Here is a 72089-nt window from a genome sequence, read left to right on the forward strand (position 1 = left end):
TCTGTGCTGCAGGGTCAGAAGACCAGCAGTCATAAGATCGAATCCATGTGATGGAGTGAGCTCCTGTTGCTTGTCCCAGCTCCTGCCAACCTAGCAGTTCAAAAGCATGCGAAATGCAAGTAGATAAATAGGTACCACCAGGGTGGGAAGGTAACGGCGTTCCGTGTCTACTCGTGCTGGCCACGTGACCATAGAAACTGTCTTCGGACAAATGCTGGCTCTATGGCTTGGAAACGGGGATAAGCACCACGCCCGAGAGTCAGACACGGCTGGACTAAATGTCAAGAGGAACCTTTACCTTTACCAAGGTGCTGCACCCCTTTTGTCCTTTTTAATTTTTCTTTTGTTTTTGCTTGATATGTTAACTTTTTTTAGGGGGGAGGGTCTTTCTGGAGCCTAAATTTGCTCTTATAATTACTACATTTCTCTTCATTCACTAGTTTGTAAGTAGAGTAAACTGGCAAGCAGGAAGAATGCTCTAGCAACCTTTTACTCTGTCTCCAGTTTTGGATGCCTGAAGGTATAGATATGGACAGGGAGGGAGCCCGGCCACTGTGCCCCTCTTGCTCTATGTTAACTATCCATGTGAACTAATGGCTGAAAACAGCTTAACTATCATTAGGAGCTTTCCCTGCCTGTAACTTTAACTGCTTTTGCCCCTCATTGTGAAACTGAAGAAAAGAGAGGAGGGAGAGATGAGACAGAGAGAGAGAGAGGAGGGAGAGAGAGTATTTAAAGGGCTGTTTTCCACTTGGTAAACTCCTTCCCCTTCCCTCCCATTCACCACAGGTCATGTTTTATGTCTGTCATAGTACATGAATTAATCAATTAGGAAAACTGTATCTTTTAATTATCGTGGTAAAATTAAACCTAATGCAGTGGTCACTGTGTGTCAGAAGATGGCTAAGTGTTCCTACCTTGCTAGTGTGAGAGAGACAATTGTGAATTCAGGGAACAAAGCTATTCCACCCCCCCCTCAATTCCTTTCATTCCACTGGAGGGGCTGCACATCGTTTATCAAGCTGACTGGGTTGTCATATCAGTGGAAGGACCCTGGAGAGCCCTGGCCATGAGATTGAAGGTTGGTACCAATTTACTGCAACACAAATGCATTGAACAGGAAAGAGAGAGCTCCTAATCTCTTCAATTTTCTTACATTACCCTGAAGGCCAGAGAATTAAATGAAACAGTAGCTGGCGACAACTTTAGAGGGTCCTGAATGCATGACAGGTAAAGTATTAAAATAGCTCAATAGTTTTATTTTATATGTGTGAGTTAATCTCGCCCCTGCATAAAGAACAAGGTTAGAAAGGACTGCCTCTTGGATGCACAGCTCTTGGAGAAAGTGAGAGAAAGAGCGAGATTCAGTGTAATGCATTTCTCATCAAAAACAAAGTACGGGGAAAATACTAACCAGGAAGAAGAAGAAGAAGAAGAAGAAGAAGAAGAAGAAGAAGAAGAAGAAGAAGAAGAAGAAGAAGAAGAAGAAGAAGAAGAAGAAGAAGAAACAATGATATCTTGCATGAAGAAATATTTTATCCCTTTCTGCTTGCTTATATTGTTTCAATATGTTAATATCTGCATACCCGAAATATGACATGTACCTTCAACCATCTCCACATATTCATACAAATGCTGAATAGCTCCATCGTTTAGGCATCTGGCTGCAGAGTCAGAAGCTGGACTTTCAATTTCCCACCAGGCTGGACATGATGATCCATAGGGTCCCTCTCATCTTCCATGTACCCCCATGGTGTAGTGCAGCCTAGGCCCACAAAGCTGAGGTGATGGGAGTTTTGATTAGCAGAGCAAATGAATTTTCCTAGCAACAGTGCACTGTTGTGGTTTATCTTTTTATGCCAAGTATTTTGGCAGGACTTGGTCTTTCATAGGCAATCATGATTCAGTTTACAAAAGACTTGCTGATGCTGAAAACATAATAGTTTTTTTTTATCAAGGCCACCACAGTTGTCTGTGTTTTTAGATTCTCTTGAGGATATGGCTGTAAGATTTATGAAGTGGACTTCAAAATTTTCTGTTATAGCTCCTGCTCTCTCTCTCTCTCTCTCTCTTAGCCACATACACAATCCATCTGATCAAATCTATTAAAACTGACCTGCGAATTGCACAAGTTGTTGTTTTTTAAAAAGGGGGGGGGAAGCAAATCTCATCATCTTGTGGTGACGACAGAAGAATCGCGTTTTTCTCATGCAATATGCAAGGTTGTATCTAATACATAATCATGTTGGCTAAGGGATTTTGAGAATTTTAAATCAAAAAAGATACCTATTCCAAGCTGTGACATAAAGCTGATAATTGTGATGACTTGTAGCCCAGTACTAAACATAGTCACCTGCCTATAAATGCCCCTGACTTTAATGAGAGTCGCTGTTACACAGGTTTAGGATTTCAGCCTTTTTCTTTTGTTGGTTGAGACATTTAACATTCATTCCCATTCCCAACACTTTCTCTCCAAAGATGTCCACATAAGATCATATGTGTTGTAACAGCTATCAATAATATAATGTGGTTGTCTCTAACAGGGAATGAACATTTGGCGTCCATATCCCTGCAACTTAAAAGACTGCTAAAGGCCATAATTTCCCTTTTTGTGCCTGGGTGGAAAGCGGAGAGTGGAAATAAAAGGACAGTTATTATAGGATTACTATTTGCAATCCTATAGTTAAAGGTCAGACTAGTTTTTCTACTGTAATATTTTCTAGGATTTATGGCTTAGGTTTGTGTACGTGTGCATGCCCACACAGAGAGAGACGGCTGGGGTTAGTTAGAATCATAGTATCTGTTCAAGAGTTTCATGTATTGACTGGGGATTTTGTAGCTGTCTTTTACATGGGTTGCTAAAAGAACTTAAAGCAAAATGGGCATTAAAGATCGTAACACAATGACTTTACTCATCTTCCCTCAGTCTCTCTTCTAGGGTCAGTCATTTACAGCCTTCTCCTCCCTTTTGACCTTCAGACAGAAAGAGAACATTAATGGAACAGGGTCATGCATCAAGTTGATAGTTAATAAGCTAAAAACTCTAATTAAATTCCATTTATGTTGAAAGGGGAATGTTTTTAATGTGTATGTTAATTTTAAATCGGTGTTTAAATTTACACTACACAATTAAACTAAAGGCACTATCAAAATCAAGTTAGAAGACCCAATTCATGATTTTACTCCTCCCTCTACTTCTATTCAGCAAAAGTTGATGATACTCTGAAAGTTGTCTGAAATTTATCTGATAAGGTATTCCTTTCTTCTTTCTAGCCTTTAGTCCACATGAGCATAAATACTCCTACAAGTTTCTGAAACCCTCCATATTTTATAAAGAAATTGTTCTAATTTTTTAAGTGGGGCAAACTATCAGTTACTGAAACCACTAACCTTAGGAACCCTTTAACCCAATTCATCCAACTAAAACTGGAGGAACTACAATGGGAATATTCCAAGTAACCTGTGGAGGTATTGGATTTTCCTCTTTTTACTCACTTATTGCTACTTCTGTGATTGAATTGCTGCGGTTGCTGTTCCATTATTGAACAGCTTCTCTTCCTTGCACCCACCCTTTCCTGGCTATTCCTAATATTACGGCAGTGGTTCTTAACCTTGGTTACTCAGGTGTTTTTGAACTGCAATTCCCAGAAACCCCAGCCAGCACAGCTGGTGGTGAAGGCTTCTGGGAGTTGCAGTCCAAAAACACCTGAGTAACCCAAGGTTAAGAACCACTGTACTAAGAAGCCTCGTGGCACAGTGGTTAAACTGCAATACTTCAGCAAAGACTCTGCTCAATTCCAGGCTCAGGTAGTTGACTCAGCCTTCCATGCTTTTGAGGCTGGTAAACTGAGTAGCCAGCTTGCTAGGGGGGTGAGATAGATGGAATGTGTAACCTGTGTAATTAAATTGTAAACTGTCCAGAGAGAAATTTGAAGCGCTATGGGGAGGCATATAATCAGCACACTTTGCTTTTGCTTGACTTTGTGCAATTAAAAAAGCTACATTGAATTAAATTACCCTCTTAGGCTGGCAAATATCCAGCTTAATTGAAAACATAATTGACTGCAATAACCTGGTGCCCCCCTCTGCTCTCAGACCAAAACATTGTGGGGTTTTCTGGGTATATATGGCTTTTTAAAGCAACCAGTGTTTTCTGAAAGTGGGTAGACAATGAACCACTGAAAATACCATTTGCTCTTTAGCACTCAAAGAAATTGGAACTCCTGAAAAATGAAGGTGGGAGGGTCCTCTGTTTTCCAGAACCCCTCCCCAGCAGTTTGTGGTGAAAAAGAAAAGTGGGAAGGAATGGTTGGAGATCAGAATATGGACTGATTATAAAGCCTGCCCATAAGCTTCAGTCATACGTTACCTACAGTGGAACTGCAGCATACCTAGAAGAAAATCCCAAAGCGTTCAGCAAGCCTTATGCCATCAGAGGTGTACGTTTAGATTTGTAGCCTCTTCTGGGTAGTGATGATGATCAAACTGAGCACACCAGCTGTTACACACATATTGTGATTGTGTTTCCCCTTTGTCATGACCCAATGCTATTTACTAAGTTGGTTGACTCTTCTACATCTATCTTTAGTTACCTCTATGCAAACTAAAAAAAAAATAAAAAAATAAAAAATATTTAAAATGTATGTTGTAATTTGTCTGAGGCTCCCCTTGTCTAGTGTTTTTGTATTTTTTTACAAATGACTTGTCTACCTCTGAGAACATAGTTTGCTGAGATGAACCCTCTGAATTGCTCTTTTAAAAAGCATGCATACAGATTTGTTTTTCCAAAACACTCAATTGAATTTGAGTGCCATTCTGCGATCTTCTGCTGCTCTGCCCTTTTAAGTAGGAAATATCATGACATTTGATCTACTGTCACAGAAGCATCTGGGAGACCTAATTCGAATGATGGGGGAGGGGAGGCTGAAATAACCTCTTTTCCTATGAGAGAAATTTAATTGCCATCTACAAAAGAGGAAATCAAGACAGATGGAGTCATTAGCCTCTGGACATTTATATCCTGGGAAGTGGAAGCAACGGAATGGCTGGATTTTTTTTTCAGTAGGTTGCGTAAGTATGATACACAGTCTCATTTGTGGATGGTGGACAGACTTATTTTTTATTTTAAAAAAGAAAAGAAATAAAAAAAACCAACCCCCAAATGACCTCTGTCTTGCATTTCTTTCTTTCTTTCTATTTTTTTTATTTTAAACAAAATGCATACATAAATAGAAAATAAAACCTGGCTTTTTAGTCACTGTATGTAAGGGACAAGGGGCACTTTAAAGGTGAGGGGAAGCATGGTCAGTGATGAAAGTGTTATTTGAAACTATGTGAATTCTTCCAGTTGTGCATTTTAATGCATTTTAAACATAACGTACCTTTTGAAAATACTGTATGCAGAATCAAAGAGGTAGAGCATGTTATATTTCACATAAGTACTGCCACATCAAAATGTTTTGAAGATTAAGGATTTGATACACAATGAGTGCAAAGGCCCTCCTCATTCCCCCATCTTTCTGCATTATTAGACTGTGTGAAGGGAGGAGGATGGCATATGTGAGTCCTGTTCTGAATGTCACCTTTCTCACAAGTCGCCACCACTACAAACAGCTACCCTACATCCTTCTAGTGGCCCAAGAAGAAAATGGAGATGCTAGGAAATGGAAATGGGAGTGGAGGCTCCACAAGTCTTTCCTACCCAGGTGAGGTGAAAAATTGCTTCTTCAGCAGGGAGGAATTGTGTTTTCACAATACATATTTAATGGGATGGGTGTGTGGTACCTGAAAGATGAAGAGACAGAGGCAGACACAAAGAGAAGAAGGAGAAAAATGTAGGAGGTGTTCTTGTCTGTGTGTCTGTCTAAGAATGGTGTGTGTGCATAATGTTGTCTTTAGCAAACTGAGGATACCACACACTGGGTACAGTACTTTGATAATTTTTTCTAAGAGTATCATGCATATGCTAGCTGGCCAGATAGCTCAGTGGTTTAATTATCTAGCTGTAGAGCCAGAGGCTGGGAGTTCAATTCCTCACTGCATGTCCTGGGCGAAATAAATAAATAAAGAAACAAATGAAGTTGATGGTGTGCATGCGCAAGCACACATACATCATTTATTTGCTAAAAGTATGAGAGTTAAAAACAGAACTCTGTACCTTCCTGCCACATACTGTAAATGTCATAGCATGAGGCAGATGTTTCAGAGCACCATTTTCTCCAATCTTTCTGCCAGGTAGGAATAAAAATATCACAGTGCAATACTTCCAAATCCCAACCCAAACAGGCAAGCATTTAATTTTGTCTACCACCCCCTGCAGCAGGTTCTCAATAAATCCAGTCTGGAAGAGGTGGAGTGGGATGATAATGAGGCAGGTGGTCCCAGTAGAGAGCCAGCCAGGTAAGCAACAACTTGGCCTTTTTAAATACAGTTTTTTCACAATCAGGTTATAATCTGAAGCATTTCATCTGCAATTGCTACACGAGAAGCAGCAGCTTTTTCTTCCATTGCAATGTGAGGACTCTGGCACACAGTAATGGTGTTCAAGAGGCACAGGTAGTTGGCTAGAGGTTCCCTCTGATAGTGACACAAAAAAGTATGACACCTTTGACAGCCAGAGTCTCTGTCTTGAAGTCCCAAGCACCACACACAGATCCACGTGTAAGGCTCTTCTTCTGGGTGTGGCTTACTCACTGGATCTGGACCTAGGCACAGGTTTTTTCCTTTAGGAAGACAGAACAAAGCAATTGCCTGCGCTAGCCAGATGTTAAGATGGCATGTGAAGAGTTCATGCAAAATAGAGACTGGGTAAATGGTTGTTGCCGTTACTGTTGTTGTTGTTTCAACATATATACCACCCCATAGTGCTAGAGTATTCTCTGGGCAGTTTACAACATAATTATACAAGGAACATAATATCAACTAATCATGTGGATTGCCCTCTTCTATATAACTAACACCACATGACACATGCACACATACTGTCACTATCCAGAGCTATTCTGGTTAATTAATGCCTTGAAATGTTCTCTGTTGCACTGTATATATAACTATAGGTTATATATAACTATAGGTTATATAGATATTAAAAACTATAGGTTTGCCACACAGGTAAAATGGGAATGGCTGAACAATTCTTGCAAACTGCACTAACGGTCTTGCACTGTGCTTTGAGAAAAGACAGTCTCTTTATTAGAGTCTAATTAATCCATAGCTTCAGAAGGTAACAAAATAAAGGAAAAAAGGTGGCAGAGAGGGGGTGAATAGTTTTATAACACCAGAGAGACTTCTGTTCTGTGCGCAGAGGATCTCAGCACTGTGGCTTAACTCTGGGGCTTGATAATTTTCAAAAATATGACAGCTGAAACCCAGTGGCACATGCTGTAAAGAAGGATGCGATAAAATAACGCTACTCATCTTCAAGGCTGTCAGTTCAGCAATCAGGACTCCTATTCATCTCCGCGGCCTGCTAACTCAGTGCTACCATGCGATAGATAAACCTTAATCCAAGTGACAGCGTTCAAATCAGAACTGATTTGATTGTTCACATATGATACCACGAGACACCAGAAGCCTAAAGAGCTGATAAAAATGCCCTGGATGTCTCTTGTAGGCATACTTCCCCTCAGAATCTCTTGCCAAGTAGACTATACCAGCTCTTAAAACCTGAGGTAATTTCTAGGTCATGAAAATGCTTTAGTGGCACAGTCAGCTCTTATCACAATCTAACTCAGAGATACCACTAGCTGGAGACTTGAATGTTCAAAAATAAAATGCAGTCCAGACCTTGTAAAAACCCACACGCCTTTGCTTTCATGTCTCAGTTACAGGAGGTGAAATGCTTCTCCTTTCTCTGCACAGACAGGAATTGTTCTTAAAGAGATCAAACGAGAACAGATTAGTTTCTCTGTGCATACAGCACAAGACAGAGGGGAAATGGTTATTATGGCACATATTACAATATTGCAAAGCCATCATTGACTCCCACAACGTAGCAGATATTCTTTCAACAATAGACTCAACAGGATTGTATTTAAATCTGATCCTGTAATTGGAATTCTGCAGGTTGACAGTGAGAGAATTACTTTTGGCGTCTGACACAGAGAGTACCATAATATTCCTGCTATATAGAGATGTCATATTTTCTTTCTTTCTTTCTTTCTTTCTTTCTTTCTTTCTTTCTTTCTTTCTTTCTTTCTTTCTTTCTTTCTTTCTTTCTTTCTTTCTTTCTTTCTTTCTGTTCAGATCTCTTATTCTTCACTAGAGTTCTTAATCTTGGAAGATATAACATCTTTGGCTGACAGGATAATAACAATGATTACTTATTAGATTTATATTGCACCTAGTTCTGGAAAATTCTGCATAGCTTTGTCACAGATGGTAGGTATCCTAACTAGGAGAGGATTTTCACATAGTGCAGCATCAAATTTTTCCATCTTATTTCTGCAGGCTTTTTTTCTGTCTTGTATACATTCTACCTTGTTCTGTTTTCTATGGCTTTGGAGAGTGTTTAAAAATTTCAGTGGGTCCAAAACACAACTGCTAGATTGCTAACTGGGGCTCATCACAGGTTCACACAATGCCCTCTCTTACAGCAGCTCCACTGGCTGCTGATCCATTTTCCAGTACAATTCCAAGTGATGGTTCTAACCTATAAAGCCCTAAGCAAGCATCTTGGTTCCAAGCTATCTCGGGGACCGGATCTGCCTTTATGAGGGTGAGAGGGTGTTAAGATCAACAGGAGAAGCTGTTCACTCAGTCCCTCCAACCTCACAGGTTTATTTGGTGGATGCATGGAAGAAGGCCTTCTCCATTGTTGCTCCCAGACATTGGAACTCCTTGCCATAGAAGGACAGGTTGGCCCCATTTTGCTGGCCTTCCACAAGCAGACAAAGCCCTTCCTCTTCAGGGAAGCTTTCCCTTAATGACTGGTTGCCAAGTAGGGTGTTAAATGGATGTTTGTGCCTCATTGCTTTGTATGGTTTTTTGATGTTCGTTTTGTTTACTGTCTTTTAGTGTGGTATTTGTTTGATCCTTTTTTTGTATTTGAATACTTACATTTTCAGCTTTCAACATTGTCTTTTAAATAGATAAGCCATCTTGGGTCCTTTTTAAGCACAAAGGCTCAATCAATCAATCAGTCCCTGCCTCCTTTTTTTTAAAAAAAAGGCAGACAGCAATCCAGTCAGGTTAAATATTATGCAAATATGTTTGCCACATTCTTTGTGACGAGCATTTAGGGAAAGTGATAAAATGCTTCACATTTGGAAGAGAAGTGAAATTGCATTCATTTATTCAGTATCTGAAAGACCTGGAGCTGATGGTGGCTGTGATCATCAGCTTCTTATAGGAAAACTCAAGATTAAACTGAAAAGAGTAGGAAAAACCACTGGGCTAGCCAAATATAATCTAAACCAAATCCCTTATGAATACACAGTGGAAGTGAAGAACAGATTTAAGAAACTAGATTTGGTGGACAGAGTACCTGAAGAACTATAGATGGAGGCTCGTAACATTGTATAGGAGGCAGCAACAAAAACCATCCCAAAGAAAAGGAAATGCAAGAAAGCAAAGTAGCTGTCCAACAAGGCCTTACAAATAGCAGAGAAGAGAAGGGAAACAAAATACAAGGGAGATAGGGAAAGTTACAGAACATTGAATGCTGACTTCAAAGAATAGCAAAGAGAGACAAGAGGGCCTTCTTAAATTCAGGGAAAAACCAGAGATCTGTTTGAGAAAGCTGGAACTATTAAAGGAACATTTTGTGCAAAGATGAACATGATAAAGGACAAAAATGGTAGGGACCTAAGAGAAGCAGAAGACATCAAGAAGAGGTGGCAAGAATACACAGAGGAATTATACCAGAAAGATCTGGATGTCCCGGACAACCCAGATAGTGTGGTTGCTGACCTTGAGCTAGACATCCTGGAGAGTGACATCAAGTAGACCTTCGAAAGCATGGCTAACAACAAGGTCAGTGGAGGTGATGGCATTCCAGTTGAACTATTTAAAATCTTAAAATACGTATGACACTATTAAAGCGCTACACTCAATATGCCAGCAAGTTTGGAAAACTCTGCAGTGGCCAGAGGATAGGAAAAGATCAGTCTTCATCCCAATCCCAAAGAAGGGCAGTGCCAAAGAATGCTCCAACTACAGTACAATTGCACTCATTTCACACACTAGCAAGGTTGTGCTCAAAATCCTCCAAGGTAGGCTTCAGCAGTATGTTGACCAAAAACTCCCAGAAGTACAAGCTGGATTCTGAAGGGCAGAGGAACTCGAGACCAAATTGCTAACATGCGCTGGATTATGGAGAAAGCCAGAAAGTTCCAGAAAAGCATCTACTTCTGCTTCATTGACTAAGCAAAAGCCTTTGACTGTGTGGAACACAACAAACTATGGCAAGTTCTTAAAGAAATAGGAGTACCTGACCACCTTATCTACCTAACCTATCTCCTGAGAAATCTATATGTGAGATAGGAAGCAACAGTTAGAGCTGGATATGGAGCAACTGATTGGTTCAAAACTGGGAAAGGAGTATGACAAAGCTGTATATTGTCACCCTGCTTATTTAACTTATATGCAGAATACATCATGAGAAAGGCAGGACTGAATTAATCCCAAAATGGAATTAAGATTGCCAGAAGACATATCAACAACAATGCAGATGATACTACTCTGATGGCAGAAAGTCAGGAGGAATTAAAGAACCTTGTAATGAGGGTGAAAGAGACGAGTGCCAAAAATGGTCTCAAGCTAGACATAAAAAAAAAACCACAAGATCATGGCCACTGGTCCCATCACCTCCTGGCAAACAGAAGAGGAAGATATGGAGGCAGTGACAGATTTTACTTTCTTGGGCTCCATGATCACTGCAGATGGTGACAGCAGCCACAAAGTTAAAAGACGCCTGCTTCTTGGGAGGAAAGCAATGACAAACCTAGAAAGCATCTTAAAAAGCAGAGACATCACCTTGCCAACAAAGGTCCGCATAGTCAAGGTATGGTTTTTCCAGTAGCGATGTATGGAAATGAGAGTTGGCCATAAAGAAGGCTGACCGCCAAAAATTAATGCTTTTGAATTGTGGTGCTGGAGGAGGCTCTTGAGAGTCCCCTGAACTACAAAGAGAACAAACCAATCCATTTTGAAGGAAATCAACCCTGAGTGCTCACTGGAAGGACAGATCCTGAAGCTGAGGCTCCAATACTTTGGCCATGTCATGAGAAGAGAAGACTCCCTGGAAAAGACCCTGATGTTGGGAAAATGTGAAGGCAAGAGGAGAAGGGGATGAAAGAGGACGAGATGGTTGGACAGTGTCATTGAAGTGACCAGCATGAATCTGACCAAACTCCGGGAGGCAGTGGAAGACAGGAGGGCCTGGCATGCTCTGGTCCATGGGGTCACAAAGAGTCAGACAGAACTTTATGACTAAACAACAACAACAACTCATCAAGCCTTTGTATTTTGATTTTGGCCTCTTTAGAAGGGAGCATTCTTATGCTTTTAATTACTCCTATGAGAAGTTAAATGCAGTGTAGTGGTACTATCATATTTCCATTAGCATGGGACATTCTCTTCCTCTATTTAATCCCACAGCCCTCTATGAGATCCCAAAACATACTTTGTAGTGTTTCCCAGTCCTTTGGAGTACATTTTGAAGGCAGATGGAGATTATTCCAGTGACATATTTGCTTCCATTACTGAAATTACACCTTTGGATTCTTCCAGGATATCTGCTTTTTAAAGTTACTTCTTTTATATCTACTATAAAGCCACCTCTGTTGGTTGGATAGCTAAGAGCTTCTACAGCACCAACCTCATGCAGTTTCCTTCAGATAATGCTAGTTTGAAACTGGAGCCATCATATGCACTTTTATCCCTCTCAGCTGCCCTTCCACGGACAGGCAAAGAATGTTCTCCTCACACAGAATTTTAGCAAGTGACTGATTGCCAAGAAAGATGTTTTATGGGAGGGGGGGCAAGAGACTCACATTTCAAATGGATTTTACATTGTTTCAAATGATTTTTGTTCAGCAATTTTATCACATATTTAATTATGTTTTAACATTGCAATTTATACTTTAGGATATCTTTGTTTTGGTCTGTTAAATATTTTTTCATTACTTTTGAAAATATTAACTTGGGAGAAAGGGAGGTTATAAATAAAATGAATGAATGCATGAGTAGAATGAATAAATATTTTTTTTAATAAAGAAAAAGTGGAACATCACATCATAGTCCAGAATGGTGCAAGCCTGATTGATTTCATTTATTTTAAGCTATCATTGTCATTTCACATGCAAAATGGGGAGAAGATGTACATTTGCACCCACAGTAAGTTAGGGCTTAAACTACAAAAGAATGTGACTAGTGATGGTCATTTAACTGCGGTTTGGCACATTTCCGAGGACCGAGTCTGCATGTGTTGCACGGGTGTCCCAGGTTTTACACCCACCTCCTTATCATCTCCTAGACAGTCAGTCACTAAAGAAATGCCTGCCTGAAGAGGAAGGTCTTTGCCTGGACAGCAAAGGTGGGGCTAGCCTTTCCTCCTGTAAGGGAAAGAATCTGTTACTGAGACCACTCACCTCAGAAACTCTTTACTCCAGCTGTCAAAAAACAGCCATGATGATTGCTTTGTGTTTGGGTGAGTAGTGGTTAACTAATGCGGGGGGGGGGTTGTGGGGGAATGATCTTCTGGAATTTTCCCTGGCTTGGTATCACTTTGTGAATGGTAGTGAGCACAAGAGGGTGTTGTGTAGACCACCATGACTGCTGCCATTGGTGCTGTCAACATTTAGGCTGCCCTTTGCTGTGTAAATTCGATGTCCTTTTTTCCTGCAGGCAAGGTGGGCTTGATATTGTGCAGCAATGTTGGGCCATTTCCTGGTGTTTTGAATTGTGGATACAGAAACACAATATTCCATATTCATGAACTGGATGCTTTTTGAAAAACTGAATTCAGAATTCAGAAGCCAATTAATATTAAATTTAGAAACACCTCTACTTCTTTGTGTCACAATATGGCCGCCATCAAGGCACAAAACATTTATTCCATAATATGGAACAACAAATATTTGACTCTCTTCCTGTAATGGTGAGTAGCAATGTCTCAGTTATACAATACACTTGTGTTCTGACTCCAGGTTTTCTTTAAAGAGGCTATTGGTATAAGCCATAAATCCAGTGATAAATACAGGGTTCCTAACCTTGTTATTGCCTACTGAATCAAACATAGGAATAGGGGACATTTGCTGGCAAGGATTGGTAGAGAATGTCCCACTGTAAATGCTACTGTCTGTTGGTTCAAATCTTCCTTTCTGTTTTAATTAAAACACATTTTGCTCAGGCCATAGTATAAAACTGGTCCCAACTAACTGTGCAGGAATAATCAGAACATGTTGGGTGGGTGAGATTATTCCCTCCCCCTTTTGTCTAGTCACTGCATGCACAGAGTTAACAAGATGTACGTATTTGTAGTTTTGGAAGAAGTAGCCATGTTAGCCTGTGCAAGCTTATCAGGCGAAATACAAATACAAAACAAAGCAAACAGACAAAAACATGTGGCACCTTAAAGACTTTTATAATTTAATGTAGAATAAAACCAAAGGTCCAAAGAAGTGGATGAAGAAGTGGATGATCCACAAGAGCTCACATTAAAATACAATAGTTAATCTTTAAGATGCCACATGTTTTTGTCTTTTTGTCTTCTTTTGTCTTGTTTTGTTTTCCTTTGAACATATATTTGCCATAGATAACCTAACTGTTTCATCGTAGTAATTGTCATTTATGGCATGTTGTTACGACAACTTTAAATGGTGCCTGGGGCTAAATCAACAATTGCTGTTGAAAGTCATGTTTACAAAAGAAGAAACAGCCAAGAAAGAGGAAGAAAGTATGAGACTGAAACAGGAGAAGAGAAAAGAATGTTTTAAAGGAGTAGTAAGTGACTGACTGAATCAGTAGCCATAGATAATACTTTTCTTTTTCTGTTTTTTTTTTGGGGGGGGAGGGGGCTCTTTAGGTTTCATGTTTTTGAGGGCACTTCTTTAGCATACCATGAAACTGGACACCTCTTTCAGGACTTTTAATTTCAGTTTCTCCCTCTTAGCTTTTCTGGCAAGACAAGAAATTGGGGGGGAGGAAACAATGGTGGGGCCAAGGGATATATGGTAGCAATGGTGGCGGTGAGCCAAGGAGAGGGGGGGGGAGAGCAGCTTGAGTGAGCAGGCTAGGGAGGTGGCTGGCAGCAGCTCCATGTAAGTGGAAGGGGAAATGGCAGGGGTGTACTATATGTTGGAATATCAATTTGAGGTGATTTTACATACATGTGTCCAACTGAGGTAAAATATTACTAAATAAGAGGAGCTGTGATATGGGGTACAGGATGCCTCAAAACTCTGTAGAGGCACCTTTTTTGAGTTAAGGTCTTCAACCAATGTAAGGCAATTCCTGGATCCTACCTGTTGATGCCATATGGAAGATAACACAGAAAGCCTATATTTCTTTGGCAATGTACTGACCTATTAGTCATTTTGTCACATCAGACAAACATATTTGTATAATTAATTCTTCTCCACCCCCATGCCAACCATAATCAGCATTTGCTTTATGATGGAAGAATCAGTTCAATGATCCAAATCTGGACCAAGGCATGCTAAATTCTTGTTGGAATCAGTGTTATATGTTAGTCACAAGTAATTTGCATTTAGCTGATTTCATGGGATTTAAATATAATTGGCTTTCTTTAGTCAGGGCCCATTACTTTTTGTGCTATATTTTATCCCTGAATTCCAGTCTTAGGGTTTTCACCCCTCTTTGCCAGCTTGGCTAAAAACATGTAGAGAACACTTCACAGAACAAAAGAAGTCAAAATTTCCTGTTGCTAAAACAGAAGTGCATTCTTTAGACTGTTGTACAACATTATTTGGGCAGACATTTACAGGATGGTCTACTGACACACTAATATTCAGTTTATAAAGCCTCCGGAAATAATCGTTGCATGAGCGTTGGGTTCAATTGTTTGTTGTTTGGATGGTTGGCTTACTCCTGCTTGTTTGCATTGTCAGCTGCCTTTTAATCAAGCCTTGCAATCTGTATCACTTTCCTCCCTTTTATTGTTTTTGTTTGATGATAAGAAGAGATATAACCTTGCTGAGAGAGTGACAAATTTAGTTACAGTCAAGCAGTACTTGACAGGTTCTATCAGAAAACCAAACAAGAGAAGAGCATGTCTGCCTGCTACCAGCTGTCACAGTATTGAACAATGAATGTTTGATGAACCCGACCTGCAAATACACGCAGCCCTCTGAAAGTCAGCTTTAACTAGCGACTGGGATGACAAAATTAACAACAAAAGACTCTGGGTGGGTATATGTATTTTACTTCACTTATTTATTTAGGTGTCAGTTAAAAAAACCCACAATAGAATGCACATGAACTCTACCAACACATCTCTGTCAGTTCAGTATACAGAGAACTAAAACATCAGCTCCATTATATGTGGGTGGGCAGCTCACTGAAAGCAAAGCTGTTAAGTGGAACTGAACCCACTTGACAGAGGAATCTGTGATAGGTGTTAGAGGCAGACTCCCTGCATAAAGATCACATTTTTAATAGCTTCACCAAAATTCATTCACAAATGTCTGAGGGTTATGATCTCGCCTTGCCCTATCATGACCTAACTTTGTTACAACTTGCTGCCATGATAAACAGCATGGAAGAACACTGTGTGCAGTGAGGAGAAGGCTGGCAGCTAGAAGCATAATTGCCCAATTGTAGCAAAGACTAGAAAGACAGTTGCCGATTTGGATTCTGGGAATTTTGTTCAGCAGATGTCAGTCAGCATCTTGATAAGGGAAGTGTTCCGTGTGTTCATTATGTCCTTTCAAGTCAGAATGACAAGCGGAGCTGTAGCCAAAGGCTTCCCCCGCTTCATTGTGTTAATAATATGTCATTTTCCTCAAATGCTGAGTGACGTTGGCTCTCTTTTTTCATCTACCTTAGTGGGGCTTAAAGCACACTCAGCTCTTCATAGATTGCATCCATATTTACTTAGTTCTTTGATCCAAAGTGTAGCAAAATCTCAGGAAGTGCTGAGATGACCATTTCTGCAAAATTTGGAAAGAAAAGGGTGCATTTGAAATAATTATCAAGATCAGTGAGTTAATAAAGGGAATGTTATTAATTCTGTATTTCTTCAGGAATACATCAAAGTAAGTGTGCATGTCATATCAACGGCTCAGAGATCATGACATTAATTTAGAGCAACTTTGTGTCTGGCAACCAGTTTTGACCTCATGTCTCTCAGATGGACCCTTCGTCTGTTGAATGGTTGGTTGTATCTTATTCAGTGATATGGAGAAAGTAAACAGAGAGATTTCTTCTTTCTCACATTCATACACATACATCAAAAATACCTCTTGACTTCAGAAGTCATCCAATATCTAATTAGTATCAGTTTCAGTAAATGTATGCATATACACACATACACATGTACTTAATTATATGCTGTCAAGCCTGATTTACAGCAACACTTTCCAGGGTTTTCTAGGTGTAGAGGACTCATAAGATGTTTACCATTCCCTTTTTCTCAAGGTTTAGGACTGTGCAGCCTGTCCAAGGCTACACAGCCTGGCTTTTCTCCCAGAAGGCACCGTGGGGAATCAAACTCTTGACTTCTGGCTTGCCAGATACCTAACTCATTAAGCTGTCCATGCATGCACACACTCACCGAGGAAAGTACTTCTTCACACACATACAGCTATAAAATTCAGAGCCCAAATATGTGATGAATACCATTAATACATCAGCATGTTGTATTTGATATTATGATGCCACTGAAACCACTCCTTCTACTATGGTCAATTGAAATAAAGATGTATTGCTGGGTATTCATGGAATTGTTGGAAGTAGCATATCCATAGGGACTGCAGTGGATGGATTGGTCTTTATGTAAGGATTGGCCAGCCTCCTCCAAGCTGGTAGTGTTCTTGTCTTTTACATGACAGTGCTAATCAGCCCCAATGGTCAGAGATAGTGGGATCTATAATATAAACCAAGTAGACGGCACCAACCATCAGAATGCCAAACACTAAGTTTAGCGATTTAATGCAGGATAAATTTGTTAGATAGAGTTCACCATAAATGCAAGAAATGAAACCAACATGTTTAGAGGCAATATGCCCATTTGTCAGTGATGCAGGCAAAGTTTCATGGGGATAGGCAAATCCATTTTGCCCTGCTTCTGAACTTCCCAAGAGCAAGCAGATATCCACTGATCAGAGCCATCTATTGATGTGAATCTGAGTTCGAAAGGAATTTTCCTATCCTCATTATATCAACATATTTGCAACTGTTATGCACCATATTTTCAACAATTCACCCCAAACAAATGTGATGATGTGTAAGCCACTGAACCATTCCAGAGATTAGGATAAACGAAATATATTTTAAAATTCCAGGGGCTTTTCAGTGTCATTTTGTGTAACAGAAATCAGCAGTTTCTCAGAATCAATGAACACCTCTTGGAAAATGTATCAGACTTCAGAGGATGAAAACTAAATTGACAAATTAATATGAGTAATAAACTACCAATTCAGCAGTTGAAATTTTGGAGAGACATCTTAGAATAATCACTTGCATGCCAATAATTGTTTTTGTAGAAACAAGACTGGGAAATAGCAAACAAATCCAAGTACAAGGACAAGTGGTACCTTTATTAGACCATAAACATTCAAAAACAGATGCTAACTTTCAACCTGTACAGAGGTCTTCATGCGAGCTGCAGTCTAAAGTCAGAAGTGTAAGTTTCAGATTCCAACTCTGGTGCTGTGATTTGTAATGTCTCTCCCAATCATCTAAGCGTGTGGTCTGATGGGGATATGTCCTGTGATTTGGTTTGACTTGGGGATGGCCTCCTTTCTTGGCATCCATATGACACATGGGTAATTGTGAACCAGCCCATTCCTGATCTATGCATATCCATACTTCTTAGGTTCCCTGTTGGGGGCTAGGTTTTTTTTAATGCAGGAAGGATTGCTCCATTTTGGTTTGGTTCCAGTGTGTGTGTTTGCTGGGATCAAACCAAAGTAGATGGATTAAGCTGTCACTTTGCTTAAGCCACTTTACAGTATTGAGAAACAGAAAGCGAGGATGCAAAGGGTCCCCCTTCCAGCCCTTGCAAAGCAGTGTCAAGTTGGTTGCTCAGCAAACCAATAAAGCACTGTACCACTTAGAAATAACAAACAAAATTGAAAGGTTCTTCCCATTCCTCCACAAAGGAGAAAACAGGAAGGGACAAAGAGGAGGATTTTTATTTATTTATTACTATTTCCCTCCTTTCCCTTTAAAGGCACGAAAGGCCAAAAAGGGTTGCTCAAGATACAGTGTGGTTTCCTGCCCTCAAACCTTCCCATCCTTGTATATGGATGCAAAGATCATCCCAAATGACATACCACACCTCAAAGCAACCCTATTTAGCATGATCTAGTCCGATTCAGCCTAGGATAATTTTTAAATATATTTTTATTAATTTTGAAATACTGTATATTAATTTTGAAATACATATTAATTTCAAAACAACAGAAAGCTTCAGGCTGGGATAATTTGACTGTCTAGTCATACACTTAGACCAAGAGAGGATGGGGAGAAACTTGACCTGCCTGATGATGACCTGTGCAGGTCAAAAGCTAGCTTCTATGCATACATTTTTCATACTCTAACAAAGATATCACCTACCGAAGACTGAGCTGTATTTTTGCAGTTAGACTTTTGTTCAGTTTTTTCTTACAGTTATAAGATTTGTTTCCTCTTTGCTTAGTTCTGTTGGTGGTGGTTCTTCTATCATTGCTAATTTTTAATTCAAGTATATACTTTATAAATAAACATTATAGATGGGATGGATATGAAACAACAGATGTAACAAATAAGTTTATTGCTAAATATATGGTATCATTTCATTAAATTGCTTATTTTTACAAAGAGCATAAGCTTAGAATTTTTAACCCCATTCCTAGTTCAGTATTTCGTTTTGAATGAATAATTCCAGATGTGACCAATTTTCAAGTTCTTGGTCCCTGTGTTGAGAGAAAGGTGGGGCAATAAATGAATGAATGAATGAATGAATGAATGAATGAATGAATGAATGAATGAATGAATGAACGAACGAACGAACGAACGAACGAACGAACGAATGAATGAATAGGAACTTTTTTTACTTACCATCGAGTTTCCTACACTTACAGGTATAACGTTTCTTTAAAATTTTGTGGACTAGAGGCTCTGTGTTAATGAAAGTGAGGGTTTTACAGAATTCTAGGTCTGAAGCTCGCCTTTAAGGTAAAAGAAAAACCAGACCCCAACTATTCATCTTCTCTCACCATCTCACAAGTTGTCATACAAAATGCCTCGAATTATTGTTCCCATTGTAGTGGTGAGATGCAATTGCATCCAGTACATCTATTTTTCTAGGTTCCTGGATGAGGAAAGAATTTGCACTGCCTGTACTCAGCACACAATCATGAACTGATTTCTCATAGAGTGGCAAAGAGGGAAAAAATGTGCCCAAGCTGTGAAGCATCATCTTATTAGTTTATGTGGTGGTGATGAAGGTTTTGATTGCAAGGCCTTGATCATACTGGCTGCAGGTGGTAGTAAGGAGGAGGAAGCCTTCTGTCTTGCTTGTTTTATGTTAACTGGTTCAAAGTTGGTCGCTTGGCTGATTTAAAACGAATGCTCCCCTCCCCTTCTCTCCCCTGGCTTGACATTTAAATGTAAATATGTCAGTGGAAATACAGAAAAGAAAAAATATGAAAAGATTTCCTCTTATGTAGTTACTCTGAGTCATCCTTGGAATGAACTGATATAGTTCATTATTCCAGCTTCCCAGTAATTTCAGTCCTGTTCTTCCAGGCAGATGAAGATCGAAGATTTGCAACTCATGTTTGAACACTTGTGTGCTAGTGATGTTTGTGGCACCTTCATCACTAAAGGACTCCAGTTTTCTATATTGACTGCCCAAGTCAAGGGATTGGTTGAGGCTCAGGAGAACTGGCAGATGGACTTCACGGTTATTCACTCATACTAGCCTCATGAGGCAAATGCCCTGCCTTGTTTAGTAGAGCCAGCCCTGTTTGACCTTGAACTGTAGCAACACAAACAGCTCTATTGACCAGGCAATTCTGTACTTATAGCAGCCCTGGTCTTACAGCCTACAAAGGGCAAGGTCTACTGTGATAGCTCACCCGTGCTTCATTCTGGGCTGAAAATGGGGCTTATTCTTTCTTTCATTCATTCATGTACGTGTTCAAAGCAGAATTTCATGTGGCTGCCTATTGGCCTCTGATTATGTGATTGACAGCCGGCAGGCAGAATGGTGGGTTGTGGTTTTTTGTAATGTTGCTGAAGACAAACTCAATGCCTCATGGATGCCTCTTGGTGCCAAAGACCTCTCATTCTGCTGGGGCCAAAAATAACTCCCTGAATGCCATCTGCTTCTGTGCTGTGTGGTAAACTCTCCTTGTGGACCCAATTTGTGGGTGAATAACTCAGATGTCCGATATGTAATCTTCACCAAAGTTGGCAGGTGTGTTGGAGAGAGACATAGGAAACACCGTTGTGATTCCAGATTCTCTAAGTACCTGGGGGAAGCTTTCGTGGGGGTATCCACTTTGTGACTATATAACCCAGAGGTCCATTATTCAATGTTCACAAAACTTTCAGGAGTAGTAGAAAAACATCTGAGGAAGCTTTCCTGCTAATTTGGCATCTCTAGGTGCTTAGGAGTGAAGATGTTTAAAGTGAAGATGAATTGACAAATCAATTCCTCGATTCATCAAAGAATATTCGTATTCATTGAGTGGTTAACCTTGACGAATCACAAATCAAAATGAATTGCCATTTTTTTTATTTATCCCCATCTCTAGTAACCATGCTTCATGGACAGTCCATTTGCTCCTGCTGACAAATGCTTTGTTTTCATTAGAAGGGGCAGCTGTTTCCTTTTGCCCAGCCCTATCCTTGTTCCAGAATCTTCAACCGATCCTCCATCTTGTCTGTCTAATTTTAGGAAAAAGAAACCATCCATTCTTACTTACATTGCTGTCCAAACAAAATAAAGGACAATCTGGGCTAATATCCAGAGCAGCAGGGTGCACACTGAAAATTTGGTGAACAGGTTTCTTTTATTTCTTCGTGGGGCACCTGCTCATCACCCATTAGCCCCATGCTGCACTGCAACAAGTCCTAATATGCCCACTTTAGAAGGAATGTTAATAATAATTTTTTAAAGCCAAAAACAAGACATCAGCTAATGGGAAAAGCAAATGGTGCCAAACACCAGGAGCCAATTGAGCTGCAAAGGTAATACACACTATCGTCTTGTTTTAATTATGATGTGTTTTTATTTGTTTCTATTCGTTTAGTGAACCAGAGGGAAGGAGAGCATGTTTAGCACAGAAGCACCGAGGAAACCATTTACTTCAAAAACAAAAACAGTCACGGAGGTTGGCAGCATAAGGCTGAGTTTGGCAAAAAACAAAAACAAAAAAACCCTCACAACAACACTGTTTAAAGCAGGGGTCTCAAACTCAATTTACCTGGGGGCCACTGGAGGCAAAGTCTGGGTGAGGCTGGGCTGCATCAGATTTTCCGCCAAGCAGAGCAAGAGCCCGAGGAAGCTGCCCAAGAGTTTCCTTAGCCCAGCTGGGGCTCCGAGGAGGGGGAGGAGGAAATTAAACAGAACAGGGCAGGGCCCCCACAGGTGCGTGCAGGTGCATGTGCACACACAAAAACACACACACAGAGGTCCAGCAACCTTCCTCTGATGGCCCCCCTCAAAAAAAGGTGCACTCAGCAGCAGCTACCCCCACCACGACAGAGGAGAAAACTTTGTGAGGCGAGCCCAGGCAGCCTCTAGAGCTGAGGCAGCTGAAGCAGGACAAAGAGGAGGAGGAAGCACCGCCGGGTGCTCAGGCGGCCGCTGGCCGGGCTGGTGTTGGGGGTGCCGAGAGAGAAAGAGAGCCAGAGAGACTCTTCCCTGGAAGAGGTGGTGGTGGCGGCAGCTGCTGTTGGTGGCGCTGTTGGAGGTGCTCTTTGAGGACAGGCTGGGAGCGAGCTCCGCTCTCAGGCATTGCACGGTGGCGGCTCATGCGCTCGGGGAAAAGGGCCGGCAGTGCACCTCGCTCGCCGGCTCTCTCCCAAGACAGCGTCTCTTGCACCTTCCATCCGGAACTGCAGCCTGCCAGCTGGCAGACAGGCAGGATGGCTGGCAGGCAGCAGTTTCAGATGGAGGGTGCAAGAGGCGCTGTCTTGGGAGAGAGCTGGCAAGAAAGGTGAGGTATTTTTTCACTCTTGACAGCAGAAGACGCGTGGACGCTTCGGGGGGGCAGGCAAGGCGGGGGCCAAAAACTATCATCCAGCGGGCCGCAAATGGCCCCCGGGCCGCATGTTTGAGACCCCTGGTTTAAAGGTTATGCTGGTTGAAAAATGGAAAAGGCTCTTTTAGAAAAAAATCACCAAAGGGTTGGCTTAGCCGTCACCCACTTCCTAACCATCAGAGCAAAGCACAGCCTTAATCTTGGTTGTGTAATTTTGCATAGAAAAACAACACACATTTCTCCTGGCAGATGGATTATTATCTGTCAGCAAAGTGTCTCTCATCTTTCTGAGGTAAGATTTAACGGTGTGGGTTTGTATGCATTTGGGAGGATAAGGGCCACATAGACCTGTCAACAGGAAGATAAACGAAAACATGCTGCAAATACAACTTGCTCTTGGGGGCAAGAGGAGACAGAGACGATCACAAAACCAGAACCTGTGTGCACTGATGCTTTTCTAAGTGGCAAGCCCAGAAGGCCACAGGCCTTTCTGACTTCAGTCTCCCACCCCTACATTATATCCTTTCTCATACTTGGCTTAGACCAAGAGTTTGTATTATCATAAATTTACAGTATACACCTGCTTATTCATGCCAGAATGTGCTTGTTACCTCCCAATGATTATTAAACAAAGACCATTCAAAAGGAGGTGGAGCTGCCTTTGAAGATGGTTTCGAAACTTCAACTGGTCTAAAATGCAAGTGCCAGGCTAGTAACTGGGGCCAGTTCTAGGGACCATGTAACTCCCTTGCTACAACAGCTGCAATGGCTGTCACGCAATCTCCAGGTCCAATTGAAAGTGGTGGTTATGATTTATAAAGCCCTATATGGGTCCAGGGGGATGTGGTGGCATTGTGGGCTAAACCGCAGAAGCTTGTGCTGCTAGGGTCAGAAAACCAGCAGTCGTAAGATCAAATCCATGTGACAGAGTGAGCTCCCGTCGCTTTGTCCCAGCTCCTCGCCAATCTAGCAGTTCGAAAGCATGCAAATGCAAGTAGATAAATAGGTACAACCTCGGTGGGAAGGTAAAATGGTGTTCCGTAGTCACGCTGGCCACGTGGCAATGGAAACTGTCTTCGGACAAGCGCTGGCTCTACGGCTTGAAAAACGGGATGAGCACCGCCCCCTAAAGTCAGACACAACTGGACTAAAAATGTCAAGGGGAACCTTTACCTTTTATATGGGTCCAGACTATCTGAAGAACTGTGTCATCCTGTATGAGCTTCCTTTAAGAGGAGCTCCTTCTATCAGTCTTGCTGCTATTACAGGAATGTTTGATGAGAACATGAGAGAGGGCCTTCTCTGTGGCTGCTCCCAGGTTGTGGAATACTCTCCTTAGGAAATGATTTGAATCCCTAGATGCTGGATGTGTGTATGAGTTTTTAAAGTTTTTAAATGCTTTTAAATTATTATAATATAATTAACCAATGTTTTTTAATTATTATCACATGTTTAATTATTTTTTAATATTTTAATTTATTGTGGTTTCAGTGTGGCTTTCTTTTAACATCATGAGCTTCCATGGGCCCCTGACCAGAAGAAAGACAGTCTACAAATAATACAAATAAATAAGCTAAAATAAACATGATCTGAAATATGCCCACTGGAGAAACATGGTTTCTTCTAGGAGGAAGCAATGATGAATTCAGAAGTTATCTCAGAACAGCCATACACTGAAATAAGCAGAGTGTAGAATAGTTTTATTTGTCTCAACAATTCCTCCAGTCCTAACCCCTTCTGACTGGGGGATTCTGGGAATGATGGTCCAGAAAAGTAGCTTCAGCAAGTTCCAGAAACAAGGAATGTGGAGTTGTTTGTGCCACCCTGCTACAGTGTTCTGGTGACCCTCTTCAGTTTTTCATATGTTTTCATATGTTTTCAGAAGACCTGGATCATCTCTCACAGAAATACTACAGCATCAACTTTTTGGACTTTAGTCTACATTTTTTCTGCACTATCCATGAAGGGTTTGTGTATAGCTTGAAGAAGTGGATTTCATCCACAAAAGCTTGTCGCTTGTTTTATTTTTTACTAGTCCAATGAAAAGTATCACTCACTCCTGCATTTGGGCTCATATGTTTTCAGTATTTCAATGTTTCTTTACAGAAAAGGGTTTTCCCCCATTCAACAATAAAAAACTACTGCTGTTTGCCTCTGTGATTGCTTACCCAGAAAAAATAATGACAGAGAAGTAAAGAAGCCTGTGGGTTTTTTATTCCATTTATCTTACTCCAACCTTTGATTTTCTTGCTCAGTGAATTAATAAAGAAGACCAGGATTAAAATTAGCACAGAGGCTTTAACACAAAGTACTCGTTGTATAGGGAAATCATGAATTCTACTTGGCCTTGTTCACAGATGTTGGCATCTCACTTGTTTTTTCTCCACTCTTGAAACATATACATGTGTGTGTGTGCCTTACATTGAATGGGTACTCCAGAGTCTTTCTTAGTCCTTCATCATGGTGCCAAGTATTGCATGTGCTTGACTACTGAACTGCATTCAAAGAGAGGACGCAATCTGCTAGCTATGGCCCTTGCTTTTTGGGTTGCTTTGCACATGATGACTGGCAGCTGAATGACTAAACAGACTCCGTTGCAGGGTGTTGCCTCTGTGGTGATGTGAGAAGATAAGGAAACTCTACTGGCGGCATTCCTTTCTCTTGTGTAAGTCATCACCTGATGCTGCCGCAATTGGCCAAGTAATGCAAACCAGCAAGGACTGTTTTCCTCACAAGACGCCCATAGCGAACAATGTTGTCCAGAGATGTAATCAGATGAATGCTAGAATTCATAGTCAGCAGAATTTCCTCCCCCATCCCATAGTACCAAGGCTCTGCAAGCTGCTATTTACCTACCTATAGCAATATGTAGCCCTTGGCCTAATTTACTGCCCCTCTCTGTAAGGATTGGTTCAGTCGTCTGCCAAGAACAGTGTCTCTTGCAAACCACTGAATGCTAAGGAAGGTGAAACTAGAAGAAAGCAGCTTGCAGAAACATAAAAGGGATGGCCCACCCAGTTTTAGTTCTCAGTATGTCTCCTGCCACCTTCACTCCCACTGCCCGTTTGCAGCCCCACAACAGATTATCCACACAGGAATTTTCAGTGTGGACTAGTAAAACTGACAAGAAATCTCATGTCACCATAAAGCCTGACAAGTTTTGCTGGGGTAGCTCATTTCTTCAGAGACACAGAGTTTGGCCTGGTGATGAGTGTCCATGAAAGCAGAAGCCTCCTTTTCAGTTTTGTGTCGCAAAATGGTGGGGGCTGGTGCTTGTGATGTCAGTGGGATGGCAAATCCCATCTGGGTGTTGCAAGTATCATAGATTGAAAGAGCTCACCAAGGAGGAGATCTGCCATCTTGGATAGTTTCTGTACAGTTCAGATCAAAACCCAGAGTGGATTCGATACCCATCTGAAATCACAGCCCTTTGAGTCCATGGCTGCCAGAGAATAAGGCCATGGACCGAAGAACAATTGGCCTTTCCATGGCTTAGACCAATGGCCAAATTGTTTCCTGTTATTTTCCCTACCTTGCATACAGTGCACAAAGGCAGCCGGAGTCTTGCAAACTTCCCTCCAAATGACTGAGCTCCTCCCAAGTCTTGTAGCAAGAGGTTAAGTACTGACATCAGTCAGCTTTTGCAGTCCAGAGATCACAGCCTAGAGATGTATGCGGAAATTGTCTGTGTCGGTGTATATTTGCTGGTATAAATTATTAAATGAACTCTTTTAAAAAGACAGTTACCACCTAACCTACTTTTTGTCTCACAGGCTCATATGTCATTTTGCGAGAGTGTGAATAACATGAGCTTTCAGCCTTCACCACTCTTAGAAGCAAATTGGAGTGCTTTAGCACATCTTCCACTTTGCATTCTATTTGTGTTTAGCATAGTGACTCCTCTTTGTTCTGAGCTTGAGTGTTGTAAGAGTCAAGGGCTCATCTGTCATGTTCTATAGATAATCTCAAAAACACCTTAGCAGACAAGGTTTGAACCCCGAGGCAGTTTATATTCATGAAAACCTCCCCACACACAGAGGTCACATTGGAGTAAGATGAACTAGTGTCATCAAATATGCAGGATACATTACAACAAGGGCCTGGTATTGTAGTTTTCGCACCTATTCTGTGCAGGTTGGGAAGCATTTCCTTTGTCCTCTGCTCCGTTGCTGTGTTGCTGGCAAGAAATGATCAGAAATGCAGCGAGACACAACTGCTTGCATTTTCCAGAGTTCAAGTGCAAATAAAAATATGAGATTAGAGCAATCATCATTCTTTATTGCCGAAGTAACAAATCCAATTTCACCCCTAGAGGTACCCACCTGTGTGCTGACTGATAGTGAACTGAGATGTAAGTACTGAAGTAATACACCCTGTTAAATAATAAGAGGACCCCCAAGCTTTGGTGGCAAAAAGGCTCCCCTGTTTGTGAAATGTCTAACCTATCCCCAAAAGATTTTCCCAAACCTGTGCAAAATAAACAAAGTGATCCCCTCAATCCACAGTGCTGCGCAAATTACCTGTTAATGGGCAAAGTGGGAAAATATTTCACCGGGAGCAGAAACTCACAAACACTTCCATTGTGGTGGGGCTCACCTTGAGCAGTGGCAACAGTACAGTGGCAGCTGTCAGTTTATCTCTTCTCTGGTTGCTGTTGCTGCATTCTTTTGTGAAAATCCCATGATGAATATTCAGCAGAATCCCAAACCTGATCATAGCTACTGAGGCTGATCCACATGGGGTCCATGTGGGATCATACCAGGCCAGGTCAAGCTCCGAATCTCTTTAAATCCATTTGGACAACCAGACTGTATTGCCCACCCAGTCCCGGAATAAAGATGCGAGACGTAGATATGGATTAAATATGGGCCACACTTTATTAAATCAGATCCAATTGAATATTGCCAATATCGTCAAAGGAGGGGCCTGCTGTAGTGCGGAAACAGTAAAGGCAGCGTAACCAAATACCCCCTCAATCAGTCAATGGACGAGTCTCCGGCCCCCAGGTTCCAGCGGTCTTAAAGACAGCAGGAACCCAGTTGGCTGCTAATAAACACCCCAGACCTCAAGTCATCTTTAATTGATGACTGTTGGTCTGGAAGTGGCCCAGCGCATCTTCCCCGCACCAGCCCTGTAATCGCACGATCCGCAGAGCCAGGAGGTCGGATGCACTGTTGGCTTACCTGAATTACAAATGGGACACACCGAGACTACCTGTTTTTCCGCACTACCCGCCACAGCATAGAGACTAGCCTAGCTATGTCCCATGCACGCCACAGAGCACTCCGAGCTCGGAAAGCAGGCCCCCTTTGATATAATCTAAAAATATATCCAGACCTGCATCAGACAGGTGAACACCATCGCTACGAAAATATTCAGTATTACTAGTTTTGATCCTATGGTGATTAATCACCGCTTCGAGGCCGCCGCTGCAGACACCTCTACAAACCTCTCTGTTAACGCCTCTCCGGGCCTTGTTAACATTGCCCATGCTCCGGGCACCTTGCCAGGACAACTGTGGGATAATTGTGGACCAGACAATCTGCATCGTGGGATACTTGGCATTCAACCCCTTAAGGTCTCTCTGAATGTCCAGTATCACTGCCTTACCTGGTGATCTAGGTAGATCATTGCTTCCCAGGTGAATTATCAAAATATCAGGTGGAGCTTGGTCGAAGGCCGTCATTCTGCCAAGCCGGCTCCACTGCATGCCAAGCATGCCTCTCCATGTAGGAAATGTATGGGCACCAAGCCCCAAATCATTCCCCCACGGGGAAGAAGCAGCATAAAGCACCACCCAATAAACAAAGCTGTGGCTGACGATCATCACATACCTTCAACCTTTGGAACTCCTGGCACCTGAAATGACATAAATGGCACCTGCCTACATGTTAGGTAAAGGTCTAATGTGCCTTTGATAATTAATTGAGGACCAACACCCCAGGTGCTTAATTTGGTCCGTACTGTAACCTAGGGCTGCTGCTGTTGATGATGCTCCTATTCTAAAGGAATGTGTGCCAAATCTCATATCCTTCACTCCTATCCTATCCAGTGCCATGTCTGTAATTTTCCAAAACTGATATTTGGTCAACAGTGACCCATCAGCATGCTGGAAAAAATTCCCTGTGACTTGTCCCTTAAGTTCTATGAAAATTTGAGTGGCTTTTACTGGTCAAATGCGTCTGATGCTGCATTGCCCCAAAATTAATTGTTTACCTCTACCTGCCTGATCTGCCTTAGACTGCCTGATTTTAATTCTCAACTGATTATCATGAATTATAACGTCTCCCTGTTGAGGTGTCTTTGAGAAGTGTCTGCCTTTCTCATCGCCACGAACTCACTAATTCTAAGTGCATCAAAAAGGCTACTAAGGCAGCTGCCTCAAATAAGACTACAGTGGTGCCTCGCATAACGTTTTTAATTGGTTCCAAAAAAAAAAAACCTTATGCGAAAAAAACTTTATGCGAAACACCATTTCCCATAGAGATGCATTGGAAACCGGTTAATCTGTTCCAATAGGCACGGATTGCCGTCCTTAAGTGAAAAAACCCATAGGAAACATCGTTAAACGATACAATGTATCCTCCATTGGAATGTATTGTGGCTGACTCAATAGGTTTCAATGGCTTTGCGAAGTCAATTTTTGCAAAATTAAGTGTGTCATAAAAGGGTCAAAAATGGTTTTAAATGCTTGGATTAGCTTCTGCACCCTCTAAAACGGATGCAAAAGTTAATTTGGCTTTGATCTGACTTTTCGTTAATTAATGGTGAATTTTTTCCCCCAACTTTTGACAGCTGTCAAAATCTGACAGCTCCATTATTTCCTATGGGGGAAGAAAAAATTCACAAAAAATTAATGAAGACTCAGCAACTGTTCTAAATTCTTGGGTTCGTTAGAGGACCCCCTAAGTTGTGTGCAAACCTGATTTGGCTTTGATCTGAACTTTCGTTAATTTTTTGTAAATTGTTTTCTCCCCCATAGGAAAGCATGGAGCTGTCAGATTTTGACAGGTCCATTGGTTCCTATGGGCCAAAAAACAAAAATTCACAAAAAATTAACGAAACGTCAGATCAAAGCCAAATCAGGTTTGCACATGACTTAAGGGGTCCTCTAACGAATCCAAGCATTTAGAACCGTTTTGGACCCTTCTAAGACACTTTTTAAATTGAAAACAAAAAAAACGTTAAGCGAAGCAGGGGACCTAAAACCAAAAACGTTAAGCGAAGCATGGTCCCAAAAACGCTATGCGAAAATCGCCCATAGGGAAAAACGTTATACGAAGCACAATCTGCCTCTGAAAAAATAAACGTTAAGCAAAAAAACGTTAAACGAAGCAAACGTTAAGCGAGGCACCACTGTACCTCATATTGGTCCCTACACAATGTCACCCAAAGTTCACACAAGCATCCAAGAAGAGATGGAGATATGGGTGTCCTGGCATCACACACCCTCCCCCTTAGACAACCCTTCTAGTGTTTTCTTTATCTTGAAATCACAGGAAAAATTCCTGTGTCCGTTAATCTGTGTCAGCTAGGGCCAACAGTTTACCCTGAATGGTGCCTGGCACCAATCCTTTCCTATGCAGGAATACTATGAATTGTTGCAATTGTTCCACCGGGGCCAGCCAGACCTGTTCCAGTTCCATCATCTTCCTAAATTCTTGAAACTCGTTACTTATGGCTAAGTAACCCCTTCTTGTCCTTGGAGCCAGTGAAAGACCTATTGCTCTCGATGCTTCTTCATGCCAATCTGCCAGACCTCTGCTGGAAGAACTTCTGGCAGTTCCCTGACTTCCGGGTCTAGTTCCCTGAAACACTGGATCTGTTGGCGTGAAAGAGCATCAGCTACCCTATTGTCAATACCAGGGACATGTCGGGCATGCACCAACACATTAAATTGCAGTGCCCACAATGTGAAAGCCCTGACCAAATCCATTACCCTCTCTGACTGTGATGTAAGGATGTTTATGATGTAGAGAACTGCCTGGTTGTCACACCAAAAATGGACCACTGCATTGGACCATTCTTCAGCCCAGACCCAAAGGGCTGCTACAATTGGGAAAAAAACTCCAGAAATGTTAAATCTCTTGTGATGCCCTCTTGGTGCCATTCCTTGAGCCATGTACCTGTGCACCATCTGCTGCGGAAGTAAAATCCAAATCCAGATGCCCCGGCGGCATTGGAATTCACCTGAAAATCTGCTCTTAAGCTGAGCTCTGATTTCCAAAAAGAGATCCCATTGAATCTCACCAAGAAATGTTGCCAAACGCTAAGGTCCTCCCTCATGCCCCTAGTTACTCTAGTCTTGTGCATTGGTTGGTTCAGGCCTGACATGGCATTACAAAGCTGCCTTAGAAAGGCACAACCTGGTGCTACTACCTTACAAGCAAGGTTTAGGTGTCCTACCACTTCTTGTAACTCCTTAAGACTTGTAACTCTTAAGGAGTTACAAGTCATTCACTCTGGCCCTAAGATCCGTCAACTTATTCTCAGGCAGCTGTGAGGTCTGCTGCATCATGTCTAATTCGATCCCAAGAAAAATGAGGGACATAGCCAGCCCTTCTGTTTTTTCTTCTGCTAGTGGTAAACCCAGTTCACTCACTAATAACCGAAAAGTGTCTAAGATCATCCTACACCTTCCTGAAGTCACTGTCCAACAAAATAGAAAATCATCGAGGTAATGCGCTGTAGAGTTACAACATACCCTTTGTCTGATTTTCCATTCAATGAATGTGCTGAACTTCTCAAAGGCAGCGCATGAGATCCAGCAGCCCATAGGTAGAGCCCTATCTATGTAGTACCCCCCTGGAACCTAAAACCTAACAAATTAAAACCCAGGGGGTGGACAGGCAAAATTCTAAATGCTGATTTTATATCAGCCTTTGCCAGCTCTGCCCCCACTCCACAGGCCCTGACCATCTTAACGGCCTCATCAAATGAAGTGTACCTCACCATGAAGAGTCCCAAAGGGATGGTGTCATTGACCGATGCCTCCTCTGGGAAGGACAGGTGGTGTATCAAATGGAACTCACCTGGGCGTTCCTATGGCTTGAAAACTCACCGTTAAGTGAGGTTCTGCCATAGCGCTGCCATTTTCGCGCCCTCGGTAAGCGAGGGCAGGGTGCGAAAATGCGGCGCGGACCTTCCGGCGGCCATTTTGGACCCGCCGATCAGCTGTTCTCCCCCGCTTCGTTATGCGATATTCGCTAAGCAAATCGCTTAGCGAATATCGCAAAGCGAAAAATCCCCATAGGGGCCATTGCTGAGCGAATGCTCCAGCGATGGCCCAGAGCACCTCGTTAGGCAATTTCATCACTCAGCGAGGCGCTCATTAAGCAAGGCACCACTGTACCAGGCTCCTCAGTGATTTCATGCCCATCCAGCCCAGCTACTGCTTCCTGCATCCCTGTAGTGTCCAGCCTTCCACATTTCCTGATGCTCAGTACCGTTTGTGTCTGAAGGCCCTTCCTCTGCCGCTTGTCCTTTGCTCTCCGTAACTTGTGTAGATTCTAAAGCAGCAAACCGATCCATGAGATCCTGTGCTAAAGCTTTCAAATTGGCCATGCAACGCCCCTTAGTATCCCTAGCTGGTCTACAAGGGGAAAACTCACGTTGTGGAGGAGCCTGCTTTGACAACCTCTGGGCCTCAAGAGCCGAAATTTTTTCCTGCAGATCTTTCCAGATTGGCCAGGACTCCTTATCAGAGGATGATTGTTGCAGTGACACCTGGCGTACCGGTCTCTTTCTAGCTGGGCTTTTACCTTTACTTGTGCCATGCCCCTTTCTCAAAGCCATTATAACACACGGTAGCCCAAGGTGGTGCTCGCTTGTCCACACTCAGCTGCCACCTATAATCAACCCAGTAATAAACCTTCTTTGTCGCTCAACAAACCTTTTCAAGCTGATCAATAGGTGGCACCTCACCAGCATATCCCTATCGCTATACCTAGTGAGGAAGACTCTTAATGATAATTATAACACAGTATCCACTGTGTAATCAAATATAAATCGTACAGAACCGTATATGCTTCAAGAAAACAAGGATACTTTAAATAACCCCCTTTATTATTATTATTATTATTATTATTATTATTATTATTATTATTATTATTATTATTATTATTATTATTATTATTATTATTATTATTATTATTATTATTATTATTATTATTATTATTATTATTATTATTCCACATTCTTTCTCTTTTTTCAATTTTTTATTTATTGGAATCAATATCAATTTTAGTAGTATTAATTTGTTGTTTATAATTATCCTGTATTACTATTAAATCAATATATGTATATATATTCTTTTTTTGAACAAAATTATTTGATCTTTAAAAGTAACGCCCTAGTTAATTCTGTAAGCCAATTATATTTGAATTTATTCTTAATGTGTTCTTGAAAGTGATATAAAGCACCTCCCCAGTGAATAATAAGCCTAATTAACTTACCCCTACAGTCGTGCCTCGCTTAATGATTGCCTCGCTTAACGAGGAAATCACTGTACAATTAGGTTTTTGCAATTGCTTTTGCGATCGCAAAACAATGGTTTAAATGTTTTTTTTTTTTTTAATGATGATCAGTTCCCTGCTTCTGGAACCGATTTTCGCTTTATGACGATCAGCAAACAGCTGATCGTTGGTTTTCAAAATGGCCACCAGCTGAAGAAAATGGCCCCCTGCTGTTTTCTAGGATGGATTCTCCGCTTTACAGGCACCAAAAATGGCCACCATATGGAGGATCTTCGCTGGATGAGCAGGTATTCAGCCCATTGGAACACATTGAACAATTTTCAATGTGTTTCAATGGTTTTTTAAATTTCATTTGATGATGTTTTCGCTCTACAGCGATTTCGCTGGAATGAATTAACATCGTCAAGCGAGGCACCACTATATTACTGTGGCAATTAATCTGCCCCAACTCTCCTTTGTGCAACCCCAGCCAATGACAATTATTGTTGTACTCCAGTAATTAACTTGTACTTGATTATGCTGTGTAGATTAACCCAATAATTCTCCCTCTCCTTTTTTGAACCTACTGCCGACAACCCAAGGCAGTCAGCAGCCGGCCATTAACAAAATGGCACCTAGAACAAAGGAAAAAAGGGTGTGAAAACATGAGCAATTGAAATGGCGTCCCTCGATATGTATTACCCCTAATTAATTTTCCAAGTTGACAGAAACAGAGTTCGGTCAAGCCCTCAATTCTAAAACATACTACCCTTGATAATAGTTAAACCCAGACAACCTGACTATTAATAAAGCAACAAACAGGATGCACCGCTGCACCGTGGTGGGCATGAACGGCCAGACACTTCCCACCTCTCTCGCCCTTATAAGTGAGCTGATCAACAAGAGAAAAATACAACCAAGCTCACAACTATAAGAAGGGGCCAAACAAAGATAAAGAAATGAAATAAAACCCGGGGAGGGAGCAAAAAGCTGCCCTCCCATCACCACACAAGTACTTTCCTCCATGAATCAACAGCCTCCGGTGAAGTTTGCAAGCTCGATCAGACCGCAGCTCCTTCCAGCCCAATGCCCGAAGAGGAAAGAGGGTGATGCAAGGGCAAGCGCTCCTTTAAATAACCGTGCCTGCCCTCTGAAACCATCCACATGACCCAGGAGTGTCTCGCGCCTTCTGGGACAACGGGCAAATGCCAGCAGTGCTGTTCCAGGATGGCTGACCAGCCATCCAGCGGCTGGAACCTAAGAAAGCCAGACTTTGCATTCCAACAATGTTGCAAAACTGAACTATTTAAGGAAAAGCTAGGATGAGGAGACAGGAAAGGGCACTTGACATTGCTTACTTGCAGCTTTTGCTTCCAGTGGACAGCAAAAATCTGAACCAAACTCACCAGCCACAGTGTTGGGGTGAAGGAATGAAGATATGTGTTGTTGTTATGAATTTTCTGTATGTGCCACATAGACTTTGTTGTTAGCGTTTGTTTTGTTTTTGGACCCAGACAAGGGTGCTTGGAAAGTGCATTATACTATGTACTTTGTTCTTGTTTAGTCCGACTCTTTGTGATCCCATGGACCAGAGCATGCCAAGCCTTCCTGTCTTCCACTGTCTCCCAGAGTTTGGTCAAATTCATGTTGGTAGCTTTGATGACACTGTCCAACCATCTCATCCTCTGTCATCCCCTTCTCCTCTTGCCTTCACAGTTTACCAGCATCAGGGTCTTTTCCATGGAGTCTTCTCTTCTCATGAGATGGCCAAAGTATTGGAGCCTCAGCTTCAGGATCTGTTCTTCCAGTGAGCACTCAGGGTTGATGTCCTTCAAAATGGATAAGCTTGTTCTCTTTGCAGTCCAGGGGATTCTCAAGAGTCTCCTCCAGCACCACAATTCAAAAGCATCAATTCTTTGGCATTGAGCCTTCTTTATGGTCCAGCTCTCACTTCCATACTTCACTACTTTAAAAAACCATAGCTTTGACTATGCAGACCTTTTCGGCAAGGTAACATCTCTGCTTTTTAAGATGCTGTCGAGGTTTCTCATCGCTTTCCTCCCAAGAAGCAGGCGTCTTTTAATTTTGTGGCTGCTGTCCGCATCTGCAGTGATCATGGAGCCCAAGAAGGTAAAATCTGTCACTGCCTCCATATCTTCCTCTTCTATTTGCCAGGAGGTGATGGAACCAGAGGTCATGATCTTAGTTGTTTTGATGTTGAATACTACGTACTACATAGGCCTATTTATTTCTTATGTGCCATCAAGTTGCATCTGACACATAATAACCCTAATCTGAGATATTCAAAGAATGGTTTTACCATTGCCACTGTCAGAGAGTTTCTGTGGCCAAGCAAGGATTTGACCCCAGGTCCACTGACCCCAAGTTCACAACTTTATCCACCATACCACACTGGCTCTCAAGTCTAATCTGAATTAAATCTCACTGATTCCAATGCTACTTAAGAGATATAAGTACATATAACACTCTGGCCTTAAGACCTGCATGAAACATGTGAGGCTCCCTGCAACATGTTTGCTCCTTTTTCCATAGCACTGACATCTAGGAATTAAAAATTTTCAAGCAGGGGTGTTTGCAAATAATGCCTCCCAGTGCATGAATACTCTTTCATAGATGCCCTTCAGTCAAGAAATAGCCTAATGGATTAATTAATGTTGGCCAAAATACTGTTTAGTTTTTCTACTAGTGTATACAGTTAGTGCAATTCACAGTGGCAAAAGTCCCATGTTAAGAAATTAATGTAGGCATTTGCTATTGCATCTCAAATTACACGAGCTGGTGTTCAACAAGAGAAGCTTACTCTGACTTCTTAACTTGTGGCAATTCACTGCAGAGGATTTTGGCCAACAAGTAAACTTAATTATTTAAAATTAAGTAATAGGAGATAGGTGAGTGACCATCCTTAGGCATCTTTATACATTGTACAGCCTTGTACATTGGACTTGGCAATTTAGCTATAGTATCTATTTTAACCTGCATCAGATTTTAGCACTTCCTTGGCTGTGATATGGGGTGTTTTCTTTCCATGATGGGAAATTTACATGTTTCTTTATTCAGTTTTCTCTCTTGATACTTGTCTAGAACTCATGTCAGCTTCTTATTATGTTCCTGTCTGATCTTTTCTGCAATACCCATTAAATATATACTAGCAACACTCTCCAATGTGTGTTGGAACAGTCTTTGACACATTTCTAGAGGTGAAGCCAAACAGTGATCTTGTAAATCTATAACTGAAAAGAACTTTTTAAACAGATTTGTTTCAATTTTATAATATTTTTTATTCCTGCTACAATTTGATTTTTATTAGCTTGTAAACTGCACTGTGTTTCATCAGTGAAGGAAAGGTGGGATATACCGTATTTTTCGCTCCATAAGACGCACTTTTTCTCTCCAAAAAGGTGGGAGGGAAAGTACATGCGTCTTATGGAGTGAATGCAGTAACCCAGGGTTCAGCCACCACCACCCAAAAGCCTCCCACTGCCATGCTGGGAGGCCTCTGAACTGGCAGCAGAGACTGCTTTCTGTTTGGACGTCACCATTCTGCACTGCTAGCTTTCTAGGATCTGCCTCCTGCAGCCCACCTGGAAAACCAGCAAGGCAAACAGGCCTATGGCAGCAAGCAGTGAAAATAGCAAAGGACCAAAGAGTGGTTCTAGAAAGACCAAGGGAAACCACAAACACAATCTCCCACTTAGGCAGTTGATTTTCCCACATTTGGGGAAATCACAGGGGTCAGCTCATCCAAAGTGCAATAGATGAGCCTTACCCTGGGAAAACCACTTTTACAACAATGGTATCTCCCCTGCCAGGTCTGAGTTTGAATGGCCCCTAAGCCTCCTGGCCCTTTGTGTGCACTATCCCCCAAAGGCATGGTGACCGCCGGCTGTACCTCCTGAGAGCTACTCAGTGTTTTGGGGTGCCCCACAGGACCCCCATCAGGGGCTAGATGTTCCTCCCACAATCCTCCAGTGCACAGATATTAGCATATCTGCCTGCTTGCATCACCCAGTAGGCTTCTCTATTGGAGAAGCAAAGCAGGAAGGAGGAGTCTCTTTCCCTTCACCTTCTGCAGAGAAGTTAGACCATGTGACTAGCCAGACATTTTGAGAAGCAGAGAGAGAGAGGGAGAGGGAGAGAGGACAGAAACAAAAGCTTCTAAAATTGGCAGTAACTTAAACAGGCCTGAGAATGGTGAGTGGAAGATAAAGTTACTACTGAGAGCCTGCTAGAATAGCTCTCTGTAGTTCAGAGCTTTGCAGGAAGCTGCATCACTTCATCATAAATTAGGCCTAAATAGAAGTAATTTTGCAGATATTTAAAACATTAAGGGACGGGGGGGGGAGGCTAATGTGTATTGTTAGCCAAATTTCATTCTGAAGCACAGAATGATTAAAAAGGCACTGAGCACATGCAGAATAAAGTTCAAAAGGGAAACCAAAAAGGGACCTAACACTCCTTTCCTTAATATATTACCACTAAGGCTACAGGTTTTATTGGTGTATTAGCTTGCCATATTAGCTGAGTCCAGTTTTTATGGAGCAAGGCAATTTGAATTGCAGAGGGCAGATCTGAATCACAGATCTGAATATGTTCAAGTAAGGCTTTGAAATCTTGAAAATTGGTTTAAGAACCCAACATTTCATAAACAGCATTTCACATGTACACACACACAACTGGAAATAGAAATTTTAGTAGTATTTTTGTGTTAACAAAAGCTGCATGGTGTCGCTCCCCCCGTTTTTATTGGTTTTTCTTAATCATTGTTGTTCTACAATATTGCTGGTAGATTTTATCTTTTCATTGTGATTCCCAGCTACTGTATTTTATCCTATTGTAGTCTCTAAAATTGGACAACCATCTGTCCGATCTGCTCTGATTTGGATTCCTGCATTGAACCAGGGGTTGGAATTGATGGCCTTATACTGTAGGCCCCTTCCAACTCCATTATTCTATGATTCTGTGCTGCTTTGAGATTATATTTGTAAAAGGAAGCAGTATATGTGGTGATGAATAAGGGGCACATTTTTCTTGCAGAGTATGGGAACTCATTCTACCAGTGCAAAACAGAAAAGGCTAGCATATAGAATTCCTTTTAAACTAGAGGTAGTAAAATATGCTAAGGAGTATGGAAACAATGAACAGTGCAGAGACATTTTGGGCCTCCTAATCTGAAAAAATGATTAGAGAGTGGAGGAAACAGGAGGATCAGCTGCAAAAAGCTGATAAAAGTAAACACACTTTCTGTGGACACGCTGCATGCTGCAAAGTAAAGAACTGAATGATGGAGAGAGAAAAAACTTTTGCTGTAAGGAAGGAAGGGAGGAAGGGAGGGAGTGGAAGTGAGGCATGCTTTGCTGTTTGCTTACACCTGTGCTGGTGGTGATTTCTTCATGATAGCTCTTATTGACTACCCAGCAACAATCTGTTTATTCATTTTTCAGTGCAATAACAATTCATTATAAGTGTTAAAACTTGAGATGGTACTGTAATTCCCACTCATTGTGTGTCATCCTGCTGTAGAAGTCTGCTTCATGATTCTCCACTTCTGGTACATGTATGACTTGTGAAATGACATGCTTGAGAATACACCAGTCCCAAAACTGTACTGTTAGTAGCAAGAAAGACATGGATTTTGTTCCTCCTTGGTGGTTGATATAAAGCATTGTAGTGTTGTTGTCTGTGGCTATTGGAATAACTTTGCCAACTACAAATTGTCAAAAGCTCTCACTGTGTTGTACACTGCAAGAAGTTTGAGGTAATTGATGTGACAACATCTATCTATTGCTACTGCCTTATGAATTTGCCAGAATATTTTTTTTCCGGTTTTCCTCTCCTAAAAATGAGGTGCGTCTTATTTGGAGGTGCGTCTTATGGAGCGAAAAATACGGTAAATGGAATAAATAAATGCCCACCAAATTTTATTGATCCTCCCTGGAATTTGGTTTTCAATGTTTTCATACTACTTTGGTTTCTTTTGAAATTTACCCTTCTATGACAATAATATCCCTGAGGTATGTGATTTCCAAGGACACCTGTGCATTGATAGTTATGGACCATTATTCTGGTGAGCAACCCATACCTTAAACATCTCTTTGAGATGTGTATCAGTCAGCTTTTTCTATACCATTCTGTCCAAATGTAAATTATTCATACGTCTTTGATCCAATACAACTTGTGTATAAAAACTACTTCCTGGAATTTCAGCTGAGATGCTTTGTCTTTAGACCTGCAATTCAAATTGCACTTAACAAAATACTTGTGGTCTTTCTATTCCCAGACTGTTACTAATCTGGCATTTGAATGTTGAAGTGGCTCCTCTTATAATGCTTCATACATTTCAAAAGATATTTCATTACCTTGTGCTCCTGCTCATTGTTTTTGTGATCACTGATGAGAAGATCCACAAAACACTCACCTTGCCGAGGTGAAGATTTCCATATATGAACAAAGACATTGTGTGGGTTTTCATTGCTGCTAACAGAAACATGTTTGCATGGAGACTTGAGCTCTCTGGCTTTATGCATTTTTTAAAAAATGATTCACATTACAATCTGATTCTTACCAGAGTGAGGGTAAGGTGAGCTGAATAGCAGGGATGTTCGCAAGTCTTTGGGACTGAGTCCCAAGTCGGAGTGCAAGTCGGAGCGGATTCTTAGTCCCAGGCATTGAGTCTGAGTCTTGAGTCCTTTTGCCCTGCCCCCCTGGGGCTTGGAACTTGGGACTCGATTGTGAGTGCACCACCTAGCTGAGGCCGGCTCATGCCCAGAGAGAGAGAGAGCAAGACGACTTCCCTTCGTGGAGCCAGGCCCTGCCTCTGTACATGTGCTGGCCTATCAGCTGGGTGGTGCATGCGTATGTGGAGGGAAGGGAAACCAGGCCTGCTGCCTCACAGGATGGTGGCAATGGCAGTTCCTAAGCCCATTCTTTAGGAATAGGCTTGAAACACAACTCAGAAAAATGGTTCCGAGTTGAGAGTCAAGTCCAAATCTGCCCTCCAAACCCCTGAATTGAGTCTGAGTCAAGTTGCTGGTGCAACTTGAGTCAGACTTGACAGTGAGTCGCAACTTGTGAGTCCCCATCCCTGCTTAGTTTTAAGCTCACTTGACCCAGAAGATGCTGAAGTGCACTGGGAGGCCAGCAAGGTTGCACCAGCATCATTGCTCTGCCAACAAACTCACAACACTAGCTGAACTTAAATGGCCAAAATACTACAGTTCGGGAGTATTGGCAAAGTGATGGGTTCTACACATTCTCAGAGGCTAATGCCAGCCCCACTGCTGGCATAATATTATAAGTTAATTCTGGCAAACACAGGTTGTGGTGGGGGGTTGAAACTAGCTCCCCCTTTTCGACCCTCATCTATGGCTCTCCTGTCCTTTCACCTCATTTGTTACTAAGCTAAACCAAATAGAAGAGGAAAGGATGCTTTCTCGCAACATCTTCCTGAAGCCCACCTGCCCTTCCTTTGGGAGGTGCAAAAAGCCAATGGGTGCATACTTTTTGGGGAGATCAGGAGGATAACTGATTCTTTCCCCTCCCCAGCCCAAACATTTGATAACAATAAGACCCAAATGGGTAGCCCTGTTAGTATCTCTAAAATAAACCAAGGAGATATGCAGCAATTTGCTTACCAAAGTTTGTTCTGCAATAAATACACTTTTCACTGCATTCTTCACAGGAGAACATCACTTTGAAAAATACTGGCAGCCCAAACCTTATGTAGGCACAAAGGGATGTCCTTCAGAAAAATGCCAAAGGCTATGCATATTTACCACAACAGGAAAGGGAGACCACTTGAATTCAGTCTGATCAGGCATACACACAGGCTACAAGCTGTCTAAGGCTGATCAAACTTAAGGCAAGGCTTTTCTACCTGTAATGGTTATATGCAGAAGACACTTCAGTGCATTAATGTTGTACTTCAAATGGGTGTCGATCAACGGTTCCCAACCTTCGGTCCCCAAATGTTCTTCAACTACAATTCCCAGAAATCCTAGCCAGCAGATCTGGTGGAGAAGGCTTCTAGGAGTTTTCATTCAAGAACATGTTTGGAACCAAAGTGAGGAACCACTAGCGTAGACTGTAGATCCTGAGGGCAGCCTGAGTGGCTATTAACTCATCATTATTCAGAACTAGAAATCCTCTGTCACATCAGTTATTAAACGTTTGGCAAAAGGAATCAGCAATCTGACCACACACACACACACACACACACACACACACACACACACACACACACACACACACACACACACACACACACACACACACACACACACAAGCATATAACAGGTGGTGGTAACGGACACATATATGGACCACTTTCCTAAAATTAATTGGTGATTGACTTAACTACCACCACCTTTGAACTGCAGACCTGGAAGGGACCCTATGGATCATTGAGTCCAGCCCGTCAAGAAAACACAATCAGGAATCAAACTCCCAACCAGATGCCTAAGCCTCATACCTAGGTGATAGCTAGGTATGAGACTGAAAGTTGCTAGATTAATGCCACCTCCAAAGACCCCTCCCATTTATTATCTTCTCCCTTCTCTGTTCTTGCTTCTTACACATTTTGTCTTGCCTGTCGTTGGATGGTTGTAAGTGTGAATGACTTGTATGGTACTAGAGTAGATATAGTCATTGTAGATATATGTACTGGGTTACCAACTAGGGCCGGGGAGGGAAATACTGTGGAGGAATGGGTTTGATAGGATCAAAAGTGGACTGTTCTGTTGTATCTTTTTTAAAAATTAAAACTTGGAATCACTTTTTTTAGAAGTCAGGTTTTGCCACCTCTTTCTCACAAGCTACAACTGCCAAAATCCAGCTTTCTAAGGGGCAAGAACCACAGCCTTATTTTTATCCTTAATGTTGTTGTTTTTTCTTTAATACAACTGTGAAAAAATGTTACAATTGAGTACAGATTTGATCTTGGGGTTCTCTCATCGATATCCAACACCATACGTTTCACAACTTATTTGTTACTTTTTATGAGGGAAGGGACGTGGTGGCGCTGTGGCCTAAATCACAGAAGCCTTTGTGTGCTGCAGGGTCAGAAGACCAGCAGTCGTAAGATCGAATCCACATGATGGAGTGAGCTCCCGTCACTTGTCCCAGCTCCTCGCCAACCTAGCAGTTCGAAAGCATGTAAATGCGAGTAGATAAATAGGTACCATCTCGGTCGGAAGGTAAACAGCGTTCCGTGTATAGCCACGCTGGCCACGTGACAACAGAAACTGTCTTTGGACAAATGCTAGCTCTACGGCTTGGAAACAGGGATGAGCACCGCCCCCTAGAGTCGAACACGACTGACTGAAATGTCAAGGGGAACCTTTACCTTTACCTTATATAAATGAGACTGGTAGACATCTAAGGAAGAGAATGACTACAGGTCACCTTTTTTCTGTTTGGTTTTTTGCTGATGTTGGTTTTGTTCAGATCCATTTCACTTCTTCATGAGGAATTCTCAGTTGTGTGAAGTTACATTGTTCAAGAGCTAGATTTGCTCAGTCACAGTAAACTGTTGTTTGTAAGACAGTTAATTCTTCACTGAATTTGTAAGTCTAAACAGAAATCATTTTAATCTGCAGTGGATTGACATCTAACTACTCTTGAGCAATTGATTTATGAATGGTGATAGTGAAATGGCTTGCAATCAGAAATTTGCCTGTTAATTATCATTAGCATTAGAAGATACAATTTCAAAAACAAGACAAGAGAGAATGATTGGCCACATTTTCTTATAGCAGGAGTGGAAGAAAATATTTTCACAAGTTCTGGGATATTCATTCTGCATTTATATGAAACAAAACTACTAGAAAATGTTTTATCAATACTGTCTTACAGCTAAATGAATCATATTAATGAAAGCTGTGAAGACAGGTGTTGGGGATGTGAAAATGATAAAGCTTTATGCACATTTGATGGGACTACCCTCCTATGGGGTGGGGATTTTAAATGTGCAATATCAATAATACCACATGTTTATGTCTTGTGACTCTCTAATAGTTCTGCTTTGTCATGTTGACAAACAGACCCTATATATACAGATCTGGTTCAGAACCTATTGGTTGCTTCCAGGATTTTGGCTATCAGTTTAGACATAAAATTATCTCCACGTTGAAAGTGTAGTTGTGTAAAATTTGAAAGTCTAGAGTAATAACTAATTGGATTGAAAAGAAAAAAATTGGGAGCTGGGTGGTCCTTATAAAAAATCGAGAAGCAAGGATGGGTGATACCTTCATTAAAATTCTAAAAACACCCCAATCAAAAAAGCTAGCTTTTAATCCTCTACAGGTTCTCATTAGGCTGGTCATCACAGAGCTGTGGGTGGTGCAGAAGAAACACAACAGCTCTAAAAATTATGGCCAGATGTCCATGCCGGGGCACACAGAAACACAACAAACCCTATATCATAACAATGACAACAACAACAAATGGGTAAAATTTAGCCCACATATTAGAGTGAGTCAACTGCAGCCAAATTAAAAGGATTCTCTCGTGGCCAGAGGAAGATGAACTCTCAATTTGCATTCCATCTTGGGCAATGCTAAATGTCTGCACTCGGCTGTAGATGGTGCTTTCAGCAGCCATTCAGAGTATCTTCCATAGTCCAACTTAAAAAGAAAAAGAAAAGTCTATGTGATCCTTGTATGAAGGCAAAAGTGAGTGAGAAATTTATTAGACCATTTAAAAATCACAAATATGCTAGCTTTCAACTGTGTACAGATATTCATCAGGCTGGCCATTATACACAGCTCTGTGGTGCCCAGTTTAATGAAGACACTTATGAGGTCAAAATGTTGCTCATGTTTGTTCTTTTTTAGTAATTTGCCTTCAAATTATGTTAGTGGAGTCCATCCATTTCAAAGTTGGCTCTCTGTTTTCCTAACATTTGTTGTCCTTTCAATTGGATTCTGGAGGACTAGACAGAATACAAACTTCAAGAGTCAGAGGAGGTAGCCAGGGGCCTCAGGCCCTATTGAGGCTTATAAGCCTTCCTTCCTGTGAGCCCCCACATTGGTCAACCTTGGAAGACTTTTTAAAGAAAACTAAGTGCTCTCTGGCACCAATGGAATTTACTAGGGGCTTGAACCAGACTGAAACATGACAGGGGCAAGTGCTGCAGTGCTAAATTTGCCCTAGCAAGGCCTATAGGAGAGTGGCTTGTTGGTTTCCCATTCCCCATTTCAATAATCCCTGTTGTTGCTGATCTAGACCTGGTGGTGTCAATAGGTACAGGAATAGTTGGTCTAGTTGTATGAATGACACATGTATGATATATATTTTATCAAGAACTCAAAGTATTGCCTGTGCCTTGGTTATGAAAAATCCATCAATTCAAATGGAGATTGAAGTCAAGAAATCAGAAAACAGACTTGGAAGATGTTGCTGGAATTCAAGGCCAAGAACATCTATTTGATGGTATTTTAGATTTCTATGTACATGTGCAAAAGCTGGACATGATAACAATAATTAAAAAATTTGTAGGAGGGATTGATGGATGCATGTACTACCAGAAGAATAAATAAAGGAGCTTGGAGCGAACTGAGGCTGAAATCTTACTAAACTGAAATTATCATATTTGGACACATTATGAGAAGGCAAGAGCCACTGGAAAAGACAAAAATGTCAGACAGCAGAAAAAGAGGAGGAATAAGCATGGTGATAGAAAGCCATTGTCTTGCATGTGCAAGACCTGAGTAGAAAGATCGTGTATTCCAGATTTGGGATTAATTCAGAGCACCTCAGAAGAAAATTTCGTGCAATCTCAAAGGAACCTGAGGAGTCTTTTGCCCGAGCATGTTTAAATCAATATCTTAAGAGTGGTTAGAGCAAGAAGATATCATTTGTTTAGAACAAATGAAAAATGTGTTTGGATTACAAACAATTTTATTCACTTTTGCCAGGGGAATTGCATTATCTGGTAAAGCTAAGATGGCACCGGTGGCAGGCAGTTAGCATTTTTTCCACCGCATTTTTTCACCGTGCCGTCCGGCTTTTTACTTTTTTCTTCTTCCCTTTCCTCTTCTTTTACTTTTATTTTGCATCCTCACTTCCATATTCTTGTGTTTTATTTTTTCCCTTTCCTTCCTTCACTTGTGTTTTATTTTCCCCCTTTCTTTCCCCCCCTTTTTTACTGACTCGCTTTCTTCTGCTGCTTGTCAGCGCTTTGAGGTGGTCAGAGAGCAGCTCAGGTCCTTTTGCCTGGAAGAGGAGCTTGTGGAGTGGGCAGTGGGGTGAGCGTTGGAGATGGAGCTCAGAGCGTGGAGCCAGTGGAGTTTGTGGTGGTGGAGTTTGTTGCCGCTTCCAGCGTTGCTCAGAGGGTCCTCACTCGACCCCCAGAGGACATCATTCTCTTGCTGGGGAGGACATTGTTCCTTCTTGCTGGGGAGAGACCAGGGGTCGCCCTGAGACTGGAGTCTGGAGCTGGAGTTGCTGGATTTGCTGCAGCTTTCTGTGAGTGATCTGGGGATGCTGGTGAGGCAGAGCGGTCCATTCCAGGCTCTTGGAGGGGAGACTCGGTGGGATAGCTGAGGCGCCCATGAGGGAGAGAGAGTTATCTGTTGTGTTGCCGGCCGGTCAAGTAAATCGTCATGTTGGCTGCTCTAATGAGAACATCTTTTCCAGGACTTACTCTCTCTACCTGCTCTATTAAGACTATTAGCATTGACTCTTTAGCTGCCTCTCACGGGAGGGAAATGACAACGATAGTGCCATTCTCAGTGTGGATTCTGGTGCTCTTGTTGCTTCCTGTGTTCATTATTGAGGTATCTGTGAACTTCCACTCAAATGCTAGCATTGCCCACAATATTGAAGAGAATGAAATCCAAGAGAACAAGGTTGTGTGGCAGAGGAAGATGAATCAGGACTATATGTGGGGGATAATCACTTCTGGGTCTTTTTAAAAGTTTTTTTAGTGTAGTTTATAACTTGGGTGTTTAATTGATAGCACTTTAATTGATTTATGTATTTCTGTATGTATTGTGTTATTTAATCTATTGTATTAATTTAGGGTACTTCTTGTTTTTTCTTTTTTTCTTCTCCCTTTTTTCTTTTGATATGGAGTGGAGGGCCTGTCTGCCCAGCGAGGAGCCACTGAACATCTCGGTGATCACGGATAGAGGGAGATATAGTGTTGGCACAGTCCCTACTCATGTCAGAAGAATGATGAACAGATGTTTGACAGCTGTTCATTGTTCTGAGACTGTAACCAACCCCCAGTATCGAGGTAGCCAGCCCAGCCAGCTCTCCACTCTAACTCTGGTGCTGTTGAATGCCAGGCCTGTATCCAATAAGCCCCAGTTGATTCATGATCTTATCCTGGAGGAGGATGCAGACCTGGCACGCATAACCGAGAGGTGGATTTGTGGAGAGGGGGTTCCTCCCCTCGCTCTCATCTGTCCACCCAGTTATGCCGTCCAGCACCAGGGTAGACTGGAGGGGTGGGGGGGAGTAGCCATTGTTTATAAATCCGTCTTGGAGGTTACTAGGCACTCCTTGGTGGTAAAGCCGGGTCTAGAGGCACTCCGCGTGGCAATTGGGGCCAGGGATGGTATTGGGATTTTGCTGGATTACCGTGATCCCCGCGACCCAGCCATTTCCCTTCCAGAGCTGGCCGACTTTGTCTCTGCAGCATTGTTGGGTTCCCTGAGGCTTCTGGTCTTGGGCGATTTCAACATGCATGTGGGGGCAGAGGCTTCTGGGCCAGCTCTTGAGTTCCTAACCACGACTTCCTTGAACATGTTCCAACATGTCATCGGCCTCACCCATGTGGGTGGCCACACATTGGACCTGGTCTTTCCCACTAACTGGAGCGAGTGTGATCTGATGGTGACTGACCTTGTGTCGGTCCCCTTGTCATGGTCAGATCACCACCTAATAAAATGTAACCTCTCAATGGCACTCCCCCCTTGCAGGGAACAGGGACCTATTTCTATGGTCTGCCCTCGAAGGCTACTGGATCCTGTTGGATTCCAGGAGGCCATGAGAGGTGTTACGGCTGACCTGGCTGGCACTCCTGTCGAGGCTCTGGTTGACAGCTGGTCCATCGCTGCCACTAGAGCTATAGACATGATCGTGCCTAAACGCTCTCTCTAGTGCAGAGCTCGGCCAGTGCCCTGGTTCAACCAGGAGCTTCGAGCGATGAAGCGATATAGGAGAAGGCTAGAGCGTAGGTGGAGGAAACACCCTGCGGATTATAATTGGATAGCTGTTAGGGTCGCAACTAACCTTTACCTAACTATGGTAAAGGCTGCTTGTCGATCTTTCTTTGCTAACCGGATAAGCGAAGCTTCAAACCAGCAGGCGTAGTTGTTCCGTATAGTGCACAACCTATCCAGAACTGATTCAGGTGATAGGCCTCCCCTTAGTTTCTCACCTGACCAGTTTGCAGCCTTTAAAAAATCTAAAGTGGAGGCCATCCACCGGGAGCTCTCTTCTTTTTCGAATACAGTGAGTCGAGCAGAGGTGTCTCCGTGCACAAGGTGCTTGACCGCTGCCAGGCCACCACCTCCTACCTTGACCCTTGCCCGGCCTGGCTAATCAAAGCAGCCAGGCCGATAACAACATAATGGGCCACAGTAATAATAAATGGGTCTTTCCTTGAGGGCAGATTTCCATCTGCCCTCAAGGAGACACTCATTAGTCCCATAAGAAAGAAACCTAGTTTGGTGGCGGACGAAACTGGCAATTACAGGGCCATCACCAATGTTTCTTTCATGAGCAAAGTGGTCGAGAGGGTGGTGGCCGATCAGCTTCAGGCCTGCTTGGATGAAACAGATGCCCTGGATCAATTTCAGTCGGGCTTCAGGCCGTGCCACAGTACAGAGACGGCATTGGTCACCCTGTACGATGACCTGTTGAGGGAGGCTGACAGGGGCAAAATGTCTCTGCTGGTCCTCCTCGACATCTTGGTGGCCTTCGATACCGTCAACCATGGTATCCTCCTGGGGAGGCTCCTTGAGTTGGGAATAGGTGGCTTGGTGCTAGCCTGGCTGTGTTCCTTCTTGGAGGACTGCCCCCAGAGAGTTCAGCTTGGGGCGAGTGTCTCGGCCCTGTGGAATCTCAATTGTGGGGTCCCACAGGGGTCGATTAGCTCCCCAATGCTGTTTAACATCTATATGAGGCTGCTGGGAGGGGTCATCAGGGAATGTGGGGCATTGTGTCATCAATATGCCAATGACACCCAGCACTACATCTTTTCACCAACCGCAGGTGATGCCATCCTGTCCCTGCAGCGTTGCCTGGGGGCCGTACTGGAATGGATGCAGGAGAATGGGCTGAGGCTGAACCCAGACAAGACGTAAGTTCTGAGGGTGGGTGGCCCTGTGGCTGGCAGCTTGGGTGATTCTCTCATGTTTGGGGGTGACCCTGGCCACAAAGAGTGGGGTTTGCAGCTTCGGCATATATTTAGACCCGATGCTCACCATGGAAATGCAGGTAGCGTCCGTAGTCCGCACCGCCTTTTTCCACCTTTGGCAGGTTGCCCGGCTGCAGCCCTATCTAGACACAGGGGCACTCACTACCTTGGTGCATGCACTCGTAATCTCAAGATTAGACCACTGTAACACACTCTACATGGGGCTGCCTTTAAGGCTGATGCGCAAACTTCAGGTGGTGCAGAATGAGGTGGCCAGACTCCTTACTGGAGTGAGAAAATATCAACACATTTCTCCAACTCTGGCCGCACTGCATTGGCTGCCCATTCGTTTCCGCATCAACTTCAAAGTTTTAATGCTTACTTATAAAGCCCTAAACGGTTTAGGACCTCGATATTTGGCAGAATGCCTGCTCCCACCAAGGTCTACCCAGATCACCCGTGCAAGTCAGGAGGTGAGGATGAGGAGCCTGACACCGAGAGAGGCCCAGAAGGAGAAAACATGAAACTGGGCCTTCTCGGCGGTGGCTCCTCACCTATGGAACAACCTCCCTCTGGAGATTCGCACTGCCCCTACACTGGGAATCTTTAAAACCCAATTAAAAACATGGTTATACATCCAGGCCTTCCCTCCAGTCAATGCCTGATCTCTTTTCTTATTTTCCCTTATTTTATTATCCCTCTATTTTATTACAATCGTTATAGAACGATTATGTACTTTTTTGCATTTAATTGTTTTATCCTATATTGTAAGCCGCCTAGAGTGGATGAGTCACCCAGACAGGTGGGAAATAAATAAATAAATAAATAAATAAATAAATAAATAAATAAATAAATAAATAAATAAATAAATAAATAAATAAATAAATAAATAAATAAAAAGAACAATTTTTATGTAGTATGGGGCAATTTTTTGGAATATATGTTAATAAGGGGGAAAGGGAAAGCTCCAGATCAAGAATCTATGCAGTTCTGGAGAAGAGGACAATAGAAGAAGAAGAAGGAAGAAAAAGAAGAATATGGCAAGAGGTCCCATATATGGTGGTGGGAAACACTGTTATTGTGTTTGAGTTTATATGTTTTATGTATATGATTTGTTTTTGTTATAGTTATAGAAATAAATAAATAAATAAATAAATAAATAAATAAATAAATAAATAAATAAATAAATAAATAAATAAATAAATAAATAAATAAATAAATAAAAATAAAAAGGACAAGGATCCTAAAATGTGCAACAAGTGTCTGAATATGCTGATTCTATTGGTGGGATCAGAGATCCTCGATTTTCTGAGGTAAAAATTGGTAGAAAAGTGTGGGATGACAGTAAATCCAGTAAAAATTACTTCGGTCAGGCTCAAGCTAAGGGAAGCCATTTTAAAGTGAAACCCTCATTCCCTGAGCAAAGTCCCCTGAAATCAAATAGTTCTGAGGGAAAAATTAATAGATCTCTTTGCGCTGAACATAGAGCAAATAAACAATGTTATGCTTGTGGTAAACAAAGACATTTTTTTTGCCCAATGTGAAATTCAAAAGAACATCCAGAGAAGTATTGTGTGGAAAAAGATTTATTGTACAGAGAGGTTTTAATGACTCCTCATAGGGGAGGGGAAGGACCCCACAAACAGTTAATTGTACGGGTTAAATACTGAGAAAATATTTTGGAAAAGGCACACAAAGGTGTATTTGGAGCACACACAGGCATCTCTTGCACTAAGCAAAGGGTGGCCCAGACCTTTTATTGGCCAGGGATGGAGAAGCAAGTTAAACAATAATGTCAAAACTGTGATACTTACCAAGAACAAGGTACTGTAAATGACAAGATGAGGGCTAAGCTATGCCCATTACCAGTGATCTCAACCCCTTTTGAACACTTGGGTCTGCACCTAGTGGGACCCTTAACTAGACTAGACGAGGAAACAGATTCATCCTATCTATTATAGATTATGCCACTAGATACCCTGAAGCAGTACCACTAAGAAATATAGAGACCAAAACTGTGGCAGATGCCTTAGTTAACTACATGTGCCGAATGTGTTTTGCTTCAGAAATAGTAACAGATTTGGGAACATCTTTTACTTCCCACATAATAAAGCAGTTGTGGAAAGTCTTCTGAATTTCCCACATCACTACTTCTCCTTATCATCCCCAGACCAATGGTATAGTGGAGAAATTTAGTGGCACCTTCATGAGAATGATATGCGCATATGTAGCAGAGAACCCAAATGACTGGGATAATAAACTGCAGTCATTATTATATGCTTATAGGACATACTCCAAGAAAGTACCAGGTTTAGTCCTTTCGAACTTTTATTTGTAAAAGTAAGAGGACCCCTAGATTTACTTTGTCAGAACTGGGAAGATTATAAAGAGGGTGACCCTGAGTCCATTATAGTGTACATGGATGTTTGCAAAAGTCCTTAGAAATAGCAGAGCAAAACTTAAAGGGTGCTCAAGAAAAGCAGAAAAGTGGGTATGATAAATATAGCATAGGCATCCTTCAGTCTCAAGAGACTATGGTAACATGCTCTGAATCGAGGAGTGTCCTCTCCAGAGCATGAAGCCCGGGTAAGGTAATATGGAGGATAGGCTGTTACCCAAGCAGCAGATCCCCCCTCTCCACATTGCTGAAATGATCCAATGGAAAGGCAAGAGCCAATACAACTGGTTCCAGCAATGTCGCAGGAGTTGGCAGAACGACACATGCTGCCTTCGGGACTCCAGCTCCGGATTTTGCCTCGAGGTTAACTCCTGAAGCCTTTTCCATGAATGGATATAGCCACAAGGCAGTGGAGGTTTGAAATCGGAGTTTTCCTTCGGTATGATAAAAAGGCCTGGGAAAGAACATTATGTCCTGAGGACGAAGTACTGATGCTGAGACCCATAAAGGGGAATAAATTGCAGTTAGCATGGTCAGGACCTGTAGATTTGTTATGAAGGAACTTGTATTAAGAAGGCTTAGCATGCAGCTGCAAAAGCACTGGAAAACCTGCAAAATGAGCTACTACCTGAGAAACCAGAGATTAATAGGAGAGAACCAGATGATGAAAATCTCAATAAATCTGAAATAAGCCAAGTGTTTGAGATTGCACTTAAAAGGAACTTGCCTGTAATTTTTTAGGTGACCCGGGAAACTGGACCCCCTCAAAAGAAGAGCTTTGTGATAAAAAATACCTGTGGTCGAGTTTACAGGTGAGGGTGAAGGCAAGAGTAAGAAGATTTCAAAGAAGAATGTAGACATAGCTGTTCTCGAGGAGTTGAATAAACTACTTATCCTTCCCACAGTTGAGAAAATGAAGCCAATCAAAAAGAAAACAGACATAATCTGAAAGAAGCAAGCTGAAAACATCCAGTGGACGTCAGAGTGCCAGGTAGCCTTCAATCATCTGAAGAAGGCACTGACTTCAGGACGTGTCCTTATTGCACCGGACTTTGACCGTGACTTCATCATCTACACGGATGCGTCAAACGTGGGACTGGGAGACATGTTGAGCCAAGTTGATGACAGTAGAAATGTGCACCCGGTGATGTACATCAGCAAGAAACTTCAGTTGGGTGAGAAACACTTGTCCACAATAGAAAAAGAGTATCTAGCTGGCATATGGATGCTGCGGAAGCTGAAGCCGTACATTTGGGGGAAAAGATTTGTCCTGTGCACCGACCACTCTCCTCTTCTATGGCTAAGGATGATTTGAGCCAACTTTGACTTTGAAATCCACAGCGTAAAAGGGACCCAAAATGTGGTTGTTGATGCTTTGTCTAGGAGACCAAATGACAAGATAAAATTCTGTGTTTTTATCTGAGTTCAGTGTTAACTGTTCGGTTGGTGCAATAGCTATGGAATATACTTAAAGTGCACATTTTGCTTGGGTATTAATAGACTAAGAGGTATGTATAGTGATGGTAAAAATAACTGTAAGTATGCTTAGTAACCCCTTCATGGATTGCTGCCTTGTCATGGCGAAGGGGCTTGAGTAATTCAGAAAAGCTATGGGATATGCCGTGCAGGGACACCCAAGTCAGACAGATCATAGTGGAGAGTTCTGACTACGTAAATGCGATCCACATGGAGTAGGAATTGGCAAGCCATGCCAGTATCTTTGCCAAGAAAACTCCATGGACAGAAACATAAGGCTAAAAGATATGACGCTGGAAGATGAGCCCCTCAGGTCGGAAGGCGTTTAACATGTTACTGAGGAAGAGTGGAGGACAAGGACAAGTAGCTCCAGAGCTAATGAAGTGGTTGGGCCAAAGCCGAAAGGATGCTCAGCTGCAGACGCACCTGGAAGTGAAAGGAAAGTCAGATGCTGCAAAGAAAAATACTGCATAGGAACCTGGAATGTAAGATCTATGAACCTTGGTAAGCTGGATGTGGTCAAACAGGAGATGGCAAGAATAAACATTGATATCCTGGGTATCTGTGAACTAAAATGGATGGGAATGGGAAAATTCAGTTCAAACCATTATCATATCTACTATTGTGGGCAAGAATCCCATAGAAGATATGGAGTAACCCTCATAGTCAACAAAAGAGTGGGAAAAGCTGTACTGGGATACAATCTCAAAAACGTCCCCCTGCTTACTTAACTTATATGCAGAATACATCATGCAAAATGCAGGACTGGATGAACCCCAAGCCAGAATTAAGATTGCTGGAAGAAATATCAACAACCTCCAATATGCAGATAATACCACTCTGATGGCAGAAAGTGAGGAGGAATTAAACAACCTCTTAATGAGGGTGAAAGAGGAGAGCACAAATAATTGTCTGAAGCTCAGCATCAAAAAACTAAGATCATGGCCACTGGTTCCATCACCTACTGGCAAATAGAGGGGGAAGATATGGAGGCAGTGACAGAGTTTACCTTCTTGGGCTCCATGATCACTGCAGATGGTGAAAGCAGCCACGAAATTAAAAGACACCTGCTTCTTGGGAGGAAAGTGATGACAACATCTTCAAAAGCAGAGACATCACCTTTCCAACAAAGGTCCACATAGTCAAAGCTATGGTTTTTCCAGTAGTGATGTATGGAAGTGAGAGCTGAACCATAAAGAAGGCTAACCACCGAAGAATTGATGCTTTTGAATGGTAGTGCTGGAGGAGACTCTTGAGAGTCCCCTGGGCTTCAAAGAGAACAAACCTATCCATTTTGAAGGTAATCAACCATGAGTGTTCACTGGAAGGACAGATCCTGAAACTGAGGCTCCAATACTTTGACCATCTCATGAGAAGCGAAGACTCCCTGGAAAAGACCCTGATTTGGGGAAAGTGTGAAGGCAAGAGGAGAAGGGGACGACAGAGGACGAGATGGTTGGACAGTGTCATCGAAGCTACCAACATGAATTTGACCCACCTCTAGGAGGCAGTGGAAGACAGCAGGGCCTGGCATGCTCTGGTCCATGGGGTCACAAAGAGTCAGACATGACTTAGTGATTAAACAACATCTTTATTAAAGTGAGTAATGTAAGAGGTAACTGTTTGCATTCTTACATGTATTTTCGTTTGTTTATGAGAGCAAACCATTAAGTTTCCCCTCCTATCACAAACTTATTAAATCAGCAGCAATGAGGTATCCCATAATAAATAGCTTTTCTGCTAAAACTAGCACCAGGTTTTGCTAAACCTAAGGTGGTAGATTTCTCATAGATGTTTTGCAAGACCTTAGCTCACCTGCAGAAAGCAGAACAGATATAAGTTTCCTGTTAAAGTTCACATTAAGCAGCACAAAGGAGGTGGCAAATTAGGGATGTGGTGAGCTCAACAAAGTTAAATTTGCCTCTTTTGGGATGAGGTGGGAAACCATTACAAAGGTGATCCATCTTGCAAAATTGGTCTTTAATCTAGAAACTAATGAGAGAAATAAACATTCAAATGTATACCCAGGATATTATTAATAAGAGGCCATGGTTTCTGAAGCTCATCAGATTAAGGAGTATTTACTGTGCACATTTTGCCTCTCTGTTTGTTTTGTTTTGTTAAATAATCTACATAAAAGAAAAGTTCCTTCTTTGTGCTTTTGGGTCCCCCCTCCCCCGCAAATCCCGATCTATTCTGTTTTGGTTTATGGGGTTCTGTTGTCATTTCTTCCTAAAGTGCTGTTTCCTCACATTTGCATCTACCAGCCTTTTTAATGTGATATTCCATTTAAACTGCCTTTTAATTGTATGTGCTGCCTTGGCAGAACATGACTGATGTACTCGCGCTAATTAGGGCTCCAGTCAGCAGCCTGTGCCAGCTGGAAACTGAGAAACAAGCGTAAATTATTCTGTCATCAATCAGCTCGAAAATGTTTGAATCACTAATTAGTTTGCAATTTGGGTGACAGTTTATCTGACGCAGGCGGTGTCAGAAACTTCAGATCTTAGATGAATAATTTGCCAGCAACAAGCGCGCATTCCCTGCTTTTAAATACATGAAGGTTTATCTGCATGTTGAAAGGTGGCTCAGCAGTCTTCATTAGCTTCCAACTGGGACTATGTAAATCAGGAATCAGTGTGAGGCACTTCAGTCTGTGGTGGCTTAGCAGATGAGATTTTTTTTTTTTAAAGAAAAACACAGAAGTGGGGAGAGGCCTCCTTTCTCGCTGTTTTTTTTAATTAATAATTCATAAACCAAGAGACGAGGATGTTTGGGGCTTTAACGGCTTAAAAAAAAACCCACATCACAATGGTTCCCCCCCCCTTTTAAAAGGCAATCACCCCTTTTTACATGAAAATTAGTTGCGCTGCATCTTGCTGTTTTGCCTGATTTATTCTATCTCCGCTGTCATGTGGCTAGAATGCTAAGCAGGAAGTGATTAGCCCTTGTCCTTTAAAGCAGGATCATTATTGGGGCTTTATTATTATTATTATTATTATTTTAAAAAGAAGAAGCCAGGCTTATGCTCCTATGTAAAACAGGAAACATGTGAACATGTATGTTGTTGCTTACCGGGATTTTCATTTTTTTAAAATGCTTATGTAACTTCAGTTCCCATTTGAAATGTAGCTTTGAGAGACTTTAATTTGGTTCAAGAGATGTTTCTTTGTATCTGAGCCCTCCTCCCAGGTTGTATTCAGCGGGGCTTACTCATAAGCAGGAGCTCTCAAGTAACCTCTGCTAAGTAAATCTGTTAACCTCTGCTAGCTTTTGGCAAGGTTCCTAACTTTCAAAAGATACAGGTCTGTGACTGTTTTCCGATAGCAGCTTGTCTGATGTGGGTGGTGTCAGAAACTTTAGATCTTGGGTGATGATTTTTTTAAAAAAATAATTTGCATGGACATCAGAAGGGTTCTTTCCACACAATGCTTCTGTGTTCCAGGAATTAGGAGCTGTCTTTAGATGTATCAAGCTTTCAGGTTTGAGCACGAGTCCTGTGTGTACCAGCAAGGTCTGCAATAAATAGGCATGTTCGGCAAGGCCCTGCTGTGAAAGAGATAGATGTATGTATCCACCCTTCCCATGTCAGTAAGCATGAAGGAAGAAATGGCTTCAGGAAAATTCCCATGATTTTTTTAAAAAAATCCTTCACTAATGATATCGGCATCCATTGCCAAAGTTCACCATCATCATTCTACGTAGATGTTCTTCTCCCTATTTCCATCATTTTACAAGGCCTTTTCCTGGTTATTTTCATTTTTTCTAACACAATGATTATTATAGTCACTTCTCTTTGGAGGCCAGTTCACACAATCACCGACATAATCTGATCTGTCGTCATTTAATTACTTGGAGGATCCTTCACCAAAGGTGTGAGCAGTCAGTACCGGAATGCCACGAGCTGTCATTAACCATGACAGCTTGTGAAAAGGTTTGCTAGAGTTACCAAGGTAGCTGCTGCGGAGTGATGGACAATTGAGAAGGAGCAGGACTTAACAGTTTTTACCGCCCAGTACTGCAAGGTAAAAGGGGGAGGCATCATGGCTGCTGGCTCACCAATTTGCAAGGTCATTACTAATTAAAGGGCAGTACTTGTAAGTGTCGGCTCTGATACCAGCAGTTAATGCTGGGTACTTCTTTTCAATTAGCAATACATGGTGTTGAAGGGACAATCCCCATGTTTCTCTACAGTAGAGGATTTTGACTCTGGTTTTATATCTGTTCTTCTAGTTTTAGTTTGGACTTCACAAATGATATCCAGAGTGCTTGACCCTGTCCCCCAAATAGATTCAGTACTTACAAAACCCAAGTAAAAACCCAGAACAGATTCATTTCCGCTCTCCAGTCAATATGGGCACTGTATTTGTCTCCCACTACTTAATCTTTATTATTATTATTATTATTATTATTATTATTATTATTATTATTATTATTATTATTATTATTATTATTATTATTATTATTATTATTATTATTATTATTATTTACCTATCCTAAAAAGGACCCAAGGCAGCTTCCATCATTGAAAGACAATATTTAAAGCTGAAAACAATAAGTATACACATATTAAAAAGGAACAAACAAATACTACTTTGAGAAATGGTAAACACAAATAGTACTAAAAACCCAGTAGCCAGTCAGTGAGGGAAAGCTTGCCTGAAAAGAAAGGTCTTTGCCTGCTTGTGGAAGGACAGCAAAGATGGGGCCAGTCTAGCTCCCTGTGGGAGGGAGTTCCAAAGTCTGGGGGCAGCAACAGAGAAGGCCGTCACCTCTGCCCACATCAGACACACCTGTGAAGGTGGTGGGACCAAGAGAAAGGCCTCTCCTGATGATTTCAACACCCGAGCTGGCTCATAATGGGAGATACGGTCTTGGAGGTAGCTTGGACCCAGACCATTTAGGACTTTATCAGTTAAAACCAGCACTTGAATTGTACCTGGAAACAGATTGGCAGCCAGTGTCCCAGAGAAGGTGGGGCAGAGAAGCTGGGGGCTGCCTCTGACTGGGTGCCTACTGGAACCATCAAACCAGTGATTTGTGCTCATCTCTAACCCTGACTGTTCTTTTCTCCCTTCTTCATCTTATTTTTGGTACACAGCAGCATTTGATAACATGATTCCCTAGTAGCAGTCTAAGCCTGAAAGATACTAGAAGCTGAGGTTCTAGACTTAATGGTGATTAGTACCTAAACTTCCCATAGCCAAACTTTGTACCACAGGTTTATAAAAGTGGTTTATAAAAGATTCCATTTTAATGAGTTTTTCTGATTTTTTTCCCCTATTCCTCAGGCAAAATTTCAAACCGACTTTGAAATAACACCCACTGGGATGTAAAGCAGAGAAGTATTTCCTACAGGCCACTGTGGGTAGCCTTGTTGAGTCTACTTGAACACATAATCTGGTCTCACCATTTTGATATGTTCCCAACCTTTTTGGTGGATGTTCTAGTTCCAATACCAGTATCATCCATCTCCCCCCCCCCTTCTTCCCCCTTTCTGTTCTGGTGTCTATTTTTTGACTATCATGTCTTAGGCAATTTTCTCATCTCTGTCTCTGCTGAGGAAATACTCTCTATACAGATGGTTGAGTTTGGTGCTGAGAAATTGAGCTTCACAGTTCAGATTTGCACGGTCTACCAGTATTTTGACTATGTCTCTTTTTTGCTGTGGGTGGTGGTTGGAGTTTTTGTGTAGGTACCGGTCTGTGTGGGTGAGTTTTCTGTAGACCTTATGTCCCAATAGGTCAGTTTTGCATATGACCATGACATCTAAGAAAGGGAGTTGGCTCTCTATTTCTTTTTCGATGGTGATTTGTATATTTGGGTGGATGCTGTTGAGAAGTTTTAGAAATTTCTAAAACTGACTTCCTATAATCAAAACACTGGTAGACTGTGCAAATTGGAACTGTGAAGCTCAATTTCTCAGCACTGAACTTAAATAACTGAATTGGGCCCTACAGGCAAATGGCTACTCCAAAAATGAAATCACAAGAGCCATCAAACCAAGAAAACAACACCCAACTGAATAGGATAAAAAGCCACCAACAAATAAAGTATCTCTGCCATACATCAAAGGGGTCACGGACCGCATGGGGAAACTTTTGAAAAAACACAACCTACAAACAGTATTCAAGCCCACCACAAAAATACAACAAATGTTACAGTCAGCAAAGGACAAAAGGGACCCCATCACCACTGCAGGACTATATCGGATACCTTGGAGTTGTGGACAGGTATATATTGGAGCCACATAATGCAGCATCCACACCAGAATCAAAGAACATGAGAGACACTGCAGACTAAAACAACTGGAAAAAACGGCAATAGCTGAACATCCCCTAAAACAACCTGGACAGGAATTCTATTTCAAAATACTGAAGTGAAGTACTGGACAACACCAGCAATCATTATGTTAGACTGCACAGAGAAGCCATTGAAATCCACAAACACCAGCAGAACTTCAACAAAAAAGAAGAAAGTTTAAAACTCAACAAAGCCTGGCTCCCAGCACTGAAAAATACAGCCTGGAAAAAGTCAACAAACTCTACCTATCCACAAGAACCGGTGATCAATGCACACAAAAGACCAGCTGATGACACCCATCAATCACAGTGAAAGATAATCTCTCCCCCTTATCACAACAATACACCCACAACAAAAAACATGCTGATCACCATAATCACCCATCTTCTAAAAAGGACAAAAGCTGGTCCCACAGCTATAAATACTCAACTATCCAAACAAACTGCACCAACAGAGTGCTGACTCCTGTCCTCTGAAGATGCCACAGAGACTGGCAAAATGTTAGGAAGAACAACCTTCAGAACACGGCCAAAGAGCCCCAAAACCCACAACAACCATCAGATCCCAGCCATGAAAGCCTTCAAGAATACATATCTTTCAAATACTTGAAAAGTGCTATAATATCTACCCTACGTCTTCTTTTCTCAAAGTTAAACATGTCCAGTTCTTCCAATCTTTCTTCACAAGGGTTGGTTTTCAATCCCCTGATCATTCCTGTTGCCCTTCTCTGAATTTGTTCCAGTTAGTCAGCATCCTTCTTAAAGTGTGGTGTCCAGAACTGGACACATACTCAAACTGAGGACTAACCAGTGCCAAATAGAGAGGAACTAGTACTGGGTTTGGAGTTTATACTTCTATTAATGCAGCCTAGAATAGTATTTACTTTTTTTACAGCCACATTGCCCTGTTCAGCTTGTAATATTCAGCTTTTGATCTACAACAGTGCCAAGATCCTTCTCACTCGTAGTATTACTGAGTCAAGTATTCCCCATCTTATATCTCAGTGTTTGGTTTCCTTTTCCCAGGTGTAAAACTTTGCAATTATCCCTGTTAAATCTGTTATTTCCAGCCCAGTGCTGAAGCCTATCAAGTTTGTCTTGAATTTTGTTTCTGTCTTCCAGGATATTAGCTATGCCACCCAATTTTGTGTCATCTGCAAATTTAATAAGAAAGATGCTAGCAGCCTTGTCTTTTACGTCAATTTTCTGTCAGCCTTTCGTTCATCATGCTCATTGATTTCTGTAGTCTTCATATGTTGCACTATATGTTTTTTATGACCAGCCATGTTTTGCATGTTTACATCTTATGTTCTAAATTTGTGTTGAACTGTTTTACCTTTACATTAGATTTTTATTGCAGCTGTTCCTCTATTTTAATTTTTTTTAAAGTCCCATTCCCTGTAGTTTGAGTGTATTCTTTTTAGTTACTCATTTCCTTGCTCTTATCATTTTGTTTTTCCTGCATGCAGCCAAAACTCTGAGAACCTAGGCTAGTGAGAAACTGACATATTTAGTTTAATAAAATTATACTGCACATTTTTTAAAAAAAGTGATGTGATTAAAATCCCTTTATGAATGAAGTTTGTAATCACAAGCACCCTTGATTTTACATTTTCACAGTCAAGATTACTCCCCCTCTTTCCTGTCAAAATGTAAGAGGGGACCAAGGTATTGAGACTTTGGTAATAAAATAACTATTTCAACCCTTGCAGTTATACATTTGTAAAATGATACGAAAGTTTGCAGATTTGAACACAAGGACATAGCAAATATTAATTTCAGCTCTGCTAAAGCAGATCTCACTAAATGTTAATATTGCAGCAAAGAGTTGCCTAGACCAGAGTTTGTTGAACTGCAGCCCTCCAGGTGTCACTGGAGTGCTTCTCCCACCCCATCAGCCCTAGTCAGTAGAGCAAATCATCTGTAACGCCAGGAGCTGCAGTCCGCAACAACTGGACCCCCCAGTTTAGAGCACAGATCTTCAAGTGGTAAGTCATGAGGCACACTTGATTTCCAATCTGATTTATGGCAGGTCATCTCAGTGTCATAGCTGCCATTGTTATTGTGTAAATTTTCTCATTTGCTGCTGATCATTAGAGCATATCCTGGGATGCAAAGAGTCAAAAAGCCAGAGATGGGCTGTGATTACAATGGCAAGCCAAACCAGAACTGTTTGGTTTTGGTGTAGCTTGATTCACAGTCTGTTTTACATATCTCTTCAGATTAGACAATCACACACGGAGACTATGGATTGTTTCAGTGCCAGTTCCCATAGGAACAGCTTCATTTTTGAACAAGGAGCTAGGCTATGAAAGGTTTCCAGTTAGGCCTTTCTCCAGTTGAGCCACATTTAGATATCTGTAGGTAGGACTCCCAGAATGGAGAATCCTGAAAGCTGACATCCCAAAAATCAGAATTTTACATCCCCATTAGTGATTTGGAATTGCATATAAATCTGAGAAAACTAAGAAATGTACCTCAGCATGTAGCATGAAGACTGGAAAGATAAGTCAACATACCTACATGTGGAATTGGGCAACTTTCAGTTCTACCCCCTAAACAATCATGTATTGGGGAAAGGAGAGTAACAGTTAACTGTACAGATCTTTTGTCTTCAGAAACACAGTTTCATGGTGCATAATTCTAGCTTCTGACTACTGAAACACATTATCAACCACTAATTAAAAGGCTTATATATATTAAAAAATCCTTATTATGAAATTTCATTTATATGCTAAATGCTTGAATTGCAGCACCGAGTAACTGGGAATGATGGTGCTGGTGATTATCATAATCACCATCACCACAATTTTTGAAGAATCCTTTTCTTAAAAACCATTCAAATAATCTTTTCAGAGGTCAGAACTGGTATTTTAAAATGTCATTTTACTTCCATGTCTTCATATTTTGAATTTTTGAAGGACTTATAGTAAATACAAAAATGTTTAAAATCTCTAAATGAAAAAAAAAACAACTGCAAAGTTATTCATGAATATAGTCTAGTGATTGAATACAGCTTGTTATATATCACACTAGATCTTTGCCAAATAGATAATTAAATTATTATTCATTATCTTTCACTATATGAGTATATGCTAAAATTCTTGAACAATTTGGAAAACAGAAAAACCATAAACATAAATGGTGATACATAAGGTGTTTCTTCATTTTTGGTTGTCATTACCCTCAAGTGTGGGATTGAAGCCACAATGATTGAGCCACTGCTGAGCAGGAAGCTTCAGCAGCGTGGCTCGCCTTATTGATTGATTGATTGATTGATTGATTGATTGATTGATTGCATTAATATGCCTCCCATCTAGACATAGTCTACTCTAGGTGGCTCACAACATACAAAATAAAAACAATTTAAAATATACACAGTTTTACATAGATAAAAACAAAACGATATAAAATATAATATTGTAGATTTACAATTTCAACAATTGCCTCCCTCCCTGGTTGACGTGAGACTCCTAGTCTCGTGGGAATCGTCATTGGTGAGAGGGGGAAATGTTAGGTTATTTAAGGTCATTCCCCCCTCTCCCCACCCTCTTACTTTCCTGGCACCAGAGAAGGATAGAACTCTGCTGCTTGGATCCTTGCTTGTCATTGACGAGTCCTATGAGGAACAACTCTCAGGTGGCTGGGAGGGTAGCATCAGCTCCCTCCTGCGGTTTGATCACCTATTTTGTTTGATTGGCATTCCTTTGTTTAATCTTGCTTAATTTATTATAAGATTGATTGATTGATTTTGAATATTGACTGTTGCTGGGGATTGGGTAGTTGGAAGGAGGGGGTGAGCGACCACACGGCTATCGCGGATTGCGCTTAGGCGCGATTGAGATTAGGAGCGGGTTTTTGCTCCTGAAATAAAAATAGAAATAGAAATAGAAATAGAAATAGAAATAGAAATAGAAATAGAAATAGAAATAGAAATAGAAATAGAAATAGAAATAAATAAATAAATAAATAAATAAATAAATAAATAAATAAATAAATAAATAAATAAATAAATAAATAGAAAAGAGATCAGAAGGGGATACGAGCTAGTTGGATGAAAGGGGTCTGGTAAAGGACCGAGACAATTGTTTACTCAGCCAGCGGACTTATGGTTGGCAAGGTCCGGCTAGATTCATGGCAACAGAGGTGTGGTCTGGCCTCTTAGTGCTCCAGCCATTTGGCATGCGTGGTGGGGCCACTTGGCGCCTCAGCCGCTAGAGATCTGATCTCTTCTCCACCCCCCCATACTTGCCCTTCCTAATGGTCAGCGTTCAGAGGAGACTGTTGGCGCTTCACTCAAACAGCACCACCTGTTGTGTGTTTTCAAAAATTAAAAATAAAATAAAATAATAATTTAAAAAATTGGTCACATAGTGGGGCACTGAAGCAAAATTAACATTGCCATTTTCAACGGCCTTGATAAATTGGGGATTAATTTTAAAAAGGGACAATTTTAATCTTCTATACCATAAAATATATACACATAAGAGTAATAATGTTAAAATATATTTAATTAAATGCATAGTTCGAGTGAATAGTTTGTTCTCACCACTTCTAGATGAAAACAGCAACCCCTATTTGATAGATTTTTATATTGAATGAGAAATTAATTAATAAATTATAATTATATAAATTGATACTTGAGGTAGGAATTGTTTAATATAAATTAATTGAGTGCATAGATTCATTTAATAGCATTAATTTGACTTCAGATGTTAATTGCAGAAAATATTGGATTCAGTAAGGCTAGTCTGAATATAAATAATCTGGCAGCTAGTTTCTCCCTATGATTGCCCTGGTCCACTTAATGTGGTCATTTCCTGAGCTCAACACCTAGACTGATGGGAATTGTGGTGCATTTGGTGAGAAGTGTGCTTGGTTCAGAATGGCTAGGCGCAAAGGTCAGGGTAATAAAGGAAAGCAACCAGCCAAGAAAAGGCCAGTTCCACAAGTTTCTCCACTTCAGTCCTCATCTGACAAGGAATCATGGTCTGTATGGTAGCAGTTACAAGAAAAAATACCTGCTTTAGAAGCTGAAAGGTTAGCACAACAGGCACCTCAGGTCATCAAGGTACAGCCATGCCATTTGGCTAGGGATGCTCAGAGCCACCATAGGGCAAAACTTAAAGTGATAGCTGATGATCTAATGTCTAGATTTGTTGGTCTTGAAGCTGAGCAGCACTCAGAAGGGACATGCAGATATGATGCAGAAGGGGCAACGGCAACACCATGATCACAGTATACTGACAAAAGGAAGAGACTTCAACCACAGCAGCATCTAATTCTCCAGCTGAGGTCCTCAACAGGCATGAAGTTGTGGACATCAATGATCCGGAGCAGATATATGGCACGGATGATGCAAGTCTGGAGATACCTTCAGCTGGTGAGTCAGTCACGACACCGGGCACTTCATCACTGATCCCTACCTGGTCTTGGGCTGGCAGCAGACAATTGAATCCCCCCTGTTTTATGCCTTATGACACACAGGGTTTCAGGGCCTTGAACGCTTCGTGGCCCTGTTCTAGTGCACAATTTGTGGGACTGGCTGTGCTATATCCCCAGGTTGTGTTTCCACCAATGGTAAGCACTGTAGCTGGCATAGGGGTTTGGCCGTACCCATCTGTTCCAGACACGGGTTACAATACAAATAGAAATAGAACTACAAGCATTGCCATTTGGCAATTACTCAATGCCTTTAGGCAATCATCTCACCCAGGCTGTGGGAAGCTCCTGCTCAAGGCCGTTAATTGTTATCTGTTACAGTGAGAGCAAACACTCCCGGCAGAGAAGCAGCAGCTCCCAGTGGGTGGGGTGACCTCTCATTCTGCCTTTCTGCTTAGAGTTAAGGCGTAGGTTCAAAGACTTTCTCCAGCCACTCCTAGTGGTGATTAGGTAACTAGTATCCTATCTGAATTCTCACAACATTCTGTGTAATTGTGCTAAGTTAATAAAAAGAGTTCTCAAGGCATTGCTTTTAAGCTCTGCTGGCTCTGACATCTGTGGCTGACTTCTTTGTACTTTCTCTAAGGTTAATTGCCTTCTTATTGTTCTGTGACCACCCACATCATCAGCCTTCCTTTTTTCCTTGATCACCTACACCCGGCAACATGAGAGAAAATTTAAAGTATAATATGTAGATCTATTTGAGTTGTTAAACAGAAATGGGAGGAAAAGGACTTCAACGAGGAGGACAAAAAAGACAAGGAAAGGCATAGGAGAAAGAAGCCAGACAGGACATGGTCCAACTGGCTACTGGGATTTTTAATTTACGCCGGGGTGGTTGTAAAGGCCCAACCATGGTGGGTGCAATCCCTTTTTCAATGTGTGGATTGAATATACCACACCTACATAGACTTCATTGGGCAGGCTTGGCTTATCTGTGATGAAGCCTTTTGTATGTGCATCACAATTCATCCAAACCTCAGATAGGATGAGCCCCAGCCAGGTCTTTGGCTGCAGTCTATGACATCGGCCACACCTAATCTGGGGGATAGGTTTGATAGTGAACATTTGAATAGAAAGGTTGCCCGTATTCAAAATCACCATGGAGGAGTGGGGCAGGTGCTTCCACCCTGCCTGCTTTGCTGGGACTGCAATGCCAAAGGCAGTTGCACCAGAAAACCATGCCTTTTCAGGCATAAGTGTGCAGCATGTGGGGGGTCAGCACCCCAAAATGCTGTGTATTCGAGCAAGGGCCCAACATCAGACTAGGGGTGCAGGAGCAGGCAAAAAACTCAGCAGTGGCGGGGTAATCCTGGAAAAGGGCCCCAGTCCAATTAAGGTCACAGTTTTGGAAGATTGACTACATGATTACCCCTGCGGAAGCTATTTATTTGTTGGATGGTTTTAAGTTTGGCTTTAGGATCCTGGCTATTGGTTAGCACAAAGCAATTTTTGCACAGAACCTGAAATCTGTGTGTGGAATGGAAAAGGTGGTTTAGGAAAAAATTCCCAAGGTAGTAAAGGAAGGGAGAGTGTTGGATCCTTTCACGTTGCCCCATCTGGAAACCAAGGGTCTCACCTTTAGGAATTGTTCCAAAAAAGGTACAGGGAGAGTTTAGATTGATACATCATTTGTCCTACCCTGAGGGAGAGTCAGTCAACGATGCCATCCCTCAAGAACTTCGTACAGTGTGCTACACCTCTTTTGATGAGGCAGTTCGCATGATATGGAAGTGTGGTGTAGGGGTGGAGATTGCAAAATTTGATATTAAATCAGCTTTCTGGATTTTGCCAGATCATCCACATGATTTTGATCTGTTAGGCTTTCATTTTCAAGGAAAATGATTCTTCTATGTTGACAGAACCTTACCTGTGGGTTGCTCTGTGTCATGTGCGGCATTTGAGTGTTTCAGCTCATTTATTGAATGGAAGCTCAGAAGCAGGGTGGGCTGTAAGTGTACAGCCCATTACCTTGATGATTTTCTTTGTTGTGGTGAGAGGAACACAGGGAGGTGTAAGCTTATCCTGAACACTTTGCAAGCAATGGCAGAGGAGACAGGTTTACCACTGGCAGAGGAAAAAACCAGAAGGACCAGCTACGTCCCTGATTTTCCTCGGCATCGAGCTAGACACCGTACAACAGACATCAAAGTTGCCAGACAACAAATTAGCTGATCTTAAGATTTGGATACCATCACTATTACAAAGGAGAAAGGTGTCTGTGAGAGTTGCAAGAAATTGGAGGCCATTTACACTTTGCTTGTAGGGTCGTGGTGCTGGGACGCACCTTTTTGCATCGGCATTGCGATGCGATGAATGTCCTGCATCACTCCTTGCATAGGACTATGGTTATGCAGGGTGTGAGGGAGGACCTACAAGTTTGGAATCAGTTTTTAGCTGATTTTAATGGGATATCTTTTTGGAGAAGTGAGATAGGGCTTAAGGCAGATTTTCAGGTCCATTCAGATGCTGCAGGCTCCTTAGGTTTCGGAATCTATTTCAGAGGGAGGTGGTGTACTGGCACATGGCATGAAGATTGGCATCAGGCTGGTATTACCAGGGGCCTAATGTTCCTGGAATTCTTCCTGATAGTAGGTGTGCTGTAGCTATGGGCAGAACAATGGTCAAACTCTGTCGTACGTTTTTGGTGCAAAAAACCAGGCAGTTGTTTACATAGTAAACAACCTTATGTCACATTCAGGAAGGGTCATGGCATTGGTTAGGGCATTCATATTATGGGCCTTGAAATTGAACATTTTAGTTCATGCATGACATGTTCCAGGAATAGACAATACTTTAGCTGATGCCTTGTTGCGTCAACAAGATTGGGTGGTTCAGGGAGCTAGATCCAGGAGCAAACAAGTTCCCGGAGATTCTGCCCTCAGAGGTTTGGCAGCTTGGTACAAGGACATGGAAAGAGCAATAGGCTTGGCCCTGGCACCAAGGACATGAAAAGGGTACTATGCTGTGAGTATAGAGTTCTAGGAATTCAGGCAGCTGGTTAACCTTGAGCCAGTCTGGCCTGCACCGGTGGGTCACCTTCAACAATTTATTGTGTATCTGAATAGAAGGGGATTGACACCTGGAACTATTCAGGGTAGGTTATCAGCACTCTCCTTCTATGCTAGGATTAATGGGTACCAGGATTATTCCTCGGATTACCACATTAGGAAAATGATTGAAGGGTGGTCCAAAGAAAGGGGAAGAGTGCAGGACACCAGGGCTCCAATATCACCTGCATTGCTAGAACACATCTGTCAGCAGTGGGAGTCTCTTTGTAGGGATGAGTATGAAATGATTTTATTTAGAGCAGTGTCCTTGTTGACATTTTTTGGGACCTTTAGGATTAGCGAGGTAGTTGCTGCTGGAAAGAATGATAAATCTAGAGTAGCTCTACAATGCCAGGATGTTAGGGTTCTGGATGGAATGGTAAATATTTTTATTAGACGATCCAAGTCCGACCAACTAGGGAAGGGCACACAATTTACGCTAGCACGTTGCCATATAGAAAGCATTTGTCCTGCAAAGGCCACGATTGAATACTTGGGAGTTAGAGGAAAAGATCAAGGCTATTTCTTTAAGCACAGAGATAGTTCCCCGTTAACAAAGTATCAATTCTGTAAATTCACAGATGTTGTGTTAGATAGGGTTGGCGTACAGGGATCATGATTTGGCACACACTCTTTTAGAACTGAGCTTGATAGGCTCGATGGCGGGCATGGGACTTAGCATGTCTAGTCCCTACGCTTTGGCAGGTAGTGTGGATGTAACAGGTTTTCCTGGTACCAGTCTAAATTCAGGTAAACTCTAGCCCATCTGAACCCCCAGTGCTGTGGATTGTGTGATTACAGTGCTTGGGGGGAAAGATGCACTGGGCCACAACTGGACCAACAGTCAAGCTGGCTTGAGGTCCACGGGTGGTCAAATTATGGCCAGCTGGGTTTTCGCTGTCACTTAAGGCAGCAAAAACTTGGGGCCAGAGACTCGCCCATTGTTGCTTAGGGGATCCTGTGAGACCTCTACTATTTAACCTTATTCCGCACTACGGCAGCCCCCCCTTTGCTAAAGGATGGCAACATTGATTATGATTAATAAAATGTGGCCCATGTTTTAATCCATAATCTTTGTCTCATGTCTTTATTCCGGGGTTGGGAGGGCAATGACTATAACAGTACCTCAGAACTGCTTTGTTGACTAATACTTACTAAACTGGCTTATAATTAAAAATGCCATTCCTTTATCCCTTAGGTTTTTTCCCACACATTCATAAATTAAAGGTGAACTGAAAGTAAGAAGGTTTGTCTAATGTGAGCAGGTTCTTTGGGGAGAAAAAAAATCTACTCTTCCATTTTGCCTTTTCAATTTGTGTCATCTCTTGTTTCGAAGTGGCAGTGGCAATAAAAGCAAGCTGTGTGAGAGTGAGTGAGTGAGAAAGTGAGTGAATGAAGACTCTCCTGATGGTCTTGTCATATTTTCACGAAGCTATTGTGGGGGATGGTGACCACAAAAAGGGCCTTATTAATTATGTTACCTGGTGATGGAGCAGCTTGGAGTGGGGTGTCCTGCTAAGTGCACCAGCAGAAACCGGGTAAAAATTATCTCCTCCGAATTATTCCACCATTCTTAAAGAATCACCCATTCTATCCCAGTTTGCCATTTATGCAAAAGAAGGGCTTGGTTTGAATACATAGCTCTGCTACTGTCACATCACATTTTTTGAAAATAGTTTTTAAGAGGGTAGGAGCTGGCTATTAATTCCTCTCTGTTTTTTCTACTGAGTAATCCAGGAGAGTAATCTAGGGAAAATTAGACCTGATTAAGATCTCAACATTATGAAAATTTAGATATCAATGGACTAATCATGCAATGGTATGTAGAAGTGAAGCCTACCAAATTTAAAGATGCTTGTTCTCAAGTAAATTAGTTTAGGATTCTAACCTAAATCTGTGAAGGATAAGGCTATCCATTGATTTAAATGGATATCTGAAGTGCCTCTAATTACTTTATTTATTCTAGATTGTTTGTTTAAAAAACTATTTAAAAGCTAATACTGCATGACAAGTGCTGAAATATCAAAAATAAAATTCAGTTAGACACCATGTGTGAATGGTGAGAAAATGTGTATCTAAATTGAAATAATCACACTTTTATGTCTCCAAGCCAGGAAAAGTAAAATAATATTTATCTGATTAAATATGTTTTAGCAAGATTGGCCAAGTTGCAGTATTTAATTTTGTAGAAGTACTCTGGTGGCAGTAATGACATTATCAATTATAGAAATGTTAGCAACAACAAAAACATTCAATTTCCTAACAAAGGTCAATAGTAAATCCATCTAAAATATGTATTGCTCATAAAAGTAATGGCATTGCAACTGGGATTGAAACAGATGTTCATGAAATCAGCATTTACGAATGAAGACACTATAAAACAAATGCAGAGATAATTTATTTTACAAGTTATTCTAAGAGCAGGAATGGGGAAAAGAGATTAAAACCAACCCACATAATTTGTAAGGAAAGTTTCCGCAACTGAATAAAAGGAGAACAAGGAGGTAGTATGGCCACATGTTCTCTTTTAAAGAGAACTGTTCTCCATCTGAAGGATACCACATGGCTTCCATTTCAAGTCTAATCCAAGACCAAGAACCACCAGGAGGGACATCCGGGACTTTGAGCACTGAGACGGCACTATCTTTCTCACTGAACTGAGTTGCAATATAACTAGACATGGGCACAAACCGCTTATCTTCCCTACCTCCTTTGGATGATCACCCACTCACTGGCAGGAGCGTGCTTCCCTCCTCCACCTCCTGGGGTGATCACTGGTATAAGTACTGGCTTCTCTGCCCTGCCTCCTCTGATATTCACCCACTCAAACGAGGAGGCGGGACAGGGAAGCCCACAGAACACCTGTGCGGGCACCATGCCAAACTTGGCTAAACGGCCAAAGCACAGTTTATGCCCATCTCTCATGATAAGTCTGTTTAAAATAAATAAATAAATAAATAAATAAATAAATAAATAAATAAATAAATAAATAAATAAATAAATAAACAAACAAACTAACTAACTAACTAACTAACTAACTAATTAATTAATTAATTAATTAATTAATTAATTAATTAATTAATTGTCTCAATTTCCATCTGTTCATATGAATTGTAGGAGTTTTGCAACCTTGCAGGGATGGGAACTTGAGACACGGAACTTCCTGTCGAGTTGGGCTTAAGTCACACCGGTTACTTCACTTCGGCTTGTTTGTTTTTTCTATGACAGATGTGACTTGCAACTCGGAACCAAACCAACCCTCCCTCTTTTCTGGGGGAAATTGTTTTTATTAAGGACTCAGTCTTGGGGTTTGGGACTCCGAACTTGGTACTTGGACCCAAAGACTTGCCAACATCCTGAAACCTTGCATGCTGCCTTTAGTGGATTTGGCTGGAATGGACCTTTCTGGGCTGGGGTTACAGTCACTCTATCCAGCACTAACCAATTGTTCCCTTTTGCCTCTGATTTAAAGAGAACCCTACCTCTCTGGTCTTTCTCCGCCACCTTCGTCTACAGAAAGACGTAGTCTGTTGAGGCCTGTTGCTGCAAGCAGTCTCTGTTTGCTGTTTGATCTCTTCAGTTGTAAGTAAAGAAAATGGCTTTTACTTTTTCTCCTAATAATGACTGAGTGATTTATTGAGACGGTAAATGCCAGCTGATGAGAAAAAGGGGTGAACTAATCTGGGGAAGTTGAAACTATTTTGCTGTGAATCCCTGCACTTATCCTGAGCAGCTAGGGGAATTTAACCGGAAATGCAAACCTCTGCAACATGAATTAAAATGCAGTTTAATGCAAATAGTATTCTTTTTATTTCTCTTTTTTTGGTGCTGTATGTCCTTTGTAGCCCTGTGTAAGTGGCCACCCTGCACAGAGGCAAAACACTGAATCTTTGCCTAGACTGTGTCCACAGTTCTTATTTTGAGAGTGTGGTCTTCAATTAACCATTTATACCTGTTTTGAGGGATGGTCAGTTAAAGACAAGACCTAGGGGCCATCAAGAGTGAAGCCACACATTTCCATTAGCTTTCCTTGCTCTCTTGTTTAGGTTAACATTAGAGATGGGGGTATTCGTATACAAATACCCACGCACAGGTGGACATAACAAGGGTTATTAATGAGCCTGTCCACTCACCTTCTGCTGCTGCTGCGGACTCCGTGCTCCCTTCCTATCACTCCAGAGCTTGCGTTTGGCGAGCCACTCTTTGACCTGATGGCGAGGCTCATTGTCCCGCCTCCTGCCAGGAGTGGCTATCCAATCACAAGCTCCAGAGCAATAGGAAGGGAGCGCGGAGCCCGCAGCAGCTGCGGAAGTTGAGTGGACAGTCTAGCCCCAGGGAGCCGGACCCTCGTTATACCTACCTGTGTATACAAATGGCCCCATGTCTAGTCCAATTTACATCCTGTAAATTGGGGTGCTGAATTTTTGGTGCCCAAATCTTTCAGAGGCCTCATACTGGAGGTGTAACCCGTACAGATATTGGTTCAGTCTAAAGGAGGTGATCTAAGAAAGAGCACAGCTATGAATAAGAAATTTGAATCTCAGAAAGAGTGGGAGAGCCAAAGAGAACGGAGCTGCTGTTGTCAGTTGGACTACTAAGGCCCTTGCCAACTTAGTTTAGGGTTTTGAAGATTCTCTTGTTATGGATACCCAATCTAGTTTGAGGAAGATATTTTGGATTTTTATCTGACTTTAAAATCAAAGGGACATTTAAACTGCAAATTTTACAAGCAACTTCTGTACTGGTGTGGTTGCCAAGGTCTTGAGTGGACAAATTGTAGCATTTTGTTTTTGTTATAACTGCTTATGTTGTCTGTTATATGAATGCAATAACAGACTTATTTTGTGAAATTGTTTTTGCAAGATTCAGGAATAGTAAGCAAATAGCCTCATAGAACTTTAAAGTGTTACACAGGCTCCATGGGAAGGAAATGTGAGACCTGTACTCCTAAACATGTGAAAAACCAGACTTGCTGTAAATGCAGACATGTTAGAAGAAGGGATGCTACTTGGACTGTAGCAATGTTTCCATGAGGGGTCATTGCACCTCCTGATTATTTCAGACTTCTTCCCATTATTGTGATTCTGAAAGAAAGCACTCGACACAGATACACAGAAATGGCAACAGCAGAGGCCTGAGGCCTAAATGTACCTCACAGTTTACAGATTAGGCAATGATGGAAGGAGATACTCAGTGATTGGGT

The 72089-nt window shown here is 41.7% G+C and overlaps 1 pseudogene; it reads right to left on the minus strand.

Moving 5' to 3' along the window:
* Positions 1–36518: 36518 nt before the first annotated feature.
* LOC144587651 (U1 spliceosomal RNA) lies at positions 36519–36671 on the minus strand (annotated as a pseudogene).
* Between the last annotated feature and the right edge of the window lie 35418 nt (positions 36672–72089).

This window comes from Pogona vitticeps, chromosome 2, assembly GCF_051106095.1.
Source record: "Pogona vitticeps strain Pit_001003342236 chromosome 2, PviZW2.1, whole genome shotgun sequence".
Lineage (NCBI taxonomy): Eukaryota > Metazoa > Chordata > Lepidosauria > Squamata > Agamidae > Pogona > Pogona vitticeps.